The sequence below is a fragment of the Lactuca serriola genome, chromosome 9 (assembly GCF_051521515.1).
Source record: "Lactuca serriola cultivar US96UC23 chromosome 9, Lser_US96UC23_V15, whole genome shotgun sequence".
NCBI lineage: Eukaryota > Viridiplantae > Streptophyta > Magnoliopsida > Asterales > Asteraceae > Lactuca > Lactuca serriola.
The window spans coordinates 54028972-54101060 of NC_136416.1; the positions used below are offsets into that span (position 1 = coordinate 54028972).

At 38.6% G+C, this 72089-nt stretch overlaps 3 protein-coding genes across 5 annotated transcripts; 1 reads left to right on the plus strand and 2 right to left on the minus strand.

The window, feature by feature from the left end:
* Positions 1 to 14213: 14213 nt before the first annotated feature.
* LOC145073906 (cyclin-L1-1-like) lies at positions 14214 to 16367 on the minus strand. The gene is made up of 7 exons (XM_079020381.1): positions 16209 to 16367; positions 15776 to 15934; positions 15552 to 15633; positions 15318 to 15458; positions 15053 to 15222; positions 14692 to 14965; positions 14214 to 14576 (listed from the first exon to the last, which is right to left on the minus strand). Exons 3-7 carry the CDS (start codon positions 15618 to 15620, stop codon positions 14388 to 14390), a joined length of 843 nt encoding a protein of 280 aa, XP_078876507.1. The 5' UTR covers positions 15621 to 15633; positions 15776 to 15934; positions 16209 to 16367; the 3' UTR covers positions 14214 to 14387.
* A 3249-nt stretch (positions 16368 to 19616) lies between these two features.
* Positions 19617 to 26667, minus strand: LOC145074100 (putative E3 ubiquitin-protein ligase LIN-1). 2 transcript variants are annotated; one of them, XM_079020526.1, is made up of 17 exons: positions 26413 to 26667; positions 25025 to 25945; positions 24881 to 24935; positions 24044 to 24403; positions 23868 to 23953; positions 22557 to 23795; positions 22316 to 22460; positions 21965 to 22222; positions 21570 to 21882; positions 21355 to 21479; positions 21172 to 21291; positions 20960 to 21091; positions 20756 to 20878; positions 20561 to 20671; positions 20329 to 20472; positions 20001 to 20237; positions 19617 to 19920 (listed from the first exon to the last, which is right to left on the minus strand). In XM_079020526.1, exons 2-17 carry the CDS (start codon positions 25936 to 25938, stop codon positions 19903 to 19905), a joined length of 4380 nt encoding a protein of 1459 aa, XP_078876652.1. In that variant the 5' UTR covers positions 25939 to 25945; positions 26413 to 26667; the 3' UTR covers positions 19617 to 19902. The 2 variants fall into 2 exon arrangements, with proteins under 2 accessions (XP_078876652.1, XP_078876651.1); XM_079020525.1 differs by lacking the exon at positions 26413 to 26667 and having other exon boundaries at positions 25025 to 25962.
* Positions 26668 to 32120: 5453 nt separating this feature from the next.
* Positions 32121 to 34174, plus strand: LOC145075209 (kinesin-like protein). 2 transcript variants are annotated; one of them, XM_079021509.1, is made up of 6 exons: positions 32121 to 32557; positions 32874 to 32922; positions 33014 to 33065; positions 33194 to 33357; positions 33470 to 33583; positions 33841 to 34174. In XM_079021509.1, the coding sequence occupies exons 1-6, from the start codon at positions 32187 to 32189 to the stop codon at positions 34021 to 34023; spliced, it is 933 nt and encodes a 310-aa protein (XP_078877635.1). In that variant the 5' UTR covers positions 32121 to 32186; the 3' UTR covers positions 34024 to 34174. The 2 variants fall into 2 exon arrangements, with proteins under 2 accessions (XP_078877635.1, XP_078877636.1); XM_079021510.1 differs by lacking the exon at positions 33470 to 33583.
* Positions 34175 to 72089: the final 37915 nt, after the last annotated feature.

Below are 72089 nucleotides of genomic sequence, written 5' to 3' on the forward strand. Positions count from 1 at the left end.
CCCAATGCCTAATAAGTTATGTTCATTTTAGAACAAATTATCGAAATCATTCTTATGGTTTAGTCAAAATTACGTGTTTGGTCGCTAACGTTTTTTCGTACTCGGACTGTCCTTACTGTTTGTTTTTGTTTCGGATTTTGTCCCGCCAAATTTGAAAAAGACTATTCAAACTATTAATATATTAAAATTATTTAATAAAAGATATAGCTCCCACCATCTTATACCCATTGATACCACCACCTTCATTGTTAAAGATTGAGCACCACTCCACCATCACCAACTGCCATTGTCAACTTCCACGGTAACCGGTAGCAGCAACCGTTAATGTCATCGTGCATCACCACCTTCATGTCACGCCATATAGAAACTAAACACATGAATGATAACCATAAAACATACTCATAAAACCAAACCCATAAATCAGCAGTCGATGCTCAAACAAATCCGAAAATGGTGGATAACATCAAAATTCTAGAAATCATAGATGAATCAAAAAACCAGAAATTGTGGATGAAATCAAAACCCTAGAAATCATGGATAAAATCAAAATCAAACAATTTAAGACCAAACTTGAACCTGATTAATCCAAAAAAAAAAAAACTGAATTTAGAAATGGTATCGTACTCATTACAGAAATTGACTCCATAAATATCATGATGAAATTCAGATAGAATGTTTTTAAATCCTCAAACCTTGCTCCTATTAGCTTGAAACCCCAAACCAAAATCCAAAAATTGAAGTCCCTAACATTACCGATGATGGAAACAAAAACAATGGACTTCCAGATCTTGATTTTTAGATATGAGTTGTTGGAATCAATTCAGGTGATAGCGCAACCACTAGATTTGAGCGGTCAATATAGTCAAAATTACCTTCAATTTTAAAAACGATGATACATGTGGTTAGCGATGATGTAGGTGGCGACGGTGGGTGATGTAGGGTTCAATCGAAATAGAGAATGAAAAAGAGGAAATGTAGTTGTATAAAGGAGGAACGTTGGTGATGTGCTCTTGTTCTCGATCTTTTTCTGGTGATGATGGCTTCTCCCATAGGAGGTGACCGACGTAAAAGAAAGATGTGTCGGAGGAGTAACTTAGCGAGATAAAGAGGAAGGATATGTAGGAAAAGTCGTGATCACATGAATGAGTTTTATTAAGGTGTGGTTATGTGGTTGTACATCAAGTTTATAAGGGTTGTACCTTTGTTTATTAAATAAGGGAAATTGAGTAATCTAACATTTTTCACGTGCTTTTTTAAAATATAACCCAAATTTTTATTTTTATTTTTTTCAAAATAACCACATACTCCGAAATGGGTCGTTCCGGAACCTAATCTAGACTCATTTTCGCGTGGGCCAGCCCATTTCGATGCCTCTCAATGCCCATTCCAGAGTATCCGTACGTGTTTTGGACCTAGAATTTGAATTTCAAAATCCAAAATATAATTTGCATAATCCAGACCCTCAACTTCATTCTGGATCTTGTTCCGACATTCCGACTCAATTGCGATACGCGAATCTGATTCTGATTCTGACCTCCGACACGCAACTCTGACATGGAAGACAACCATTATGACCCGGTTATTTTATGGGTATGTTCTTCACTTTAAGAACCTACTTTTCTTGTTTGTATACCGTGATTATTCACCAAGAACTACTGATCCGAAATGCGTAGAACTCCTCCGGAATGATTTGAAACCGTTCTGGAGTGTTAATTTAATATGTCATTGCAATAGGACCAACCCAAAACTAGTTTATATGTTTAGGTATTGTTACTTTAGATCGAAATGTAGTGCTCCAACACTTAAAAAATCATTTTTGGAAGGAATCGGGAACACGATGTAATGTTATGGAACGTGTCTGGAAGTGGTCTGAAATATTGGTCAGTTTTCGTTTCGAAATGAAGTGTTATGTAACATCCCGAAATTCAAGGACAAAAATTTCATTTTTAATATAAAAAAACCTTTAATAACTTTGTTCCAGACATTGAAACCATTTCAATTAAAATAAATATCAGAGTCTAATCCCAAAGATCACATAATGCGAAATAACATGGGTGAATGCGTTGCGATCGTCCCGAGCTCCTTTTTCTTGAAAACTGAAGATACTTGAAACCAAAACTGTAAACCGTAAGCACGAAGCTTAATGAGTTCCCCAAATACCACATACCATACATATCAACTGGGCCATACATGCCATACATATCAAACATATCCATAATCAAGTAAGGTGGTATGTGCCAAACATAGTCTTGCCATTATGCCACGGACCGCACGTGATCTTTCTTGCCAAGCCTCGGTCTTACAGACAAGTGCCAAGAGCCACCTCCTGGTCTTCCATGCAAGAATCACAAAGACAACTAGCATACATTCTACTTTACTTAGCTAATCAGCGTATAGTGTGCCAGGAGCCACATCCTGGTCTTTCATACATAATAGCATATAGTGTGCCAAGAGCCACCTCCTGGTCTTTCATACATATTGCCTAGGGCTAACCCCCGGGTCTTCCTACCATACATAATAATATATTGTGTGCCAAGAGCCGCCTCCTGGTCTTTCATGCATAATGCTCAGGGCTAACCCATGGGTCTTCCTATCATACATAAACTAAATAGGTCGGTATTGGTGCCTTAGACCCATACACATAGTGAGGAGACTCACCTCACAAGCTGACTGTAGAACCCTACGAATAAACCTCTCGCTACTAGCTGGCGGATCCTGGAACAGCTGGTCTCTCGACTCCCTGAGCTACCATTACCCAAAGTGATAATTAGTCCAAATCAATAATCCTCCTTAGGGTAAAATGACCATTTTACCCCTAGTCTATCTTGTTCCATATCTAAGGCCCAAGGCCATAATACAAAAAGGCCCAACACTAGGTACGCTTTCTAAGCCCACTAGTAGCCCACAGCCCACTAATGGTACAATTTGCTAAATTGGGCCCAATCCCTCTAATGGGCCTTACCCTAAGCCCAAACATATTCTTGGCCCAAAACATCTAACCTCTGATGGCCCACTAAGTCCCAAATACCCAAAGTCCACTACTTGGACCAACTCGAGGCCCATAACACACCGAGCCCATAACTGATGAGTACGCGGGGCGTACTCTTCTGTTCGCTAAGCGTACTAGCTGAAGGTGATGTACACTGCGTGTACCTGCATGTACGCCCAGCGTACTCCTCTATTAAGCTACTTTTTCCATTGAGTGCTTAATACTCCATTCCAGAAGCTACAATTACATATCTAAGTCCTCTTCAATGTCTTAATCCATAAAGTTGATTACACGGTGGCTTGCAACCCACCAAATGAGCCCAAACTTGAAATGTGACAACAAACTTCCATGAAAAGGGATAGATCTCATGCATGATCATAAATGAGCCCTAAAGATTGAAACTTTACTACTTATGGGACTCATATGACACTAAGGGTGACAACCTCGGACCTAGAAAACAAGTTGAGTCATAAAGGTCCATTCTTGGCACCTAAAAGGTCCAAAAACTCCATTAACATAGATTTAAGCATTCTTGAGGAAAGTTTCAGACTTTATACCTCCAGATGATCTGAAATGGAACCACAATCTTGAATCTACTGCTTCCCCTTCGATCCACCACCTTTTAATACTCTTCACTTGCTTGAAAACTGGCTTCACAACACCAAAATGCTCTCTAATGGCCTCCAAAGCTCCAAGAACACTCAAGGGAGGGTTAGGGTTTCGTGGTGGCTGTTTAAGGATGAGAGGGGACTGGTATCTAGGGTGTTATGCTCTTTATATAGTGACATACCCTAAAAATTAAGGTTTAGGGACTCTGAGCATACGTTGGGCGTACTTCTCGTACGTTGGGCGTACCCAGCTAAACACACACATACATTCCTTGCCTGCATGGGCTGCCTTTTCACAAAACTCCATTAAGGGCTAGACAATAACTTCAAAGTGTCATAACTCCTTCATTCTAAGTCTGTTTCCGGCGAACTTTATATCCATGAAAAGGTGGCAAGAAGCCATACGCTCCTAGCCACACCCCCAATCCTAAAACCTTCCAGATAAAACCTGAGACCCATAAAAGACCGAATCGCCCCTACCCTTTGGCATTCAAGACCACAACCGAGTACTTTCAAAATGGGGTGTTACATGTTAACACCTTTTTTATTTGTGTAGCACGACATGGTTTTTGATGCATCCATTACACTATCTTGTAAACCCAAAATCGGTGGGCAAATTCATGAGGCATTCAAATACAAACTGAAATATGAGTGTATGTTCCAGAATTCATGTTGTGGGAGGTGGTCAGACATTCCTAACATAGATGGGATCCTTTGCTTCTACATTACGTCTTTTGCCACGAAGTTATCACAAACCTCCGAAGCGAAGTAGAGGAAATGGTTTTTGAGATTGGGGGTTACGAGCTATTTTTAGGTAAGAAAGAATTTTGTCTTGTCCGGGCTACCGGTTTGGTGACTATTTTCCTGCTTCTGTTTCCGGCGCCACTTTCCGTTCCTATGTCTTTTTTATGGTCGCGAGTAACGTCTTGGACGATGTGATTAAGGTGTTTGAAAAGTCACTTAATAAGTTATCGGATGTGGATGCGGTCCATGTATGTCTCATCTATCTATTAAAGAATGGTTTCAACGTCGGTTGAAAAAATAGCCTGTGTTAGAGGAGATTTCTTTTTACTATCCAACCTTGTTGAATTCAACAAGTATCATGACGTTATTTTATAACTATATATTATAATTAACCATGTCATTACTAATATTTTTTTTTCTATTTTTTACAATTTTAATTGGGAATTTTTTATGTCGTGGATATCCATGGTGGAGGATAAACAATATGTGCAGCTTAATTTTAATTGTGGGCTGTTTAAGTGTTAAGTTTAATTAACCTTGGTTTATTGTTAAATTTATTATTAAAACACTAATTTATTAAGTAAAAATTACTTTTACAAATATTATGATAAATAACTTAGTATTGTCTGGACTCATCCTTATACATGGATTTTGGCATGCGATGATATCTACTCTAATAAATGAATGTTTTTTTGCCACATGTCGCATTCTCATTCAATTTGTCAAATGTAATTTTGTGGTAATTTTGAATTACTTTTTTTTAATGTCATTTTATGAGTTTTTCTATTTTATTAAATTCAACATAATATTTTAATGTAATAATTACAATAAATGTAATAATAAATGGATATCAATTTTATTAATGAACTAACCTTTTAATTTCAAATTTCTCAAATTAAAGTTCATTAGTTTCTTTTTTTATTTATTTAAATTATCTGTTTAAATTTAAAATATAAAAAACATTCAATTATAATAATTCATTATTTTTCTTATTTTCTTATAAATTCAAAGTTCTCAAATATTTTAACCTTTATATTTAAATTTTTTTAAAATTAACCCATGTAATACATAGGTCTCACAACTAGTTTTAGAAATAAATGAAGAATATAAGCGTATTATGGCATATCATTAAGTAATTATTAGGTTGTTTAATTAGAATAACTAATATATATATATATATATATATATATATATATATATATATATATATATATATATATATATAGAGAGAGAGAGAGAGAGAGAGAGAGAGAGAAAGTTAGGTTCAAATGTTGATTGACATCTATTGTGCGGACGTGTGAGCGGTGTTATTTTGTGAGAATAACAAAAAAAATGTCTTTAAATAATATGAATACGTTCAATCTTACATAAATACTGTCATTATCACACATTCTCACTAGTTAAATTGACTATAAGGTTATCATTGATTTTTTTATTATTCTCATTTTGTCAGAATGTTTATTGAGTCATATTCTGTAAGAATGAAAATAAGTGAAAAACGATATATGAAAACAAAAATGAATAAGAATTAGTGAGAATGCATGAAAATGACAATACTCGTGTGAGTTTGAATGTATTCACATTACTAAACAACCTATTCTCTTAGTAATTCTCACAAAATAACACTGTCCACGCGTCCGCACAATACTTGTTCATCCACATTATAACCTAGCCATATATATATATATATATATATATATATATATATATATATATATATATATATATATATATATATATATATATATATATATATATATATATAGTCTATATGAATTAAAGATTTATTATCAATTATTCACTTATCTGGATTAGACTATTATTTTAGGCAAATTGTAAATTATCGGTCTAAAGATATCAAATTAAGACGATCTCATGGCGATAAATATTAGGTCAACCTAGCTAAAGAATTGAGTTGACACTGTTGTTAACTCAAGTTACATGTTATTAATATGGTAGTAGTATTTTAAGAACTCGAATTCAACTTTAGCCGCTTTTGTGGTTTATACAGTGTTTTGCTGCATCACGTGAGTTTTTCTCACTGTACTTGTGGGTCGAAGGACCAAGGTCGGCCCATTAGGTTGTATGATGTATCCTGATATATATAATGTTGTTATGTTGTAGTGATTAGTAGATCTGTCGGATTATCTGTTGTTGGTTATATGATTATCTGTTTGTTGACTATATATTTATCTGTGGCATATCTCAACATAGTGCGATTGGGTTGAGGCAATACTGCTCTGTGGGGGAGCCAACAAACCCGCATTATCTGTTACTCATATCTTGAATTTTAAGAGGTATAAGATAAAAGTTGTATTTATTTTTATTACATAATAACTACTAATAAAATCTAATAATTATTTTTTGTAAGAAACTATTCACCAAAAAAGTTATTTATCGTCACCGTTTTACGCGGGCAAACATGTATATATATATATATATATATATATATATATATATATATATATATATATATATATATATATATAATGTGTGGGCGTATAAAGCGACGACGACAAATAGCTAATCTAGTGAATAGTTTCTTATGAGGAAATAATTATTATATTTTATTATTAGTTATTAAGTAATAAAAAAATTATAACTTTTAAATAAAATATTTATTTTTAAAACTTATATTTTTGTTGTCTATTTATACTATTGATGTAAATTAATTAATAATGATGTCTAGTTTAAGAAATATAAATTAATTAATATACATGACTTTATTTTACTAAAAATTAACTTTATTAATAACCTTTCTTAATCACGCCTTCACATTTTTTATAAGTATTAATGATTTATTTTCGAATAATTGATTTGAAAAAAAAAACTTTGTAATTTATACCTCTTAAAGTTTAAGATATGTTGTGAGCATGGAGGTTTGTCTGCAATGACTCTAAGACATGAGGCAAAGTCTCATGTTTACAGCAATGGATTAGTCGGTGCACGAAAGCTGGCCTGGACATCCCTATTAGGAAAGTTTCATTCGTTAAAAAAAAGTTCAAGATATGATGAATATGTTTTATATATATATATATATATATATATATATATATATATATATATATATATATATATATATATATATATATATATATATAGGCTTAGGTTATTCTATTCAAAGTAATTATTGTGTTATTATATGCATAAATGTGGGGCAATCATTTTTACTTATTTTAAGAAAGTGATTAATACATATTATTGAATTAAAAATAATCGAAAAATACCATCTAATTTAACTAGAAAGGTATTTTAGTCAATTAATATAGATTTAATAAAGGAAATTTGCATATTTTAAGGGATCATAGATTCTATTAAATTTAAAAATCAGATTTTACGAATTATAAGGTTTTTAATTCGGACATTCTGACAGAATATGTTTGAGTATGTTCAAAAATAAAAATATTCTAAAACCATAAAATAATTAAACTAATCTTGAACAAATTTCTTGATCATGACTTTAAAAAATTCTTGTAGAATAACAAATTCTCGTACCAGCAATTGAAGAATTAAAACATAAATTATATTAATTCTTATAGAATACAATTTAACAACTGCTAAGAATTACATTTATTGTTAAAGAATAAAACTAAAAAACTTTCAAATCGGGAAAAAAACATCAAAATCTAACAAATACACTAATTCATTCAAAAAGAATAATGTTGCTAAGAGGCATCGTTCAAATTTCGTAGTCCGTTCTTCAAGCATCAGCTTCTGTGGAAACAAATCCCATGAATAAATTAGTGAGAAAATATTCATATTCCATTACAACATAATTGGAATTTGTGATTCCATTCTGATAGAATTGGAATTCCTTCACCAATAATTATATTAATTTGAGGCATTCTAACAAAATATGTTCATGCTTATCATAAAAAACATTTTTTTTTCTGGTAGAATACTATAAACGAAGAAATACCATTCAGTTGAAGCATTTTAGCAAGCGCTTGGTGTGCATCAAAACAACTTTCAATTTCCTATAAAAATTAGACAATTAGAACAAATTACCAATTAGCATCATTGCCTATTACTTTCATATACATACTAGATTAGGAGAAATACCACAAGCAACTGCAGATCCTCTAATTGTATATTCCAAAATCAGTACACAATTTGTTTCTCCCCTCCTTCCCTCTTCTTCAGCTTCGGTTAAGAAAACCTCCACCGGTGGTGGAGTTATTCGGTGGTCAGGAGGGCAGCAGCCTCCTGCGCATCTCCCTGAACATGCGTTGTTGCTGCTTGCCTTTATACACAACAAAATGAAAATTAAAGAAGTATCATCATGCGTATTCGATGCCAATCAAATGCGTTCAATCCCAATACTCCATATAAAACGAAATCGAAATACTTTGGATTCAGACTTGAAACTGATTTCGACCCCAATAATCAGTAAGTTCAACTCTTCAACCCAATTCAACATAAATCGATTTCTTGACTCAAATCGAAAATTAACATCATTCGACTTCAATGAGTTTGACTCCAATCAACAAACAATTTCGATTTCTCAAATGGAAATCTATATCAGTCATACCATTCGACTCAAACATGAACAATCAATCGAAGATTTAGACTCCAATCATCAGTCGACTTAACCAAAGTTGATTCCTGATGTGAACAATAATAGGTCAATTCGACCTCAAACCGTAGTCAAAACTGATTTTGTGGACGAATCTAATTTCAATTTCGATTTTATGATAAGAGAATTGAACCTCGATGATTTTGAATGAGCACCATCAGAGCGTGGACTGGAACGACGAGGCTTCTTCGTCTTCTTGGCGCTTTCATTGCTGATGCTTTTTTGCTTTAATAAATCATTAACTGGATGCTCTGTGCCTCTGTTGAAATCACCTCGATAATGTTTGATCACAAATTCATAATTGACAGGCGCTTGGGTGTGAGGCCGATGGTAAGTGTCACACCCCAAAACCAAGAACGGCGGAAACGTTCGGGGGTGGAGGACGTCATGTACAGTATCACAATAGTGTAAAGTAGTAAACAAGAAACAACATCATCCATTGCATTAAAAGTAAAGTTTTAATACATGTGTGTTCTTTCATTGTAGTAAGACACCAAAATATACAATCAAAATAAAAGACGAGTCTTGTCTGTGCTCCGTCTTCTCAAAACCTGGCCATTGTACCTGTCTACTGGTGACCTGAGAATACAAGTTATTTGAAAGCGAGTATCAGCCTAAAGCTAGTGAATTCATAAGTATTTAAGTGTCATTGTCTTGTTTTGGAAAGCTGTTATGAATGTCATGTAACTCAATAAATGAAACAGTTGATATAAGTATGAAAACCCTAGAAAATCCCTTATTTCCTACTAGTATGAAATGTAGTCTTCTACCAAGACCCGAATGTTTTGCTATAAAAATGATAGTTTTTCCTTTCTTTTGACTATTACTAACAATACTTAGTCTAACTCATCGTTTATGTGAATGTATCACAAAATAAAGTAATAGGAAAATGTACTCATGTAAGTGTTATCCTTTTGTATTAGGATTAACACGAAATCGCGATTAGCAAAATGTATAACCTTGAACATCCGTAGATTGTTCAATTTTCCTCTGTAGCTACAGCAGGTTTAAGGAAGGGTTAGTCCCGTAAAGGTACTCCTAATATAAGTATTAACCGTAGGCATCCGTAGATGGTCATTTACCTCTGTAGCGAACAGTAGGCTAAAGGAATGGTTAGTCCCGTAAAGGTACCCCTAGTATAAGTAATAACCGTAGGCATCTGTAGATGTTCATCTACCACTGTTGCTAACAGGTGGGTTCCGGAATGGTTAGTCCCATCTAGATATCCCGTTGAACTGGGATAGGCAGGACAACTTACACATAATGTACTAATAAATCATCCTAGTGAATTGAGGTACAAGTATCCATGTAAGTGTATACAGGTAAATGTATCTATGTAAAGGTATTCATGTAAGGTATTCATGTAAGCGTATTCATGTAAGCGTACTCATGTAAGCGTATTCATGTAACATGTAATGTATAGTATAGACCCATGAATGAACTGACTCTGATGTAGTTCCTTGTAATAGGAATAATGTTTTGTATCTTCTAACTATCCTTATAATAGTTAACTGGAAGGTAATTGGTTGTCCAAGCAGGTTTATACACCCTTGCTACACAAGAGTGTGGGAAACTGAATGAAGGATGAAAACTATAACATCAATACATATATAAGAACATAAGTGTATAGATATAGTTTTGTTCAAGAAGGTAAAAATGGTTTTGTAAGACATCTAAGAGTTTTGAACAATAATTAACAATGACTTGATGTCATTTTAATAAACATTTCAAAACTAATACTTTTGTTACCAAGGTATTTTAAGATAGAAAACCATTTCATGCATCACATTTTGAAGTATGTGAAATCTGTTGGATGAAAACACAGTTATAAAATACATATGAGTGATTTAATAACATACAATTTTCTACTTGTATTCCCCCCATTAAAGCATTTAAAATCATTTAAAACATTGATTAAGGGGTATGAACTCACTTGCAGCGAGTGGATTGGATTGAAGTGTCGGATACTATGCTAGGTGACAAATGGAGACTTTTACACACGCACGAGCCTAGTTATCATATAATGAACATATATATAACTAATAGCCAATTTATAACTAGTAAATTAAGTTAGGACACTCTAGAACATGAAAACACTTTGTTTCAAGTGTTAAAGATCACAAGGGTTGCATCAAAGTGTTTGTAGGGCAAAGCTAGAGTGTTTGGAGTTCAAGGGTAAACTCCTTTGGAGTTTACGGTTTTAATGACCATTACCCAAGGAGTTTACGGCAGTAAACTCAAGGGTTTACGGTCGTAAACTCTACACCTTATGACCATATGTTGTTTTGAGGTTTTACAAGTCTTTTGAAGCATTTCTACTTGGTGGTTAGGCCTTAGGAAGGGACTAGGGCAACAAAACACTCCTTTGAGGAGTTTACGGCCTCATGGTCATTTCCCTTTGGGTTTACTACCTTAAACTCATGAGTTTACTACCTTAAACCCATAAGTTTGGTATTTGGGGGTTTTCAAGTCCTTAGCTCAATCATGGCAATAGTCTAGGTTAGATTTAGACATAAGGAATAACCATTGGACTTTTATGGGACCTTTATGCACTTTTTGGGGTGTTTACAGTTTTGGGAGATCCCCAAACCGTAAACACATAAAAATGTAAGTATTTGGTGCTTTTTGTGTGATAAACTCATCAAGGATGAATCTAGACAAGTCCCTAAGGCATGGTGAAGCATCTAGGCACCTTAAGGCACCACTTTGCACCATATTTGGTGTTTACGGTTTTGGGAGCCTCCCAAAACCGTGAACACCTTGATCTTGGTGTTCTGTGGACTTTTCTTTGATGTTAACATGTAACACAAGCTTATTAAGACTCAAGGATGGAAGTACTTACTATTAGGAAGCTTGAAATGAGCTATAAGTCCAAGAACACTTAGTGTGTGTTCTTGGTGTTTTTGGAAATCTAATCAAAACACAAAAATGAATGGATGAAAAGATGTACAATCATTAGATTAAGTGTTATACCAACTTGAAATGGCTAGAACACTTACAAGTTTGAAGATCTTGAATTAAATCTTGGATGATACCTGAGAGTGTTCTTGAGTTTACTCTTTTGGTAAATAGGGAGTAAACATAGAATGACTAGTTTGGGGAGTAAACTCATGCTTATGCATGAGTTCACGGTTTTTGGATGATTTTCCGACCCAAACATAAAAGTTTGGCCGTGAACTTCTAAGACACGAGGTGTTTGCGGTTTAGAAATTTCGAGACCCGAGAAGGCCCATCCGTTCACCCGTTCGTTTAAAGATTAATTATTAAAATAATCAAATGAACTTATTTTTCCCAAAAACAAATAAAAGTGAACTTGACTTAAAATATGAAGTGATTGACTTTTAGGGTTTGACCGAATGAAATTTTCGGGTTGTCACAGTAAGGGTGTGAGGCGATTTATGAAGGGGATAAATTTAGGGTTAGAAAAAATCAATTAGATAAAGATGGAATCTAGAATATAATACCATGATTACAGGGGTTATTTTTTGAAGTTATTAATCATATTACTAAATTACCCTTCTTTATTTATTTAATTATTTAATTTTGATTAGCCCACATTTATACATACAATAACACAATAAATACTTTAAACACCTAAACATATATATATATATATATATATATATATATATATATATATATATATATATAATATGAGGGTTTTATAAAATAGAGATTATACAGATATTATTAGCATAAACTATATATTGTTATCCATATAAAGTTATAGTACCGAAGAATCGTAGATGATGTGGAATGTGGGAATGTTGATTTAAAAATTAAAGCTAAGAAAACTAATAGTATGATTTTGTACAAGCGATAATTAACAAAATGCTACTCAAGTGGTATATTGGAAAATGATGGTTCAAGTATTAATGTAATTTCTAGGAAGGATGTTCATTGTATATGTGGTGATGTAATTTAGGGTTAGAAAAAATCAATTAGATAAAGATGGAATCTAGAATATAATACCATGATTACAGGGGTTATTTTTTGAAGTTATTAATCATATTACTAAATTACCCTTCTTTATTTATTTAATTATTTAATTTTGATTAGCCCACATTTATACATACAATAACACAATAAATACTTTAAACACCTAAACATATATATATATATATATATATATATATATATATATATATATAATATGAGGGTTTTATAAAATAGAGATTATACAGATATTATTAGCATAAACTATATATTGTTATCCATATAAAGTTATAGTACCGAAGAATCGTAGATGATGTGGAATGTGGGAATGTTGATTTAAAAATTAAAGCTAAGAAAACTAATAGTATGATTTTGTACAAGCGATAATTAACAAAATGCTACTCAAGTGGTATATTGGAAAATGATGGTTCAAGTATTAATGTAATTTCTAGGAAGGATGTTCATTGTATATGTGGTGATGTAATTTAGGGTTAGAAAAAATCATTTAGATAAAGATGGAATCTAGAATATAATACCATGATTACAGGGGTTATTTTTTGAAGTTATTAATCATATTACTAAATTACCCTTCTTTATTTATTTAATTATTTAATTTTGATTAGCCCACATTTATACATACAATAACACAATAAATACTTTAAACACCTAAACATATATATATATATATATATATATATATATATATATATATATATATATAATATGAGGGTTTTATAAAATAGAGATTATACAGATATTATTAGCATAAACTATATATTGTTATCCATATAAAGTTATAGTACCGAAGAATCGTAGATGATGTGGAATGTGGGAATGTTGATTTAAAAATTAAAGCTAAGAAAACTAATAGTATGATTTTGTACAAGCGATAATTAACAAAATGCTACTCAAGTGGTATATTGGAAAATGATGGTTCAAGTATTAATGTAATTTCTAGGAAGGATGTTCATTGTATATGTGGTGATGTAATTTAGGGTTAGAAAAAATCATTTAGATAAAGATGGAATTTAGAATATAATACCATGATTACAGGGGTTATTTTTTGAAGTTATTAATCATATTACTAAATTACCCTTCTTTATTTATTTAATTATTTAATTTTGATTAGCCCACATTTATACATACAATAACACAATAAATACTTTAAACACCTAAACATATATATATATATATATATATATATATATATATATATATATATATATATATATATATATAATATGAGGGTTTTATAAAATAGAGATTATACAGATATTATTAGCATAAACTATATATTGTTATCCATATAAAGTTATAGTACCGAAGAATCGTAGATGATGTGGAATGTGGGAATGTTGATTTAAAAATTAAAGCTAAGAAAACTAATAGTATGATTTTGTACAAGCGATAATTAACAAAATGCTACTCAAGTGGTATATTGGAAAATGATGGTTCAAGTATTAATGTAATTTCTAGGAAGGATCTTCATTGTATATGTGGTGAAGCTAGTAGCCTAGTAATAATATTTCAGTCTTTACTTTTTGTCTACCCCTCTTGACAACCATCTTGCTCCCTTTCTCTTCCGGAATCGGTCCTTTTTACACTTGTGACTTTTCCTTTCCTTTTCATCTGTTACATGTTCTTTGCTCTTTAAAACAGCTTTTGCTTCAACCTTCCTTGTATTTGCATCATCAAGCATCAGTGGACCACTTGATGCACCTTCCTGCAACACAAAACACAGAAAACCTAAAATCATGATACGCACACAACAATAAAAGAAAGGTAAAAAACCAAAAAAAAAAAAAAAAAAAAAAAAAGAGAGAGAGAGAGAGGTGGACCTTTGCAAGAGGTTGGGATCGTGAATCCAATGATGTATTACACATTGTAAATGAACCATCTTCTTTGCATACAGGTATATAGCGCACTTTGGTTAGACTATATAAATGATCTAGAACTCTGCAAACTTCATCTACGTCCTTTTTGTTGGCATCAAATAGTTCCCACCATGGAGGGTTTTCAGGAAGAGGAACATAGCATCTGCGAGCTGCAGTGTATATAACACCACATGCCACAACGTGACTCTTCAACTGCACACATAAAGTTGTACGCAAACTGTTGAAAAAAAAAACAAAAGTGAATTTAGTAGTACAAAGAATCTAAAAACATCGTACTTGTCATAATGGGATCCAAATTACATACCTGTCGTTTGCAATATTCCACGCTTCTTGTATCATCTGATGGGGTGCTTCAAGAACTTCAAGGTAAGTTACCATGAGTTTATGAGGAAGTTCAACATGGCAGATGTAACCCATTTCCTTCAGTACTTGTAGTTCGCATCTTTTCAAATCCGCCTCTAATTCCAGATATTTCTGTATAACAAAAACATAAAGCATGATTTAGATGGGAGATAAACCGGGTTTTCAACTAAACCAGGTTCTTGTGAACTAATACCAAAATTAAATACCTTTGAAGATGTATTCAAATGCTCTAAAGGTAGATTCTCCCTTCTACATTCGATTATGTGAAAAATATTGATGATTCGCCTTAGAGTCCTAATGTTTTCCTCTAGTTTTGACGCAAGCCAAAGGCAAGTAGCAGCAACTCTCTGTCAACAAGAAAGAATAAGAAGTACATGTTAGCAACAAACAAGAAACATAGCTTTATATATTATGAATGGAAACGAGTAAAAGAGACAAACCTTCACGTTGAAACTAGAAAATGATTGCTTGCAATAAAACCGATGAAATAGAACTTGACCTGTGCCCATTACTTGTTGTGGTCTGCATGTTATGTTATATGGTTAAGAACTTCTATGATCTAATCAATATCTGTGTAAAATCACACTCTCATGGATTTGGGATGAATAAAAACAAAAAAATTAAATGTAGAGTTTGGAAAGAGGATACACATTGAGTAAATTACCACTCTCTTGTATAAGATCACAGCCATATCTTCTAAGTGTCGTTTCAGTGGCTTCATCTATTCCGTCTTTTCTTGAAGGTGTGTTCTTAAGTTGTTTATCCGTTAGATAGAATGTATCGATAGCTGTGTAAACCATGGTTGACTTGAGAGATACTGCAACTGTCACAAGGAAAAAATGGTTATGAAATATCAATAGCAAGGTTGATCAGAGATATTATGTAACCTACCTTGAGGGTTCACATACGAATCGTTGTAAATTGTAACAGATAAAATTTCCCGGATTAATTCAACAAATTGAATTATAAGAAATCCTTAAAAAAAATATTAATTCATCCGATTAAAATATAACAATAAGTAACAAACAAATAAATAAATAATTGTTGACGAGTAACGAAGAATTATGTATTTCGAAAACAGGAAGATGTAAATATACCTCAAGATTCAAAATCCTTTAACAGGTAGCGGCGGCAGTGAGTGGCGGTAGGAGAAGGTTATCGGAATCACGACGGGAAGATGACCGGAGGCGGGAGTGGGCAAGGCGCAGAGTGGGAGACAGAAAGAGAGGACTGCGGGGGCGAAGCAAAGGCTTGAGTTTTTTTTTCAGAGATTGAAAATTCGGGCCCTCTCTAACTATTTTAATATGAGTAGGAGCGGTTACAATATACAAAGAATCGTAGAGTACACGCCATTTTTTATTTTTTTTTCGTTAGGGTATTGGGTAATGGGTGCACCTCTCACAAATTGATCTTCTACGGTGAATTCCAATTTCCTACCGTACTTCACTTTTTTTTTTTTTTTTAATTTGTATTGTACAAGTTCATTTGTACTGTATAAATACCTAAATAGCGGGTGAGGAGTGAGAGTTATGTAAAATGGAATTTAAGCATTAACCATGAAATAACTATATTTTTTTATACTAAATCAAAAGGTTGATGTAAAATATTACATGTGATAAAATAGATTAATGTTAATATTGAAGTTGAAAATTTATAAACAATAAGGGACAACTAAAATCCTAACTATCAACGTTATATTTTGACAAACTCCGGATAAAACTCTAACTGTGTCGAGCATAACTATTCAACCAGACTATCAATAAATGTCCATACCACATGAGGCTCCATTTTGATTTCGGGTTTTATCCAACCGTTTGTCAAAATATAATGTTGTTGATAGTTAGGAAGGGTCAACATGCATTCAAGTCATATCAATGCTCAAATCATATTTTATAATAACCCTCAATGTGAATATTTTTCCAAAAAAAAAAAAAAATCGAAAATTCAAACACACTTAATTATCAGTTCAAAAGTTCAAAAAAGGATACACAAAAAATAGGGCTGATAATTCTCGATACGACTCACGACACGACACGAAATAAATGGGTTTGAGTTTAGTTTTTCAACCTGCTAACTCGTTTATTAAACAAGTCATATATGAGTTTCTAAAAAAAATAAACGCGTTGACCTGCCAACCCATTTATATTTTTAATAAAAAAATTATATTATTTTTAAATGTATCAAATATTAATATTTAATAAGTATTACATACCACTGATTTATAATTCATTCACCATTTGACATTTTGACTCATGCATGTGGTCGTAATGACGTAACCTGTAAGGCTAAAAGGATGTAACCATTTTGCTCATTTGCCCTAAAATCTAAATAATCTCAAAATCAAATTTGCAAATTGCATAACTCCCACTTCCAAGCTTCCAGTCTCCCGGTGACCCGCTCTCTTACTCTCCCCTGTGTGATCGAAATCAAGTATCGAAATCAAATCCACGAACCCAAATCGGATATGTTTACATCAACAATCAAAAATTTTATTCATGTTTAATTATCAGTTTTATTTATGGAATCTGACCTACGAACCCACCAACCTGTAAACTCGTATAAATAAATGGGTTGGTGGGTCATATATGGGTTTATGTTTCAAACTCGTCAACCCATGACACGCCAACCCACAACCTGTATAGTTAAATGGGTTGTGTTTGGGTTGGCATATTTTGACATTTCAACTCGAACACGACATGATTGTCATACCTACAAACAAATAATAATAAACAAAAACAAAGGCTATATGGTACAAAAGATAATATTTCTCTAAAGAAAATAAGTCGAAAATTCAACACATTTAAATTGCTGGTTCAAAAGTTAAAAAAAATGGTATACAAAAAAATTATAATAAACAAAAACAAAGGCCATGTGATACAATACACACATGTTTTGTAAACATACTTCCAAAAAAAAGTGACTTGGATTTTAAAGATACCTTCCATAAAAGATATTTGTCATCGGTAACTCGAAATCTGAAATTTGAACTCGTGACTCGACTCAATATACAAGCATGCATACACCCCAAAGTAGGGCTTTGTAATTTCTTAAGTGATCGTTTTTCTTCATCTCATTTTCCACCCAAAAAACGTCATGTATATATATATATATATATATATATATATATATATATATATATATATATATATATATATATATATATATATATGAGATAAGTGTCGATTAATAACCATAAATTAAAAAAAAAACTACTAAGTTATAGTGACATAAGTTATAAAACTCTTGAATTATATATAGTAGGAGTTTCGAAGAAATTTGGTGCAAACATTTGTGCAATTATTATTATAGATATATAGGTATAGATGTTTTATTCTATGTCTTTTAACGTTTAAAGTTTTAATATGTTTTGATTAATTTATTTTTAATTTTAATCTACAATATTAAATATTAAATCCGTAATGATCATAGCTATTTATATAATAATTTAATCATTTTTTATATAATAACATTTGTTTTATGTGGCAAATAGGGGTGTTCGTTTGGATGGATCGGTTCGATCCGATCCAATTAAGTAAATCCAAATTGATTTCGGTTTTCAAAAAATGGATCCAAATAGTCCAAACTAAATTAAAATCCGATCTGATCCGATCCGATCCAGTTACAATTCGGTTGGATCGGTTTTTATAATTCAGTTTTCAAAAACCATAATATTTTAAAAGGACGTAGAATTATAATATTTTCTAATTTTACAGAAGAAGCAAAAACAAATTATTTACTTGTGATTTAAATTTATACAAAACCACTAAGAAGGCATATTATAGTTTATTATTTAATAGATAAAAAACTTTTGAGAGAAAGTACATACTGATGTCTTTTATTAGGTAAAACATTTTGAACTTATTTAAAAAAAATTATAAAATTAATCAATAATTATAGATATTTTGAAAATAAATACATAAAAAATTGTTATTTGGTTTTTTTGGACTATTCGGTTCTTATTTTATAAACCAAAACCAATCCGAAATCCAAAATAATAATTCGGTTTTGTTGAAAACCAATTCAAAAATCTGAATATCCGAACCAAATAGTCCAAACCAAATTATCTAATTGGACAATTCGGTTTTATCCAAATAGTGAACAGCTCTAGTGGCAAAACATGACCGATAAACAAGTTACATATCATTAAATGTTGTATGATGAGATAGATACAAAATACGGAGATAGATTTAGTTTATTTCAGTTTGATAATAAAAGTAGTCCAAAGGCTATTTGTGAACAAATTTTTGGTCATTTTCTCGTTTAATTCTACAAATTAAAATCCAAATATAACATACCAAACTATTAACTTTTCTTGTTTTACGTCCCCATTAATCTATTTAAAAAGTAGCTAGTAAATTTGATGTTGAATTGGAAGCCGGAACCATCTTTTTTTTTTAATAGTCATCAACATAAATAAACAATTCAAAATGTTGAACATCTTAATTAAAAAAATCATTACATTTTGAGAAAATACCGAAATTCGTTATCGAAGCAATATAGTTGCATGATGCAATATAGTCTTGATTAGGGGTGATTATAAGTTTATCAAAGTTGGGCTATACATGTGCCTAGAAAGAATGTGCAATGATGTGACTATAGCAATAAACAACAAATGCAAGAGAACTAACTATTTGAACAAAGGATGCAAAGTCTCTGATGTATTTTATTAACAGGATTCATATGGAGTTGAAAAACACCACTTAGAAATTTTCATCATGCTATTCTATTTGTGGGCTTATGGATTCAATTTGTTCATCACCACTTTATATCTTCTTTCTTGTCACATATATATCAATCTAAACCCCAAGTCTGAAAAGCAACATACAAAAAATTGTCATTTTGGACTCACACAAAAATGCCATATGCGAACCATTTATTCAGTAACATACCTGAATTCTGCCATCAGAAGAGCCAGCAAATAGCATTTCTCCATCAACATCTGATGCCATGGATGTGATTTTGGAATTCTTAATGGAAGCAACTTTAGTTAACCTTTCCTTCAACCACACCTCAATACTCCCACTCTTTGTAGCTCCAAATATGAAATCATTATTCACAGCCAACAACTGAATGTCAAATCCCGTTGATAATGATCCTATTACTCCTCTGTTTGATAGAGAGAATACCTACCAGATTTCCCAACAGTTTGGCAATGAAAAACTTTATAATGTTAATAAAAAAAAATTGTAGTTTTTATTTTATAGTTTTTTTTACTACCTTTCCTGCAATTCCATCTATTGATGTTCCACCCACAAACAGAAGATTGTCTTGAATATATAGCGAATTGATTGATTGTTTTCCCAATAATTTTCTTGCTCCTGCGTAAAATGTTGTTGATGTGTTTTTTCGCAAATCTACTTCCTGATGACAGTTTATATGATTCAGAGTTTTGAAATGTTTTATTTGTGAGGAAAGAGAATTTAGATTTGAAATTATATGTTATTATTACCTGTATGTTGAAACCACTGCAACCACAATACAGTTTATTCCCATTCAAGGCAAGGCTTCTAACAGTTTGTTTGACGTTGAGATTCTTGATAACTCCAGACCATCCATAAACCTACACATGATGTAATTTACTCAGCATTTTCTTTAAAGGTCTACCCTAATGGGCAAAAAGGTCTTTTTAGTTTAGAGATCTAACCTTGACTCCAGCACTTTGAGAGAAAAAATATGCAAAATCTGCATCAGCTACCAACCCACAGACAGTCTCTTTAACATCATGAACCTGAATACAGTGGATTCCTTCTTGTTTGATTACCCATACCTAGGGGTGAAAAAATATAAATTGTTAAAAATGGTGAAAGTAAGTTTTATTTAGAAAAGCAAAATAAAATGATAGGCATACTCGTATTGTTTTATCCAAGGAACCACTATAGATCTTATCACTTGAAGGTGAAACATACAAGCATGTGACAGCTTTTGCATGATCACGAACCTCCTGAATCAACCTTAACGCCTTTTTCCCACTATCCCAAACCTAAATTAAAAAAAAAAAAAATTAATACCAATCACTCAAAAAATTAAGAAGATGAAAGTACATTGCTATTTCTTCCACACCTTAATGGTTCCATCAGAGTGGCTGCTTATTAGTCGACCTTTTATGTTAACCAAAGATAGAACCTCTCCATTCATTGATATATCCAGCTCAAACCCTTCTGAACAACTCCACATATCTGCCTGGAATTCAAAGAGTCAGGAAAGATTATGTTAAAATGTACACATATTGAAGGTTGTACTCACTGCATTGACAGATGGCAAATTCATTAATGTTTTCATTATGTCACTGACAACCACAGAGCTCCTCTTGAGCTTTTTCAAGGTTTTGTACAAGCCTTTAGCGTAGCCACCAAGTTCAACAAGTGCACCTGAACAAACAATTATCAGTAAAATTGTTTTGTCATGTCATGTCTAACATACAACAAGGTCTAATATTGTGGAGATATGGTTGATTTCACCTGGATCACTAATGAAGCTTCTCAGGGCAACAGTTGACAAAATCTTCTCTTCAAGATTCTTAGAGGATTGTAGAATGTATATGAATTGGTCAAGCAAAGCCTTCCGGGCAGCATCTCTAACACCTGTGTCAGGCAGATTGTAAAGCATGTAAATGAGCCAAGTGGCTATGGAAAGACACTTCTTTGTCATGTCTATGGAGTTGCTCTTCAGACATTCTTCTAAAGCGTTAAATATAAGACCCTTTTCATGGTTGCAAAGTACAAAAGCTATCCTTTTCTCCCAAGAGTTTGCAGCTATCTCCTCTTCCTTGTCCTAAAATAAAAACATGAGTTTTTTTTTTTTTTTTATCGAATGGATTTTGTAATTGTAAGATGAAAAAAAAAAAAGAACAAACCATATTCTCAATTGGTTCGTTTTCATTAACTTTGAGATTTTCTTTCTTCACAGAATCTTCATAAGGTTGATCAAATCCTGCAAGCTTGAGTAGCCAGGCTTCAGTAAGAGACTTCCCTGAAGCACTAAGGTGGCCTGAAAGAGATGACAAGGCATCAAGAGCTGCAAGTTGTGAATTTGGGAAATCTTTTTTTGGGAGGGATTCAATAAGTGTTTGAATCGCTTCCTCTCGATAAATGCTCATTTTTCTAGGCTCAACCTATAAATAACAGAAAGATTTTGTTAAACATGACTCAAGTTGCAAGCCTTTGTTGATGGATAACTTGAAATGATAAAGATGTTAATGGCTAACCAGGAGATCAAGCTGAAGAAGAAGGGATGCAATTACAGGCTGTTGCTCCATTGGAGCATTTTGAAGATAGACTAGAAGAGTATGCATTGTGCTACATGCTCCTTCATCCTTTATTATTTGCAAAATCTGATTGCATAATGTTCTCCTGAAAAATCCCTAACAAGATTAGGTAATGTGCTAATCATAATATGAAAAAAAAAAAATCATTTCATGACAAAGTACTACAAAAGATGAAACATACCTGTTTAACTGAACTAACTCCCAGAGAAATTCTATACACAGGCCTCTGACATATTCATTTCCAGCATGAAAAAGTTCAAGAACATAGCACAAGTCAATTCTAGTTGCTATTAAATTCCTGCAACTTCTATCTGCATGGATGCAACACAGCAAGATATACATAACAGATTGTCGTGTATCCACTCTCTCTAAACACATAACCAATGAAGGCACTGCATTCATAGATATAACACTCAAAGCATTAGAATTTCTACTATTCTCATCTCCTTCGATTAAAACCTGTGCCACTAACTCTACAGCAGCATCCTTTGGATTCATCACCAGTTCAGAATCCTTCGATTCTTCATCTTTTTTACATATGTTTTGAATAAGATATGGAACTAAGTTAAACTCTGAGAGCTGAGAAAACGAGGGTTTCAGAAGGTATATAAGAACAGCAGCCTCGGATAAACCGTTTTGTAGTAAAGCAGCTAAACATTCAAGATCAACATTTGTTAGAATCTCCCTGAGTCTTTCATCGGCTACTAGTAACTCGGATAGAATGTAAACTGTTGTTCTTAAAACTTCCCTGCTTAAAGAAGCTGATAGAACATCAATGAATCCATTCACTGTTGTTGAAGTTGATAAACAAGAGTGGACACCCGAATCAGCATTTGACTCCTTCCACATCTTGGAAATTGTCAAAACTGCTGTTTCACATTCTTTCAAATCTTCTGAGGTGCAAAGGCATGTAATGAATGGTTTTAAGCCACTGATGATTGATTCCACAGCAGCTTGAGATATCACACTCGTTGGTGACGTGGCGATTGTAGCTTGCATGAATCTATTTGGTTTGAAATTGTTGGAATCATATGGATTTGATGTTCTTGATTGGATTTGTGACATTTGTCTTAAAGAGGGACTCCCATGGGAACTTTGTGGTGTTGCAGGGTATGATAATTCTTGTGCAAGATCTGGATGTTGTTCTTTCCATGAGGTGATGAGTCTTTTCAAGACATAATTTGTTTTTGGGAGTGAATTGGCTGAGAGAGGTTGTCTTGTGATTGGACATGTTGTGTTCCCTCTCTTCATCCATTCTTCAATGGCTTTTCTTTCGTATGTTTGACCTGTTTCTAGGGTTACTGGATCACTGAAAATATGGCTAGTTATGGGACATACAAAATCTTTTGGTGGCCTTGATTGTGTAGAAGATTGAGGAGAACCAAAGTTTGGACTTCCATTATCATATTCTCCATGGAAGCTGAAATTTTCAAAAAAGAAATATAAATTTAGGACAAAAACAACAATAGAAAAATGACTCATAGTTAGTTACCTTTTATCTGATGTCTGAGTCTTCATATTTGCAATACTAGAACTTCGTCCATGTCCAACTTTTGTCCTTACACTTTTCTTATGATCCTAAGCATTAAAGCAACAATTAGTAGTAGCTAATAAGGCATCAATTTAGAAAAGGTTTTTGTTTTTGTAAGTCATAACTTCGAGACATACTCTAGATTCATTATCTGAGTCTGCTGAGCTAATACTGAGATCATGGTGCACTAATGGTGAAGTAGGCAAAGAAGTGGCAACTTTATAATCCATTGATCGATTGGAACGTAGGGTTGAGGTAGATGTGACCTTATTGTTTCCATCTTGTTTTGGAGATGAAACTTTTGGGGATGTTTTACTTGAGATTACAGGAGAGAACATCTGAGGTGAAAATGGTCGATTCTTTTCCTTCAATGTGTGTCCATTAGGTTCAGGTTTATAATTATTGTTCATTTCAACACTTGGAAGTGATTCTATGCTTTGAATTCCATCTTCATCCTGTTCATACTCAGATTCATTGTTTTCCTCTGGTATTCCCTCCTGTATGTAAAACAATAATATATATATAACTTATGGATATTCAATAAACTGATCAATTTTGAGTGGCTATCTTCTTAGGGGCTATTTCTTTTTCACCCAAGTCATGTATGGTAAAGTGGTTGAACGGGTAATGATGTCTATATGAATAACATGCTGCGTACATAAGGTATATTCTTTTCTAGACCGAATAAACAATCTGAATGAGACTAAATGACCATTTTACCCTTACATTTCAAAAAACAAATTGTACAATATTCATCAATGTTAACTTCATCTTTTAACGTGAGAGTAGTCAGGAGGAAAAAGAAGGGTAAGTAGTTAAAAGGTGAGTGTCTTAATACAGTAAGCCAGGTTTTTTGACTTAACCCATTAAGTCATTATGTCCAAATTAAGTAAAAAAGAAACAACCATGTATAGCTGTCCAGATTAAGGCTTAACCCATTAAGCCCATTAAGTCAAAAAGAAACAGCCACTTACTTGAATATCCCATGCAGCAGAATCCTCTAGGTTCTCAGAGTCGATGTGAGTGGCACTGTTCCATTTCAGATTACAGAAATGCATAAGTTTTACTTATATGTGAAAGTTGAATAAGAAAAGAAAGAAAAAAGATAATAAACTAACCTGGAAGCTTCTCTAGAATTCTTATTAGGTTTTAGAACTGGTGAGAACCCTGCACTTTTAGGCAATATGGGACCAAATCTCACATAATCTGGAATTTTGCGACTCACTTCATGCAAAGGAGTCATAGGAGCCTCTGCAATTGGCATCATAGGAATTGCTTTCTTACTAGTTTCAGGATCATGATTCATGCAATCTTTGAAGTAATTCGCATAATTCCTGGTATTCTCATCCAAAGATTGCCCATAATGTTTTTCCAACTTTTGCAATTTCTCTGCTTGATCTGGCCTCATAGACAAAACCAAGGATTCATTAAAATACTGGTCAAAATCAGCAGTGAAAGACAAATCACCTGAATCTGGAATCATGTTCATCATAATCCTATGCCTTTCCTCTGAGTACCAACCAACAATCGAACTCATGTGAGGGAGAAACAGTGTTTTCCAGATCTCAGGAGCAAAATCAATCCTTGAAAAGAAGGGGTCGATTGAAAACATCTCAAGAACATGAAGAACAGCATTTGTGACATTGTTTCTTAACTTCCATAAGTAAGAAAGGTTAAGATGAGCCCAAGCTGAGAGATAGAAATTAGGGACACCAGCGGTTTTATCACTGGAATTCAACATAGCACAAACTTGTAACATCTTTTCTGCATGATCAAGTCTTGCCATTTTTGTCTCAGTGTTGGATGTATTAATGGCTTCCTCAAGGGCATCCATACCCCAATCCAAATTTGCCAAAACTGCTTGATCAGAATACCTAACTGCTGTGTCTTTGTTACTGCTCTCATCTTCTGCTGCTAATCTTTCACCACATTGTTCCTTCTGTAGGGCCCTTTGTCTTTGATCAAGTAACCTGTCTTGAATAAAACTCCCAATTGTGGTGATTAAGGATCTTGCTATATCATCTCGGTCCATTGAAAACCTATAGTTTCCAGCCATGATTATGTATTTATCAGAAGGACTAAAATTTTACTTTCAAATTTGACATTAACTTCTCTTAGACTTTGAGATAAATTGACAATCACATATAATCCTGTGAAGAAATTACTACACAGGGATATGTTGATGAAAAGTTATTGCAAATCCAAGTCGAATTGAGATCAAAATCAGTTCGACCTCAACTCAACCAGGAGAGTATCAATTTGTAAAACCTGAATTCTACTGATTTCTTTATGTTCAAAATTCAAATACACTGAATTAACGAAAGGGCAACTGCTAGTGTTCCTCACATAGAAAAGAAGCAGTAATCTCTGTAATCCAAACTATATTACCGAAAGCAGTTTATTCTACAAATTGCACTTACTCCACACTAATCAATCGATTAATGGTGCAAAAGTTAATCAATCAACACACGTATACATAAACCTGACAGGAATAGAGACGACTTACAGTAATGATTGCTACTACCAGTCAGTACTCGGTCATGATCCAATAAACTTCAACGAGAAGAATAAGGATTGAGTATCCAATTAAGCAACAAGTAGAAGTGTGACAATAAAAAAATCAAATGAAGAATACGATTGATGACGAGCTGGAAAATTGATCAACCAACGATTAGATTGACGCTCCCGATCCAACGTATTCTAGAGAGAGAGAGGCCGGCTTCCAAAACTGCCGGCCGGCGATTGTGGTTGATGGTCAACTCACCTTATTTGGTTGAACTCAAATTCTAAAATCCGAAGTAATATACAACTCTGCTGCATGATGTACAAGCATTTAAAATAACAACTTTCTGAAACTTGTAAATATTGCTCTGGGAAAGAAATTTGGCGGGAAATATTATTTTCTTATTATACTGAGGAGGTACCGTTAAAGACAAAAAGAATAAGCTCGTTATTAATTAAATTATTTTACAAACGTTTAAAATAACAAAGATACTAACAGTATAACAAAATATATAATCTGTTTCATGTTAGGTGGTTTTGGCCTATTTTTATGTGATTTTAGATCCATATCCAATATGTCTCAAAATAGTTTTTTAATTTATTTTTATTTACTTTCATATTTTTTTAATTAAAAAACCAAAAAAAAAAAATCCAATTTCACTCCCTTCTTGAATCACCATCTTCTCCACCTTAACCTTACCCTAAAACCCACCATCATCAACCTTGATGTACCATCTCAACACTTGAGATCCACACCAATGCGATTGTTTACCATCTTTACGCTCCATCATCATCTCCATCAGATACCAATGCAACTAGTAATGAAGGTTAGATCGATTTCCCCAAAATTGAAATCGATGGCTTGGGTTGAATGCATACTCGATAATGGTAATGAAGGTTATATTGATTTCCCCAAAACCGAAGTTTGGCGGCAACAATGATGGTCTGAGGGAAGTCTAGCTTGTCTCACCTCTCATTCCCCATCTTGAGTATGTTGTCTTTGTAACATCCAACAACCATGTTTCATCTCCGCCTACCTTCTTTACTCTTGATCGGTGGCTTATTTGAGACAACCCAAAATTTTCAATTCAAATATGTCAGAGTATAGCTACATTATGCGGAAACATGTTCCGAATAACCTGGTTGCGGGACTTAACCACATACGTTGGGCGTACGTGGAGTACACATGGCGTACGTGAGTCTGAGGCAAACCCTAGTTTTTAGTGTTTGCACCCTATTTAAGGACCTTAAGTCCCCCAAGCCCTTTACCTATTCAGCCTCCATTTCCCTTGTTGTGCTAATCTCGAATCTTCTCAACTCCAAGAATCCAAACTATGGGACCAAAATATACCATTTTCTACCCTAAACCTAAGTATGCAATGATCAAGGTTTAAACTTTATACCTTCAATGGGCCAGAAATATTGCCAAACTTCGGGATTTACAAGCTCTTTCCACATCCTTGCTTCTTCCCTAGCTTCCTTCTTATTCAAAGACTCTAAAGAACACCAAAAGCTCTCAAGGAAGCTCACAAATGCACTAGTTAAGCCCCCTTTAGTGCATTTGTGAGCTTCCTTGAGAGCTTTTAGTGTTCTTTAGAGTCTTTGAATAAGAAGGAAGCTAGGGAAGAAGCAAGGATGTAGAAAGAGCTTGTAGATCCCGAAGTTTGGCAATATTTCTGGCCCATTGAAGGTATAAAGTTTAAACCTTGATCATTGCATACTTAGGTTTAGGGTAGAAAATGGTATATTTTGGTCCCATAGTTTGGATTCTTGGAGTTGAGAAACTTCAGGCCATATAAGTTGTCCTTTTGAGCTCTTGAGGGTGTTTTGAGTCATAAAAATCGGACCTGGATGGTTAAACCTCAACCATGCAAGTGTTAGGAACCATCCAAGTGTGCTTATGGACTTGATTCATGTTTTGGGCCCCATCCTTGCATGTAAAAGCATAAAGTTTGCAACTTTATGGCTTGGGACGTTTTTAGGGGCCTGGATCTAAGTTGTGAACCTTAGGTCTTAATGGATTAAGACATTGAAGTGAATATGGGTTGGTAGACCAGTACGTCATGCGTACTCAATTGTACGTTGCGCGTATTGGGACATCGCCTCAACCCCTAGTCAACACCAATTTACGTTGGGCATATAAGCCAAGTACGTCGTGTGTACGTAGTTAGTAGGCCTAAAAGATTTTTGGGCTCGTTTGGTGTTGGGATTTAGACTTTAGTAAGTTGGGCCTCGGGCCCACCTGATCGTGGCAAGTCATTTTCAGTCCTAAGGCTATGTTTGGGGTTCTTGGGCCATATTGGTCCTTAAAGGCCCTATAGTGGGTTTGGATGCCTTTTTGGGTTTTGTAGATTTGGGCCTTGGAGGAAAGGAGGCACAATAAGGCAAAGGTAAAGGAGCCCTTTTGCCTTAAGTCAAGAATTAGGGTTTTGGACCTTCGGGTTAGAATGTGACTTAATTTCTAATTGGGGTTTTATGATTGTACGATAGGGAGATGAGTTCACGAGTCATCGGTTGAGTGCGATTTGATACCCACAGTCTTAGGTGAGTCTTCCTTCGTAGCAGCCGTAGGTCGAAGGCACCAAGGCCAACCCACTAGTTTATGTTATAGTGTGATGATTGTCTTTGTGATAATTATCAGTTATGCCTATATCTGCTTGATGACTTTGTGATTTTCTATTATGATATTATGTAGTAGTAGTAGGGGTGAAATAGACTCAGTAACCGGTTGAAATAGACTGAAGGGGATTGCAAGCACTTAGATATGCTTGATAGTATCCAGTTGAGATAGACCAAAGGGGTAGGCAAGCACTCAAATATGCTTATTAATATCCAGTTGCAATAGACCGAAGGGGCAGGCCGACACCCAAATATGCTTGGCAGTATGTTTGTTAGTATGTGGTATTTTGGGGAACTCACCAAGCTTTGTGCTAACAGTTTTCGATTTCTCTTTCAGGTACTTCCAGTTCGAAGGGGAAGGGTCCGGCATGATCGCACCACCACCACATCACTCTATGTTTTTCTACACCTAGTGATTTTGGTATTTGTACTATGATAAAATGATTACAATATGGCTCTTTTGAATATTTTGATATCAATTTCTTATGAATTGAATGAATTTAAGAACAAAATTTTATATATATATTTTTAGGATGTTACATAAACCATATTGGAACACGGGTGTTATGTATATATATTTGTGTTGTATGTGGTGCTTTGGGGAACTCACTAATCTTTGTGCTTACAGTTTATGTTTAAAAAAAGGAAGGGCCTGACTTGATCGCACTACATCCCCTGGAGTTTTATTTCGCACTAAATGTTTGCAAATTACTCTAATGTTTTGAGAATACTTTGACTCTGATCGTCTTTTAGAACAATAAATGAATGACTTTAACTTAATTAAGATGAAATTTTTACTGGTATTTTTGAGACGTCACAATAACTAATTTTATTATTCTTTATCTCTTTCTCTTTTTGTTTGCAGGCCAATACAATTCTTGTGGGTTTGAAACAAAAGTGTAATGTCAATACAACTGTTCAAAAGGTAGAACGTTGAATAAAGACAAAATTGCAAAAATGGTCCATGCGGTATGTCAAAACTAGCAACTTTGGTCTGAAATGGGTTTGGCTCGCAAGGATGGTCCAATAGTTTCGTTTTGTTGCGAGTTTAGTCCAAAAATTATAAAACTTTTTATAATGACGGATTTGCCCTTGGTATTTTCCCTTTTTTTTAATTTTTATTACAGAAAAAAAATCTCTTTCTCTTTCTCTGTCTGTCTCTCTCTGTCTTTCTCTCTCTCTCTCTCTCTCTCTCTCTCTCTACACAAAACACATCTTATTCATTTTGAGAAGAGGGTTTCGACAAAGAGGGCGAATGAGGCTTCTCGTGAAGATGTTTCCGGTGAAGATGCTTCCGACGAAGGTGCTTCCGGTGAAGAGAGTTCCGTTAACCGAGGCTTCTAGCGGATTATCGTCATCGTTGCTATCCTTCTTCCCAAACGTTGATGGCTGTGAGGGTCTTCAGATCTGGTTCAATGTTGTTTTATCGTGGCGGCAAGATTAGGGTTTCGTTGGTTTGTGCTTATTTTCCTCCGACTGATACAGTGGCGGCTAGATTAGGTTTTAGGGTAGCGGTTGTAATAGGGTTCTTATACCCAAATTTTTGCAAAGCTTAAGGTGTAACTGCCACCGTCACCTCCATACATGCGTTGATTCCGTGTATGTGGTGTCTTTGGCTCTAGTGACGTTTCAGGCGGCGTTGAAGCCAAAACGGAAACAAGAAGGGTTTTTTTTGGAGGTGCAATTCTATTGAAACAAGATCAGGTGCAGCTCTGCTTGTAATCATCTCATGTATTCCACACTCCAATTAATTGTTCTTGTTACAAATCTGATTGTTCTTGTGGGTTTAAACATCTAGTTGTTCTTGATTTTAAAGTTGCAAATCAGGAAAAAAATATGTTTGAATTCATCATACGGTGGTGGTAGTTATTGAGTTTCATTTTGAAATTGTAGATGCAGATTTATATGATGGTGGTGGAAAAAATATGTTTGAATTCATCGGATGGTGTTGGTGGTGACCGGCGGTCACAGTGGCAATGGCTATTGTTGGTGACCAATAGTGGTGGTAGCGGTAGTGCTCGTGACAGACGGTTGTGGTGATAACATATCAATAGTTGTATGCTAGAGAGGGTGGAGGGGTGGGGTAGGGATAGTGGTAGTATTATTTTGGTTTAATTATGTAAATTGTAAAATGTATTTATATAAATTAAAAAAACCAAAAGTAAGGGCAAAAACGTCATTATAAAAAATTTTAAATTGACTTGGACCAAATCCGCAACAAAAATGAAAAGTTTGGACTAAACTCGCAACAAAACGAAGCTATTGGACCATCCTTGCGAGCCAAACCCATTTTGGACCATAGTTGCTAGTTTTGACATACCACAGGGACCATTCTTGCAATTTTGTCTTGAATAAAAGTATTATATAATACACATGTGATATTTTGTTGGTCAATAATAGTAGGTTGAAATTGAAATTTTCAGCTTTTTGAAGGAAAGTTTTTGATTATGGGAGGTTGGATGGTTGACGGGTTCTTGAGTGGGGCAACAATGTCATACATGTCGTACCTCAATACCAAACAAATTGGTAAGAAGTTTGAAATCTTTGTGGAATCTATCAAATTGTAGCATTGTCCTTTTATTTTTTCCTTATCATGACAATATACATTGAAAAGTATACTCAATAACAACATTGTAAATTGTTTTGTAGTTGGATATCATTAATATATTTGGTTAGATTTTTCGAAGCACAATGTTTTAGTCGGGAGAAATAAATGTATGATGCTATAATAAATAAAATGATACAACTAGATTTCTATTTCTTGCATTTACTTTGCCATAATGATGTCTTCTGTTGGTTTTAGCCTTTTAGGGTCATATCACATGTTGTGTTGTACTTCGTTTGAATGAAGCAAAGATCCATATAACATATCCTTTAAAATTTGAGTAGATGACCATACTTTCCTTATATTGTAAATAAATGTTTCTTTTTAATATACATGTATTATATTGAAATTTTATATCAAACAATAATTATTATTTTTTCGGCCCACGGGAGCATGGGTTCACCCCTGGTTATTATTATTTTAGATCAATAGGGCCCTCAACCTATTGCTTATATCCTTATGGACCTTATAGTATAATTATTATTGGGCCTCAATAGTAGTTGATTAGGTTACAGGGGTTCAGGAGTTGGGACCAACTCACAACGAGCTGACCAATGGCTCAGTTTGTCAGGCCGCTAATCGTCTCGCCGGCGTCCAAATTGCCTTTCCGGCGCTGCATAAACTCTCTTTTCGACTCAAAAGTGTTGACTTCTTCCACCGGAGGATTAATACACCGTCGGTTCCTTACGGGAACAAGTCCTTCAATTCTTATCCACCGGAAGAATCTCCATTTGTCTCGATCCCGCGGTCTACGTCCGGCAGACGCCCCGTTACCGCCCGAACTCAGTCAGAGCGACAACGAATCGAATTCTTCAGATGCAGAACGGAAGAGCCGGAACGAGAAGAAACGACAGGCTCGTCGCTCTTTTCGCTGGGGTATGGAGCTTGCCGACTTAAACGATTCTCAAATTAAACGCATCCTCAGGTAAAATCCAAACAGTTCTCGGTTTCAAGTAAAATAGTGAAGCAGTCTGTGTGTTGCCGAATACAAATGCATAAGAATACTAAAATTCTACCAACTTCACTCATATACATATACTACTACCTCATTAAAAGTCCTAATTGAGTTTCTCATTGAATTCTTATATTGAGATCGATTTAGTGTTTAATTAGCCTTAAACATGCACTTTGCAAATGAGATTTCTGATAAAGAATGCTTGTTAAAGCCCACTTGAACGGATGCTTTATTTTTGTCTTCCGTGAAAGTTTAGTAAAGCTTGTTTTTTTTGTCTACTGTGTAGAGTGGTTTCACTTGAAAAAGAAGTGTTTGATGCTCTCATGTTGGCGAAGGTGAGACTTATTAATAGATCTATTACTATAAGTTTGATCATATGGTTTATATGATGACAAAGAATTAAAGACATGTTCTAATTTACTACAGAGATTAGGTCGTGATGTTCGGGAGGGGAAGAGAAGGCAGTTCAGTTATATTGGTATGAATTGCATGACATACTTTTCCTAATTTAGAGAAACTTACACACGATAGGTCTGAATATGTAGCATTCATTTTTTTTAACTTCAGTTCTGTTTTAAGTTTTAACTAGTTATTATTTCTTTATAGGAAGATTATTGCGTGATGTGGAGCCTGAATTAATGGAAGGATTGATCAAAGCAATGAAAGACAGTGATGTTCAAAAGTTTCAGGAGTTATCTGGTTCAGATAAATTAGGTATTGGAGACGCCAATGAAGAGGAAGAAGAAATCACCGATGAGGAAGAAGAGGAGGTATATTAAATATTATTATAGAATATACAATAAGATAAATTAATTAGTTAAAAACTAAAAAGAGATTTGAAATTTAAATATAATTATTTGATCTGTCTACATTTCATATCAGGAGTCTTGTGATTACCATGATATAGCAACCAGGTGGTTTGATGGATTAGTTAACAAAGACATCGATATCACTAACGAGATTTACTCTCTGAATAGTGTTGACTTTGATCGTCAAGTAAGTTAGTCAAGACTAAATTACAAATTTGGTCCCTATGCTTTTCCAAAAAATCAAACTTCAGTCCCCGTTTTCAGATTGTCCCTAGGTTGGAATTTGGTTGCGTACAGCCGTACATGGACTGTATCAGCAACAATAATTAAGGAGGATTCAGAATTTGGATTGAACTTGCAATTTTGTGTAAAGCATAGGGACCAAATTTGTAACTTAATCTAAAATAAAACTTTGTTCTCATCTTGAATAGTCTTGCGTTTCAGGAGTTACGTAAACTGGTTAGAAGTTTCTGCTCTATGCAAGATCGTGTTAATGCTACATCATCATCAGAGGATAATAAAGAAGGAGAAAAAGATGTAGGATTAATGAAAGCTAAAAGACACCTAACACGTTTTCTTGTTTCACTTGCTAAGCAACTACCAACTGAAGAAAACTACATGCTTTAATCCTAAACATATCTTTTACAATATGATGGTGAGGCTAGTTTCGGTATGGATGTATAGATTAATGGAGAGCTTAGTTTGTAAAATGTGAGGTATCAATTGTTATTTTAATTTTAATAAATTTATTAAGAGAAAGAGAAGTGGTATTTTGACATTTGCATCATGTAGGTTGGAAACCCGAGGCTCAGAAGTAAATAACTCGAGGTTATTTTCAGTAAAGAATACATTTTCACATAAATAGGTAATTTTCAAGGCACAAGGCTACATAATTCTTTTTATTATTATTTTTTTTTTCTAAAAAGCAGTAACAGCAATAAAGGGTCAAATAAAGCCCAAAAAACACTCTAAAATCTACCATTTATAAATTATAATTTGTAAAACCAAAAATGAATACAACACTATACAAGCATAATAAATGTAACCTAAAATAAAAAAGGTATCAACGAACATGTCGTGTAGTTGTAGCAAGTATCTTACGACTTTGTAATCTACAGCATAAAATAAAAGAGGTAAAAGACATAATGTCTTTCTCATTATTTAGTAGTACGATTCGCATAGGACCCACACCCTCTTAAAAGCTGCTCATGTCCCTAAGATCCAATGTTGAAACGAACCTACATTATTACAATCAACCACTACAACATATCATACTATTCAAATGAATATCTAGTTGAGTAGAATCAGAATGGATCGCAGTTTCTAACAAAAATCAGCAAAAATTATATAAAAACTCAATCGAAACACTTTCCAACAACATTCAGTTTGAGATTATGGTTATGAAGAACAAGAAACTTAAGACTTAATGTAAGAAAGTAGTATACTGCATCAATTTGAGAAACGATAATTCGGACATGCAGAACATGAGGCATTGAATTCATCTCCTGTTTGTACAAAGACCCAGAATTGGTGCTGAGTTTTTTCTTTCTTTTTCAAATTGATGTATTTGTTTGGATCTACGTTTTTCACTTCAAGCAAATCCGACAAGCAAAAATCAAGAAAGGAGAGGGTAGGGGACTATCATCGCAATAGAATGGAAAAAGGGGGTGGGGTTGACCAGATAGATTTTAGGACAAATTACACAAATGATCCTTGTTGTTTGGGATTGCTTGCTTGTTTAGTCCCTGATATAACTTTTTGTTTGGGGTTTTTTGATTTCAGAGTTAAATCCCCACGTGCCTTGCACACCGGGGTGGTATTTTCATCTTTCAATGGTTTACCCTTCCAAGGCAACTTCATGTTCTCACGATTGTGACGAAGATAATATCGATTTTTTTGCACAAGGAAACTAGGTGTCACACCCCGAAAACCGAAGGCGGAAACATTTCCGGGGTTGACTCCATATTGAGTATCAAATCCAATGCACATAGTAAAACAGTAAACACAAAACATTACATTACATAATATTGTTTACATCTGTTTGAAAGAAAAGTTATACAAGTGTTTTACATATGTAATATAAACAAAAGTAAAGACGAGTCTTCGGGACGCTCCGTCTTCTCCAAATGGTTGTGGTGTACCTGTCTAACGCTGACCCGAGAATACAAGCGGTTTGAAAATCAGCATAAAGCTGGTGAGTTCATAAGTGGTTTAGTTTTGAAAAGAACGAGTTCCTTTACTTTCTGGAAAAGTTGTTGATCAAGAAAATCCCATATTTTCTTATGAAAACGGTTTGGTTATCCTTTGTTACAATTTTGAAAACAATTCATTATGTCGTTCCAGGAAAATCTCATATTTTCCTTATAGTTTTAGTTATTCATTTGTTACTTTATCCGTTTATGTACTGTTATGCTACTCAGGAAAATCCCATATTTTCCTATGTGTTGAGTTGTCTATTTGTATTTAGGTTCGTTACTGATCGTAATGTTATCCCAGGAAAATCTCATATTTTCTTATGTGTGGTGGTTGATTCTTAGGCCTGATTTCGAAGTACTAGTAATTACCATGCGAGTAGCATTAGTTATGTGTTCTAAACCCTTAGTTATTCTACATTCGGATGACTATAATCTACTAACTTAGTTGTATTTTCGAATATTTGGAATCACACAGAAGCGTACATTACAGTATTTTCGAAGTTCTGCTGAGTTCCAAAAGAGTATATTAGTTGTGTATTCGAAGCTCTGTCGACATTCTGAGGCGGATATATTTGAAACTCAGTAGAGGTCCAGAGGAGTATTTTCGTATTAGATTCGAAACTCTGGTGACACTCAAGGAGTACACTAACTGTATTTTCGAAGTCTTAGTGTCAACCAAAGGCGTCTCTTCGCATTCGTAGTCGTATTCGCATTCGTAGTCGTATTCGTATTCATATTCGTATTCGATTACATTCGTTGATCTTAAATATGATTAGTGTGATTTCTTATTCAAAGAGAATATAGTTATAACACTCTTAAAAGAAATCTATGTTTAACCTGCAATTCGAAACGTCAGTTATCACAAATCTTTGGAAATCAAAACATTTAGTAAGTAAAACCATTGAGTTGAAAATCAGTTTAAGTACAAAATACACTTGTACTTTTGCTTGTATTCCCCCCCTGAAAACATTGAAAAACCATTGAAAACACGGAAAAAGGGTAGGGGTATGAACTCACCGGTTGAGAAACGCGTCGGTTTGAATCCTAAGCGTCAGTTCTGGGTTCGTGAACGCACAAGGTTCCTATGGATTATGAAATGATACATATTTGTAATTAATTAGGACATGATTAATTTATTTGTTAAGGACATACACTTCTAGTTGCGGAAACACCCCATTTCGAGTGTTTGGAAGGACCCAGGTGGCGTTTAAGGACTTGAATGACCGGGCAATGGAGTTTACTCTTCAAGAGTAAACTCTTACAAGAGTTTTCGGCCTAGAACACCCATTCCCCATGAGTTTACGGCCGTAAACTCATGGTGGGGTGTTTTATGGTGCAAATTTGCTTGAAACACTTAGGGGAAAATTTCTAGGTTTGGTTTAAGGGCTTGGAATGAATTTTAAACACCAATGGACATACTTAAGGGAGTTTACGGCCTTAGCATGGAGCTTACGGCTGTAAACTCCTATGCACCCTTGAATAATTGTTTTAATGCTTCCAAATCAATCACATGTGATTTCTAAAATTGTTCCAAGGCCTTTCATGAAGTTTTATGGGACTTATGGGGTGTTTTTGGAGTTTACGGCCATGGAGCACCTTCTATGGCCGTAAACTCTCAAATGGAGAGTTTTGATGTGTTTAAGGTCCTTAAACTATTTTTGGTTGGTTCTATGATTTATTCCAAGGCTTTTGGTGGTGTTGGATGACTTTCTAACACCTTAGAAGTGAGTTTACACCCATGTTTGAGGAGTTTACGGCCCAAGCACATGCCTTGGCCGTAAACTCATACAAACCCCTCAAAATTCATGTTTGAAGTGTTCTAGGTCCAAAACCAATATTCTAAAAGTCGTATCTAAGTCTTGTTTGAGCCATGGAAGGGTTTAAGGGCTTAAAACCCTTATAATATAATGTTTACGGCCTAGACACCTTCCTGGGCCGTAAACTCATAAACAAGGCTCTAAATTATGCTTCAAGGCATTCTAAACCCATTCCATAAAGTCATCTAGCCATATCTAAGGTCTAATTATGGTTTAGAAGGGTTTTATTGCTCCAAAAACCCCATTTATATGAGTTTACGGCCTAGGACTGTTCTAGGGACGTAAACTCATGGTAATGGTCCTAATCCATAGATTAATCTCGAATTTGAAGGCTAAAGAGGTTACATAACAAGCTAGGGAAGGTACCTTGGTGATTAGGAGCCTTAAACTTGAGATTTGGACCCTTAAACTTGGATTTAGGAGAGAGGTTGGTGTGAAAGTTGTAAAATGGAGCAAAAGATTCAAAATGAAGACTTGGATCACTTTAAATAGTGTCCAAGTTCGGGACACGGTAGAATTCTACCCGATACCGACGTTAGACGGGGCTTTCGGTCACACCCGGCCAATTTGTCGTAACCCGATATGGTTGATTCTAGAAATGTTCCGATCATTAATATGAGACGTTAGAATGAGTTCTAAGGGTATTAAGACACTTATTAAGTCATAAAATAAAATATACATTAATGAATTAATAAATTGTCGGAATCGGAAACGGCGATTGGATGATCGGAACGAGTCGCGAGAAGGGTTACATTTAGGGATATGAATTTTGGGTTGTTACATTATCCCCCCGTTAGAGGGAATTTCGTCCCGAAATTCAAAGATTCGAACACAGATCATGAAGTGAAAAGAGATATGAGAATGAATCTACTGCTTCGAGTCTTCAAGCTCCTAAGTGGAATCGGGTCTCCGCTTGACATTTCAGCAAACCCTCATTGTCAGGATGTGGCTTTGTTATGCATGGTTAACCTCTCAATCCACGATCTCAATTGATTCATCCATGAAGATTCAGATTTTTATTGGTTTTGATCTCCTCAAAGGAATTATTAGGGTTTCGTCAGGTCGGCAAGCCTTACAAATAAATATGCAGAATATCATATGATTGCTACTGAGTCCTGAAGATAGCTCGGAGAGGGCTATGGAATCGATTCCTAACGAGGATCTCGAAGAGTCTAAGGTTCCACAAGTTAAGTTTTCCGCACTTCCCAAGGCATACTATGTCTTTCCAGGGTAAAACCTCCAACAAATGGGTACGCTTTCACATGGCAGAGTAACTAAGGGTCCGATGGTTCTAAGGGAAACTTCTACATGAGTTTACGATTATAGTCGACGGAATCCCAAGAATCGACAGGTTTCCATGGGTGTTCCCGGTGTCGACTAATTCTTTATTGCCTTTGCTTTTGGAAGGGTTTACGAGTATGACTGCTTTGCTTATCTACGGACCAAGAAAATGGTTCGACCGAAGGGCGCCACTACTACCTCGTAGTGATCGTATCATGCCCTGATTGCTGCCTTGCACATATCGTGCTCATTGAGGTTTGGCTACGAGGAAATTCCTGGAATTAGGTCGATGCGAGACTGGATTCCAATTCGAAAAGAATTACCAAGAATTCTTTGGAAATAGTATCGGGGAAGGAATCGTAGACTTCTCGTTTCTCGATGATCAGTCGGACGAGAAATACATGGAAAGACTTTTTAAGCTTTGATGTACAAAGATCATGAAAGTCGAGTCGGAGGAAGGTTGGAACGAATGGCTTTCTCGAAACTAGGAAAGACAGCATGAATGAGGCTCGGTCATTACATGCTAAAGGTAACATCAAAGCATCTCATAAAAAGTTTGCCACTAGGTCGAATGGGAAAAGAATATCGCTCGGATTGAGAATACAATCTACGGATACGACACAAGCGTTCTCGCTCTCACGTGATAACCATCTCGAAGATATACATATTCGGTTACTCGCAAACGACGGGGTTAGAAGATGTTCAAATGGATGGTTAACGAATTTCTTTCGGTGCTAGAATCGAAAAGAATCACAGGCATATAAATTTAACAATGGAAAATATACCTGTGGCAACGGTGGGATTGGCGGCTGTCCTTTCTTGCCCCATAGTTAGGACTCTCCCGGTGTTGCCAGACGTTACTATCTTTGGACAGTTTCGCTTATAGTGCTCGACCTTTCCACAGTTGTAGCAGGTTTGACCAATACCTGCTCCAGAAGCTTGACTAGTTGACGGGGTTGGGGTTTTGCAGGTTCGTGCGAGGTGACCTTCCTGGCCACAACTTCTACAGAACTTTGGACGACAAGGTCCAGGGATGCGATGGTGGTAGTTACATCGGTCACACCACGGGAGGGTACCGACATATCCGGTAACAGGTACTTAAGATGTGGAATTGACAACAGAAACAGCAGCAGGGGTAGTGGCAGCGTGGACTGCCACTATTTGTTGTTTCTTTGAGGGTTCTGGGGAAGACTGACTCTTCTTCTTCTTTCTCCAAAACTTTCTTTTCTCGCCACTCTTTTCTGTTGGCTCAGGAGTGGTGCCTGCTTCCTCTTGATCATCATTGTGTTCGATCAAAGTTTGTGCCAAACACTTGGCGCTGTCATAGGTATCTGGATTTGCTGCTATAACGTTCCCTTTGGTCGGCTGAGTTAATCCCCAGATGAACCTTTCTACCTTTTTGCTCTCCGGGGTAACCATTCCCGGACAGAGAAGTGCCAAGTCGTCAAACCTTGAAGTGTAAGCGGCGATATCGGAACCTTTCATCTTCAGGTTCCATAGCTCATGTTCCAGCTTTTGGATTTCACCCCGAGGGCAATACTCCGCACATAGTAGTTCCTTCATAGCTTCCCATCCCATAGCATTAGCTACAGGTAGAGTCAGGGATTTGACTCGGCCGTTCCACCAAGTCAAAGCCTTATCGGTGAGCGTACAGGCGGCAAATTTCACCTTATCAGATTCCGAACAGGCGCAAATCTCGAAGATAGATTCAATTTTCTCTAACCACCAAGTTAGAGCAATGACACCCCCTGTGCCATCAAAGAATGTGGGTTTTGCATTCATAAAGTCTTTATAGGAACACTCCTTCCGGTGTCCTTGATTACCTTCTTGGTTTTGGTTTTGGGAACCACCTCCCGAACCATTGGGGTTTAGTTGAGGTAGGAGAGCTGATATGGTGGCAAAAATGGTTTCCTGAAGTGTTTCTAGATCGATTTGAAGAGGAGGTGGTGGCGGCGGAGGGTTGTTGGTGTTCTTTGAGCTGGGTCTCTTTCTTTTAGGCATCTTGATCTAAAAAGATCAGGAAAGAGAGGATCATAAGTCCTCTGAATTGAATCAAGAGATATGGATCAGGGAATATCTCATCAATACAGATATAGCACCATATTAAGCGATAAAGCAGGAAAGAGTTATCAAAGCAAATGATTTATCGCTAAGGGAATGATCAAGGAAGAACGCGTATACGAGGATTTCTACAAAGGATCGGCTCGAGAAATACTCCCATAGTATTTCATGGTTCGTTACGACGTTGGTTCGATGTTTGTGGTATTAGGGTAAGTTTTAGGCATGCTGCATACCACAGTCACTCCCAAACACATGTTGGCCGTGTCTCGAATGAATATAGTTGGCCAGGCTATATTGATTCTAGACACGACTACATAACTGCCCAGGTTTAACCGCGGCGTACAACACCCATTTACTTATGTTTTGTTCTACTTGTAGTTACGGATTTCGACAGTCGGTATACTTGCATACTTTTAGAAAATACTTATATTCGTAGAGTATACTTTTAGTTCAGAGCACTTAGGCCCTTTAATGTTTATAGTCTTATACCATGTAAGCTTTGGTATACCAGTTCACTATAAACAAGGGCTCTGATAGCAATCTGTCACACCCCAAAAACCGAAGGCGGAAACATTTTCGGGGTGTGACACTAGGAGTGAAAAAACCTTTCTTGGTTTTGCTTGAAGAGGAGCCTTCAAGGGTCTTACCCTTGGTACCCTTAGAAGGGTTCTTTCTCTTCTTCCCTTTGCCATGCCTGATTGCCAAGACATTGGCCGCAGTTGGAGTAGGAGTAGGAGTAGTAACAACCAAATTACCCTTTAGACCACTTTCCGCGGTCTTCAAGAGTCCCTGAAGTTTGCTGAGGGTGACTTCTTCCTTGTTCATGTGATATGTCATGCGGAATTGATCATAACACAATGGTAAGGAGTGCAAAATGATGTCTATTGCTAACTCCTCGGGGAAGTTCACATTCAACTTCAGTAAACGGTCCACATACTTTTGCATTTTCTGCATGTGGCCCGTGATGGGTTCACCATCCTTCATTCGGGTTGTTATCATGGAGGAGATTATTTCATATTGCTCTTGAAGAGCACTTTGATGGTAACGGTCCATCAAGTGCTGGTGCATCTCAAAAGGATAATAGTCCTCATAGGACTTTTGGAGCTTGACTGTCATGGTGGCCATCATGATGCATGCTACTTTTGTAGCATCTCTTTCATGTACCTCATATTCAGCAAGCTCTTCAGGAGTAGCAGTTGGCTCGGGTACCTTTAGCTCCTTGTCGAGAACATATTCTTTGTTCTCATACCAAGTGACCATCCTGATGTTCCTGATCCAATCAATAAAGTTGGATCCATCGAAGATGACTCTCCCACAAAGATTCATGAGAGAGAAAGAGCTAGTAGGGTTAGAGCCAGAAGCATTGTTATTGGAAGACATCTGAAAAGAAGAGGGAATAGATTAGATTAGATTTAGAGATAGTCCTTAATAAAACACCCAAATGTAGTATTAAGGCTAGGACCCAACACAATATTTTATAACTTAGAAGAGAGATGTCGTAATCTAAGCTATAAGATATTTGAAGGTAAGTGAATGACGCTTCACCAATTTCCACCATGAAAAACGAAATTTTTAATTAGGTTTTTAATTGGTTTAGAAACTCCTAGATTCTTTGAGATTCATTGAACTTTCTTCAATGACATGTTTCAATCTCGAGTGTGCCCTTCAAGTTTTGTGACTGGGATGCCGAGGATCACAAAACAAGGTGTGAAGTAACCATGCAAATTACTTGGTACCCTTAATGTATTACCCCTCAATCGATGTGCTGGTTAACCACACACGCTCCATCGATACTATGATAAACATTAAGTCACCCTTTACCTACCTTGTTAAGTTCAAGTTAGTGTGCCGGTTAACCACACACGCTCCACTAACGACTTAAACAAAGTGTAAAGTGTAATTTCATGGATTAGCACCTTATTCACATTTTCCTAAAATAACTAAGATTGGGAATTCAATAAAGTTTAGTTACTTTAGCATTATCATTATACTTTTAATGAGAATTTATAAGTCCTTGTCCTACCCGTTCGGCTAACGACCCTCCACCGATCAAGGAAGCGGTGGGTGAGAGTGGATACCCATTAAGTTGTCATTTTATAGGCAACAACCTTATACCCCCTTACAGACCGGCTTCGTGAATGAGGCGTACTAGCGGTAAGACGACTTTGATCTTATACATATATATATTATTATTAACTTATAATATTATAAGTATAAGGGTTGAATTTTAACTTTTAAAATTCTAAGGGTTGGAACTAAAGTTTTAATCATGACTTTACTTGTTCCAAAACTTGAGGGCAAGTTTTGTAAACTTTTAAAACTTTTCATTTCTTATAACTTATGAAGTTAATTGAGTATTAAAATGAAGACTATTCATTTTTCTAACTCTTGTGTTCTTTTAATGGTTTTAATTCAAGTGTGACTCTTGGTTTTCGATAACTTGAGGACAAGTTATGGACTCCATTAAAACACATTATGATCAAGAATTAAACTACCAAGTAGGTTACAAACAATTCCTATAATCATCTAATCTTCATAAGTTCAAGAACATGAATATGAACATTTCAAGAATCATAAATTACTCATAAATCTTGTAATTTTTTGATTATAGTCATTATAAATGGATTAGCATAAACATTACACCATCTAAAACAAGTTTTATAACACCAAAACAGTTTAGGGTAATGTTTCTAGTCCATTTCCAGCAACAAAAGTCAAAAATCTGCATTCTGAGGCTCCTGCTCGTCGAGTGCACGAACCTACTCAGCGAGTAGGATGAAGAAACACATGAACTCGGCGAGTCCCCCCATGGACTCGGCGAGTTCATCAGGCAGACATCAAGATTTTGACTTTTTCCAATATTTTGCATCAAGTATCAAACAAACAAGCCTAGGCTCTGATACCACTGATGGGTTTTGAGCATTCTAACACTTCCTAAGTGTACATGCAACCCTAATAAACCTTGGATCTATGTTTGTCTAAGATACATGCAAATAATTATTTTTCAAGGTTCTTATCCTATCTAGCATGGCATGGGGAACTTGAATCAAATAAAGCTAGTAGAATTACTTACCTTGTAGTTGTAGTTGATTGCTTGGAGTTTTAGAGCCTAGCACCAATAGCGTGGATGCCTCAAATGGAAATCACAAATCACCACAAACTTGGATCTTTGAGAGAATAGTCACAATTATCTTGAAATCGGCCGTCTTGCTTTTCTCCCCACAACTAGTATGCTTTCAAGAACCAAAGCCTCCTTTATATAGTGTGGTGGATTAGGGTTACATCCATGTAAACCCTAATACCCATGCCTCTTCATTTCCATGAGATCCATGGGTTAAAGCTCCATGGAGTATCCATGGACTTTCCATGCAAGCCTAGCCCATTCCAAATGAGCATTAACCCACACTATATAAATATAGGAGCCCATATTTAATTAGTAATACTTTTGATCTCTAAATTAATCCTAGATTAATTATAGATCAATACTAATTAAATAATATGATCTTATATTAATATATTAGAACTTATAATATATTAATAAATCATAACTTATACTATTCTCCAAAGATTATCCATAAATTGTTCGGGTGAAGTGCAACCCAAATGGACCATGCTGGGTCGGGTCAAGTACATACCAAATATAGTTATGGACTTAGACACTATATCCAACAGAATAAGCCAAACATTTCTTTTGCAACTTGAGCTGACTTGATACTCCTTCATTGAATGGAGTGCGATGCAACGTAACTGTTGCTGCAATCATGCAGACCGAGGCTACTAAAGAGTGTTGTGCGACACTGATGTCGATAAAGTGTCGAGTCGGGGTAGCTAAGAACCATAACCTCGCCATACAGTCTCTAAGACCGTTGTTATGTGCAGATGGAATGTCACCAATAACCATCTACATAGTATGCCTTGCATGAGCACTTATCGTCATGAAGGTGTCTCCAAAGTACACTATACCTAACTGGATTCCCCCCAGTCTGATGTGGGTAGCGTAGGTAGCCGGATCAGACTATGATGAATAAGGCAAGGTTGCTATGTCAATGCACGACAAATTTGTTGGCATAAAAAGTTGCAAAAACTCTTTGTTCGAGATGGATTTTGTCAAACCAATGATCTGTATGGTTGTTGACCGAAATATAAGTAGCAGGGGTTGTAGGTAGGGGATGCGCAGCGGGACTATTGCCGAGAGCCAGACAACAGAGATGTTGAGGGATACATGGCGAGGCTATAGGTAGGGGTTGTGCAACGAGACTAATTCCGAGAGTCAGGTGACAGAGGTGCTAAGGGATATGCGGTGAGGCTACATGCAAGGATTGTGAAGCAAAACTGTCTCCGAGAGCCAGGAAACAGAGATGCTGAAAGGTAGTAGGTAGTAGGGCCGCTGTCGGGATAACCTTCTTGATGGAGAGTAACCTCACTATAGCAGGATGTAATGTGGAAGACGCTTCATCGATCGTTCGATCATAAGAGAACCATGATGACTGTGAGAGAAGAAACATCGAGAGCGTGGTGCTAAGCATGGTATGAACCTATGATGCACGACTTACGGTGCGCGACTTATGTTGTGTAACTTAGAAGAATAGCTTGGGCTTAGCAGCCAACGATCATGGAGATGTTATGTGGGAGAGCATCGCCTGCAGATCAGGTTTAGCAACCAACGATCGTAGGAACATCACGCGGAAGAGCATCGCGTGGAATGGATCGGGCTTACCTCCCCGCGATCGTAGATACATCATGTGGTAGGGCATCGATCAAATCAGTACTTGCTCCTGAGCCGAAACCAGAACTTGAACCCCTTACTAAGTGCTCAACACCATACCGAAAACCACACGCGAATGATCAGAACATACCCAAAAATCCTCATCTCACAGGCTCCACAGATTCTCCAAGACTCTCCCCGATTCGAGTATGGATCCTGTGCTTTTAGTAGTACGGGCCCAATACTACCTTCCACACTTATCCATACTTTTCAACAAGAATCCTCCCGAATCCTATAAGTCACCTTCTCAATCCATACACCAAACACTCTCTAACCAGCGTAACGAAACCCACCGAAGCAAATCCCTAAGCTTTCTTAGGTTCTCGACCTTACCCTGCCATCAGCCGCTGAAGAACTCCATATAATGTAAATTAGCTACCTCATGAACACAATCACATGCAATAAAGCTCAAATAATACTTCGAGTAAAAGACTCATCCCTACAACGGTTAGACTCAAACAAGAGCTACACAATAGGGTCAAATCCATCACTATAAGATTATTCAACCTTTATTACATGTGACTGAACATATTCACTTAATTGCTTACTCACATCACTTAAGAGTCCCAAAAAGCACAAAACAAGCAACATTCATGCAGTAGCACTCCAATCCATAAAATAATCATGAGCATCCAATCCCACATACCACAACTCATACTAGGAGCTCCCACTCCCGCTACTGATTGCCTTACGCATACAAGTTATACCCAATATAGCATCCCATACTTCCTAGGCTACAAGGCATCACATATCAGGCCAACCTATCACTGGCTAATCAGAACTAGTATGCAAGTCTACAAGCTCAAACAATAGGCATACAAAGGTATCTCTCTTAGCATTCTACCATGCGAAAACTGAGCAGATCCTTATCCATAACTAGCATGAGATTCACAAATTCATAAATCAAATCATACCAGATAGCATGTATGGGTATTTTGGGAGAAACTTACTTGAGCTCGGATGATTGCACACACCACACCCTTTCTTATCTTAGAAAACTCTTTTCTTAAAAAGTACTTTTCTTTTTGAAAACTTTACCAAATCCTCAGTTTGAGTTTAGGCACACCCGAGAGTATGTCTGAATCCCTCAAACCAAGGCTCTGATACCAACTTGTAACATCCCATAAGTAATTACATAAAATTTTCGTTTTGAGATTAAAAAAATGTTAATACATATCATTTCCACAAAACCAAGGTAATAAAGATTTATCAAAACATCATCCAATAAGAGTACATCATAGAATGCGAAAACATATGTTGTTTTGCAATCATCCCAAGCTCTTCCATTTGAAAACCGAAATACCTAGAACATAAACTAAAACCTTAAGCACAAAGCTTAGTGAGTTCCCCAAAATACAACATACCATACATAACTAAGCATATAACGGGCCCTGCCCACTGAGATATGGGCCTCGCCTACACTCACATAACGGGCCCGCCCACTGAGATACGGGCCCCACCCACATTCACATAACCATAAAATCATATAAACATTCAAACACATGCGGAAATCACAAACACAATAGCATATTGTACAATCATCGGGCCCCGTCCACATACAAATCGTATATGCGTAACTAGATGCAAAATAACCATCGGGCCCCGCCCAGTAAGCATACAAGCTCGTACACATAAAAGAGTCGTGTAGACATCTAACACCCTACATAGCAAACCATGGGTCGTAATTAGTTCCTTCGACTAATTAAACATAGTGAGGAAACTCACCTCGCACTACTAGATCTCACAGAAAGAACCTCTAGCTGCAGGCTCACAAGAATCCCTGTGTTATCAATCACAAGTTAAACATCCATCAATACTCGGATCCGACCTACACAAAGTGTCCAAACTAGGATAAAAGGCCTTTTACCCTCTTTATAACTTGGCCCTAAAGCCAAGGCCCAAATAAACTGTAACATCCGGAATTTCAGGTATTATATTTATTCATTTTATTTCGAGTTTTGTGGAAGGACTCGACAAGTTGGTGCGTAGACTCGCCGAGTAGAGACACGATTTCTCACCCGGATTAATGACCGGACTCGACGAGTTGCATTGGTGGACTTGGCGAGTCCACGCTGTTTAATGAAACCCTAATTTCTCGGGTTTGGGACCTATTTAAAGGGCCTTATGGCCGTCATTTGTGCTCACCAACCCCTAGAGCAAAACCCTAGTGAGCTTGAGCATTTGGAGTGAGAGAAGGAGCCATTGTCGACCTTGGAGGTGTTGTCTAGCAAGGGAAAGGAAGCTATAGCCAAGAGGAAGCAAGAGGGTTAACTTCCTGAATATCTGAGGTCCAGAACATCACGTTTGAGGTACTGATTTCGAACCATTTTCTGTCGAGGTGGTGTTCATGTTGATTTAGGGCTTATTGAGCCCTTTTGTGACTAGATCTAGTCCTTTAAGCGAGTTAGGTTCTGGATCTGGAGGTTTTCGTTTGGGATCTTTGTGTTTGAGGTTAAAACACCATTTATGAGTCATTAAGCGTGATATGAGCACCAAGACATAAACTTTACGTGATAAATAAGCTTGGAAAGACTGGATCTATGAGTTAGTGGATCAGATCTGACCTCAGAAGGTCGTTTGGGGTTGTGCATGGAATGTACTCGTCGAGTCCATTGGCAAACTCGACGAGTTGGAGCGAGTTGTTCCGTGTTTTCGAACCAGGGGTTGAGTAACCGAGTTGGGTGAGTGACTCGGTGAGTCGAAAGGGGATTCAGAGGAATCGGGTCCCCGTAAGGACTCGGCGAGTCCACGCCAGACTCGGTGAGTTGGGTTGACCGTTGACCAGAGTTGACCGATGTTGACTTGCTAGAGTTAGTCAACCCTAGTTGGGAAAGTGTTAATTAGAGATGTATTTGTGTTATAGGAGGACTATAGCTCGGGAGATCGAGCACTAGTGATTTCAGGGATTTACGAGTTATCGAGATACGCGAGGTGAGTCTTCTCACTATACTTTACCTTGAGTAGGTAACCAGAGTTATGTGACAGAGTATTTGTATGATATGTATGTTATGTGTTATATTGCATTATTTCTATGTGATTTATGATGTGCATGTTTACAGAGTTAGAACCGGAAGGCTCCCAGAGTTAGAACCGGAAGGTTCACAGAGTAGGGTCCACGGACCCACAGAGTTATAGCCTCGAGTGGTTAATATGTGTTATGTGTGGTATTTTGGGGAACTCACTAAGCTTCATGCTTACAGTGTTTCGTGTTATGTGTTTCAGGTTTCTCTCAGGATCACGGGACGGCACCGACTCAATTGTACACACCAGGGAAAGAGTCATGTTTTGAGGATCCTGGTTTATTATGCAAGTGAAAATGGAGTTATGTTTGTAATTTGGTTATGAATGAGATTTTTAGCAAAGTGTTTTAAGAATTAAACGATTATTATTAAATGAAAAATTGTTTTGAAATTTTCGGTGTTACATAAACAATCGAAAATGCCCAAACTTAGCCCAAAACATTCAAAGATTAACCCTGATCAAACTTCTGGTCAAAATCAAAGTCAACAGTCCATGTTGACCAAAAACGTCGTGTTGACTTGCAAACAAGCTATGTTTCGCCATCATCCAAATAATCGGAAACCCCTAGCCAACACATCTTGTTGTCTTGCAAACACGCCGTATTTGCCTGAGTTTCCACAACTTAATACATTAAGTTGCTTTCTCCGATACCAAGAGCTAAAAAACTCAGATCTAGTCCATAATGTGGTCCTTAATACATAAAGTTTCCAACTTTATCCATTGGGACTACCCAAAAGTCTCAAAACTCAATCCATAAAGCTTAATAATGCAAGGGCTTAACCAATAAGCACTTAATCTGTAACACTGTGAATTTCAAAATAATTTTTCGCAATATAAAAAAAACATTTCTCATTTAATTTCATAAAAACATTAAGTTTCAAATTCCAATCTGTATCATACAAAACCCAAGATCACATAAATATATCAAAGTCCCTTGCGTGTGTACAGATCAAGCCGACGCCTTCCCACGGTCATCGCTAGTACCTGAAACAACAACACTAACACTGTAAGCACGAAGCTTAGTGAGTTCCCCAAAATACCACACATAAAACACATATTAGCCACTCGAGGCTATAAATCTATGGGTCCGTGCACCCAACTCTGTGAACCCTCAGGTTCTAACTCTAGGAACCTTCCGGTTCCAACTCTAAAATCATGCACAGCATAAATCACATAGAAATAATGCAGTACAACACATGGCATACACATAACATACATACACTAACACATAGCTCTGATTACCTACTCAAGGTAAAGTATAGTGAGAAGACTCACCTCGCGTGTCTCGGGTTCTCACGAATCCTGGAAATCCCTCGTGCTCGATCCTCCGAGCTCTAATCCTCCTATAACATCACATGACTCTAATTAACACTTTTTATCTCTAAGGTTGACTATCCCTAAGAAGTCAACAAAAAGTCAACGGTCAACGGTCAACTTTAACCGGACTCGGCGAGTGCACACGGCAACTCGGCGAGTCTAGACGTTCTCACCAACTCTCTAGGATTCCCTTTCTACACGTCGAGTACTCCCCCTGACTCGACGAGTTTCACCTGGCAGAAATCGCGGGGCCACCCCGACTCAACTCGCCGAGTCTCAAGAACGACTCGGCGAGTCCCAGCTCGACTCAGTCCACTTGACAACCCTCTCTAACTCGCCCTGACTCACTGAGTCAACCCATGACTCGACTGGACCACTCACTGGCCGGTCCAAGGCAATCTTCAAGCTACTCGCCGAGTCTGCTCATCGGACTCGGCGAGTCCATGCCATGCAATCACTCAAACTTGCTTCTAAGGTCAGATCTATTCCAACAATTCATAAATCTGGCCTTCCTAGACTGATTCACCACGTAAAGCCCCAGACTTGGTGCATAAACAACCTCTATATGACCATATATGAAGAATTTTCAACAAATCTCACTGCTCAAGGTCATAACCTCCATTGTTCTCTATAAAGCTTGATGAATGAGGCTCTCTGGACCTCTATGGATCCAGATCCGAAGTCTCATCACTAGCAAGGGACTATTTGGCCATCCAATCAACTCAACAAGGTCACAAGAAACCCTAAAATCAATTATACTTCACAAAACAGGAGATGAGCCGAAATCATACCTTTAGATTGAAGGGCTAAGCTTCAAATCCGCCGAATAGCAGTCTCCTTTGCCTCCTCTTGGCTAGAACCTCCCTCTTCTTTGCTAAACAACACACAAATGTCAAGAAATGCTTCCTTTCTCTCTCAAATCGCTAAAGCACTCTAGGGTTTCTCTCTATGGACTGTTGGGTGCAAATGACGGCCATAAGGCCCTTTAAATAGGTCCCAAACCCGAGAAATTTAGGGTTTCATTAAACAGCATGGACTCGCCGAGTCCATATCCTGGACTCGCCGAGTCCAGACGAATCCCGCGTCCAGAATCGCGACCCTACTCGGCGAGTCTGAGCTCCAACTCGCCGAGTCCCCTCTCAAAACACCAAAAAAATCAAAACAATAAAATACCTGGAATTCCGGGCTGTTACAACTCTCCCCCACTAGAACTAGACTTCACCCTCGAAGTCTCGCTCTGAAAATAGCTCCGGATGCTGCTCCCGCATCTCGCGCTCCGGCTCCCAGGTCATCTCTGATCCCTTCCGGTGTTGCCACTGAACCAACACCAGAGGCACCTCCTTGTTCCTCAAAACCTTGATCTTCCGATCTCTGATGGCTACTGGTCTCTCGGCATAATTCAGACTCGCATCCACCTGAATATCCTCTAATGGAACTACTGCCGACTCATCGGCAATACATTTCCTCAATTGCGACACATGAAAAGTGTCGTGGATTTGCCCCAACTCTGCTGGCAATTCCAAACGATAGGCTACCCGGCCTACCCTTGCAATCACGCGAAATGGCCCAATATACCGGGGCCCCAACTTGCCCCTCTTCCTGAATCGAATCACTCCTTTCCAAGGAGAGACCTTCAGGAGAACGAAGTCGCCGACCTGAAACTCAAGCTCGGACCGGCGTCTGTCTGCGTAACTCTTCTGTCGGCTCTGGGCGGTCAATAACCTCTGTCTGACCTGCTGAATCTGCTCTGTCGTCTGAAGCACGATCTCTGTACTGCCCATCACTCTCTGCCCAACCTCTCCCCAGCAAATGGGGGTCCGACACCTCCTACCATACAACAGCTCAAAGGGTGGGATACCAATGCTCGAATGATGGCTGTTGTTGTAGGAAAACTCTGCCAAGGGTAAATACGCATCCCAGCTACCCCCGAAATCCAACACACATGCTCGAAGCATGTCCTCAAGCGTCTGAATCGTCCGCTCACTCTGACCGTCTGTCTGGGGATGATATGCGGTACTAAAATGCAATCTAGTACCCAACTCCTCATGAAATTTCTTCCAGAATCTGGAAGTGAAGCGCACATCACGGTCTGAAACAATCGAGATCTGCACCCCATGCCGAGATACCACTTCTCTCACATATAACTCTGCCAACTTCTCCGCTGAAGAACTCTCACTGATGGCAAGGAAGTGAGCGCTCTTCGTCAACCTATCCACAATCACCCAAATTGCATCAACTCCTCTGGCAGTCCTCGACAATTTGGTGATGAAATCCATAGTGATCTGTTCCCACTTCCATTCGGGAACCTCCAATGGCTGCAACTTGCCATGCGGTCTCTGGTGCTCGGCCTTAACCCTACTGCAAGTCAAGCACCTCTCAACGAACCATGCGACGTCCCTCTTCATACAGGGCCACCAATACTCTTTCCTCAAATCCAAATACATCTTTGTAGCCCCCGGATGGATCGAAAATTTCGACCGATGAGCCTCCTCCATCAAGGAAGTGCGCGTACCACCCACAAACGGTACCCAAATCCGACCCTGAAAAGTCATAAGCCCTCGACCATCCGTAACGAACTCTGAAACCAAACCAACGACCCGTTCCCTCTTCTTCATCTCCGGCTGCACAGCCTCGGCCTGTGCCCCACGAATGGCATCCAATACCGGAGCTATCATGGTCAATCTCAAACATACATTTTGCAATGGAGTGCTCTCCGCCCTGCGGCTCAACGCATCGGCCACCACATTGGCCTTGCCCGGGTGGTACAGGATCTCACAATCATAATCCTTGACCACATCTAACCACCTCCTCTGACGCATATTTAGATTGGGCTGATCCATCAAGTACTTCAAGCTCTTGTGGTCCGTGTATATCGTACACCGAACCCCATATAAGTAGTGACGCCAAATCTTGAGGGCGAACACTACTGCCCCCAACTCTAGATCATGCGTGGGATATCTCGTCTCATGAGGCTTCAGCTGCCTCGATGCATATGCTATCACATGACCCCTCTGCATCAATACCGCACCCAACCCCAAAATCGATGCATCACAATATACTACAAAATCCTCCATCCCTTCCGGGAGAGCTAATACCGGGGCTTCACACAACCTCTGGCGAAGTGTCTCAAAGGAGGTCTACTGCTCGGGACCCCATGAGAATGCAACACCCTTCCGGGTCAATCTGGTGAGCGGCACTGCGATCTTGGAGAAATCCTTGATAAATCTCTGATAATACCCTGCTAATCCAAGGAAGCTCCTGATCTCAGAGGGTGACTTTGGCACCTCCCAACTCATCACCGCCTCAACCTTGGCCGGATCGACCAGAATCCCTTCCTGGTTAACGAGATGTCCTAGGAACTGGACCACCCGTAACCAGAAATCACACTTGGAGAACTTTGCATAAAGCTTCTCCGATCTCAGTACCCCAAGGACCTCCCTCAAATGCTCTTCATGCTGCTCTCTCGATCTTGAATACACCAGAATATCATCGATAAATACAATCACCGACCGATCCAACATCGGCCTGCATACCCTGTTCATGAGATCCATGAACACCGCCGGGGCATTGGTGAGCCCAAAAGGCATCACCACAAACTCATAATGCCCATATCGCGTCCTGAATGCTGTCTTCTGGACGTCCTCATCCCGCACTCTCACCTGATGATATCCCGACCTCAAGTCGATTTTGGAAAACCAAGATGCTCCCTGCAACTGATCAAATAAATCGTCGATCCTCGGCAACGGGTAACGGTTCCTGACCGTCAGCTTGTTCAACTCCCGGTAATCAATACACATCCGTTGTGAACCATCCTTCTTCTTGACGAACAGAATAGGTGCTCCCCACGGCGAGCTGCTCGGCCGAATGAATCCCTTCCCCAGCAACTCCTGAAGCTGCGAGGATAACTCTTGCATCTCTGAAGGTGCAAGACGATAAGGTACCTTAGCTATAGGCGCGGCTGTGACATCCCCAATTTCACGGCCAGAAAAGACCGATTTGCTTATGCTTTGTTTTATAAATCAGAGTGATCGTTTAAAGAAAACGGTTGCGGAATTTGTTCCCAAAATAAAATATGATAACCATTTATCAAAACATTTCTCAAAGAGAATGTATTTCCATTAAATAATAAAACCTCGGGATGTCATGTTCCGATACAGACCAAAAGCATAAACAATATAAAATAGACCTTACAATAGTTATTCAACTACTGATCTATAATCCAAAACCTCTCGTCAAGTCCACCAACTTATACTCTTGTGTCATTACCTGTAATGCAAAGAAAACTGAGTGGGTCAGGCTTGGGAGCCTGGTGAGCATATAGGGTTTTCAACCCACAATAATATAATTATTATGTTCAACCATCAAACAATCAACCCAATTACTCATCCCCATTATCTCCTTTATTTCTTAGGATTTTACCCTAAGAATTCAACTACCCGTCATTCATCCATTCCTAGGATTGACCTAAGGAATTAGCACAAAAATCTATTGCTACATAAGGCGCATCTACCAACATCATCCTTTAAGCGCCTCTGCCAGGATTACGTCATACACTATGAGGCGCGACTGCCAAGTTTATGACCTTTTCTTTTAGGCGCATCTGCCGACATTATCTTATAAGCGCATCTGCCAAGATTACCCTATAAGCGCATCTGCTATTATTATGACAATCTCTATTTGGCGCATCTGCCGACATTATCCTATAAGCGCATCTGCCAGGATTACGACATTCACTACTTGGTGCATCTACCGATATTATTCTCCAGCACATCTGCTAGCTTTATGACATTCTTTAATTGGTGCGTCTACCAATATCATTCTTAATTATCTTTCATACCTCATCACATACCAACTATCTCATCTACCCATGTTCTACCCAACATATTTGTAGATATAGAATACACATACAGTTTATCTCTTTTAGAAACTATATAAAACATTCATTCCATACTCATCTCAAATAAACAACAATATATAAACACATAACACGTATTTTATACCAAATACTTCATATTTATGTGTTAGAAGAAAGTAACCATACACTCTCCCAAACATACACTTAATACATTCAAACAATACTTGTATTATACCTGTGTTTATGAAAGGGACTATACACCTACACATATAAACAACCTCATATTATACACGTAGCACGTATTTCATAGAAAATACTTAATAATTATGCGTTAGAAGAAAATAACTACACACTCACTTGATCAGAAGATGATTGGACAGCACTACGACTTGCAGAAGTAGTAATCCTCAGCAGATCTGGAAGATCTCTTCAAACATCGAACTTCTCGCGGGCAGAGCTTCGGCTCGGGAACCGCACTTCTCGGGATCTTCGGGATCTCGGGACTCGCCTCGGGGCTCGAGTATGATACCGGGGCTTTGGGGTATTTCTGGCACGCAAATCGATGCAAAACGGGAGAGAGAAGAGAGGAAATTGGCATTTGGGTCGGCTGCCCTCGCATCCTATTTATAAGAGGCTGGAGCCTCGGAGTACGCGGGGCGTACTGGTCCGAAAAACGTCACTGCGTTCGTCATCCGAAGCCACTTGCTGCGAATGTCGACACTTCGGAGTACGCGGGGCGTACCTCGGATCAGACCGGTGACTCCTTCGGATAATGCTTCCGAATTAAAGATTAAAAATAAATACAAATTATTTAATAATCTTCGGAAATTCATATCTTCTTCATACGAACTCCGTTTTCGACGTCTTTATATCCACGCGAAGGTGAGACTACGATCTACAACTTTCGTTTAGACTCCGTCGGCTAATTTTGACTTTTATTTTTATTATTTATTTTTAATAGGTCGGGACAGAAACTTTCGTTAAAAAGTCATAACTTCTTCGTTTGACGTCCGTTCTCGCCTAACTTTTTATCGCTTCGATACCAACAATGAGATCTTCGATTCTCATTTAGATTGCTTCGGCTAAATACCGCTCTAACATAAATTCACTTTTTACGTTGCATTGTGTCGTGCCGATTCTGTCATGAAACTTCGACGGGTCATAACTTCTTCGTTATAACTCGGATTTTGGCGTTCTTTATATGCTCGAAAACCTTGTGACATATACTACAACTTGGTTAAGATTAATCCTTCTAGATAATCTTCCATCAAAAAGTCATTTTTGACGCCTATCGTCTCTAAATTGACTAGCCCGGATCTACGGGCGTTACAATTATCTCCCCCTTAGGATGATTACGTCCTGGAATCATCAACGAAATAGGACTTGCATAATGATTCCACACTTTATTTATTTATCCTAGGTAATAACCGTAACTTCTATGTTTTCTCGAAAGAGTGTTTAACTCTATGGCTTTCTTGACCGCAAACGAGGCCCAATCTTGCATCTGCTTATCGTACTATGTTGTACTTTCAATCGTAACCTTCAAGTTACCAAATAAGTCCTCATTTTGGACTCCTTCTTTTTCTCAGGATAAATACTTTCCTTTATCTATTGCAACAAACCGATGGGTCATGCTCTATCGACCTCTCATCGCACGATGCGACGCTTAGACTCGGTCTTTAATAAAGTTAAATTCCAGAATGGAATATACCTTCCTTCATATTCTAATGTGATATAATCACATTTCAGCATGTAGCATTTCTACCTACAAACTTCTTTTAACAACGAGAGCGACACTATCAATCGCATTAACTTCAACCTTCCGACTTAAGTCAGATGTTACATCTAACTCGGTCCTCTAGACCACGTACATACTCCTCGCCATCGAACTCAAATTTAAATATGACCACTAGGGTCGGAACAAGAAACATCTTACTAGTCATCACCGAAACAATGGTAACGACATACCAGAATAAAATTGAATCAATCACTAGCTTCTTGGTAACCTTGTGACTTTCCCTGATCCAAGTGCGAGTCCTGTGCTTCCGGTAATATATGCATCTACTACCTTTCACACATACTCATACTCGTCCCAAGTATTGTCTCGTAGTCGACCAAGTCACCATACAAGAAAATCAGACAATCATTCAACACATCAGTTAACAAAACTAGGGTTTATATAAATTCCTTGAAACGATTACACAAAAATTCAAGTTCACCCTATACCATGCCTCTAATAGGCTACATACATGATACTTTTCATATCGCTACTTTATAACTTGATCTTTAGATATAAGATCCTTATTCCTGATTCCTTGCATTGCCATCTGCTTCATCAAGGATCATTTGAAATGCTCTTGCCTTTAGCTTTGGCGGCGCCTCTAGCTTTGCTGCTTGATTTTTCCTTGGGCAGTCTTGCTTGAAGTGCCCCTCTTCTTTACATTCATAACACACCTTTTTATTGAAAATACATTCATCGGCATAGTGCCCATGCTTTCCACACTTGAAACATGTCACCTCCACGCCACATTTTCCTGAGTGCTTCTTTTTGCACTTATCGCACCACCTTGCCTCATCCCTTCCTCCTCCCCCAGACTTTGAGAATTTTCCTTTCTCATTAGAACCTGAAGTTCCTTCCAACTTTCTCTTCTCGCCAACTTCAACCTTACTGTCAGTCCTCCCCTTGATCATATTCTCAACAGACTTGGCAGCCCAAATAGCTGCCTCTAAGGTAGGTGCCTGACGTACTGGCACTGCATACTCCCATGAGAGTCCCTTTGCGTACCGGTCAACCTTTGTCAGCTCATCTGGAACGATGCGCAAAGCAAACTCCATCTTGTCTGTAAAGTTATTAGTGTATTCATCAACTGACATGCTGCCTTTTGTCAATGTCAGAAACTTATTCTCCAATTCCAACAAATTTTGAGCCGAGCAGAACTTGTGCTTGAACTGCGCCAAGAACTCTGCCCATGTCAATTGCAGTGGCTCATTAGGGCTTAAAGTCTTCCCTAGAGTGTTCCACCAACGAACAGCTCCACCTCGGAATTGACGCACTGCATAGATAGTTTGCAACTTGCCTCTGCAGCCATAAGTCATGAAGGCTAACTCCATTTCGGAGATCCAATCCATAACTCCAATCGGATCCTCCTTTCCATTGAAGTTCGATGGTTTGCAAGTTAGAAAGTCCTTGTACTTGCATCCCATTCCATCATTCCTTCCATCATGGTTGTTTTGCCTAACTATCGGTGGGTTGGCTTGACCAATAGACCCACTGAAGTTTCCACCTTCTGAGTGCCCTTCATTTAATTCGGGCTCTTCCACACGAATTGACAGTTCTTCACGATTCTGTTGAAGCAACCGCCTAGTCTCCTCCATTTGACGATCCAACATAGTTTGAATCATCATTTGTACACCAGCCATTGTTATCGGCTCGGGTGCTGCTGCTACGACAGGTATTTGCTCAATCACTGGTGGTTGATTCCTGTTTTCATCAGCATTTCCAACTCCACTTCTGGTTCTTACTGTAACACCCCAAAGTTTGGAAAGTCAAGAAAAGAAAGAAGACCTCAATTTTAAGGGGAGACTCGGCGAGTCCTAGGAGGGACTCGGCGAGTCCGAGCGGGATCCGGGTCGAGGTGTAAGCGACCGACTCGGCGAGTCGGCCAAGGAGACTCGACGAGTTGGGTCTGAACGAGGAAAACCCTAAATCCGGGACTTGGAGCCTATTTAAGCGTCTCATTCTCCTTCCTAGGGTTCCTTTACTGCCTCTCTACCCCAGAACACCAAACCCTAGCCACCATATCCGTTTTTGAGCTAGATCTTGCCTTGAAGAGTGTACTAAAGCTTGGAAAAGGAAGAAAGGCTTTGGAGGTGCAAGAAGGGACTTTAGATCCGGGATTAAGAAGACATTTCAGACCAATTGGAGGTAATAAGCTGTTGCTTGGAATCCCTTTGCACCTAGATCTATTCTCATGTGTGAGTTTTGGACATTTTGGCATGATAAGTAACCATTTCGAGTTAGAGGTCCAGATCTGAGGTTGCTACCTCAGATCCATGTTTGTTTTGGTTTAGAATCCCCTAAAGTATCAGCCCTTGGTATGTTGAAGAAGTATGTTGCCATAAACCCTAGTTTGAATGAGTTTTAAGCCTAGATCTCTTGATCTACACGTAAAGTTTGCCACTTTACGTGGGGGATAGGCCTTAGAAGTATGGATCTATGAGTTGGAAGCCCTGCTTGGCTCGAAAAGCCACTGCATGGATTAAGGACTGAATAGACTCGGCGAGTCCTTCGAGTGGACTCGGCGAGTATCTTGAAGATGAGGAGGAACTCGACGAGTGGGATGAACAGCTCGTCGAGTCGGATGAAGTTAGGCATCAACTCGGCGAGTTGGAAGAACAACTCGATGAGTTGGTTGAAGATTGCCTTGGACTCGGCGAGTCAGGTCGCGAAACCTCAAACCCTTCGAGTTGAGACTCGAATCAGTGAGTCGGGTGGTGACTCAGCGAGTTGGGCAGGACAGGACTTGGAACTAGTTGGACTCGGCGAGTCATAGAATGACTCGGCGAGTCGAGTCGCGAATAGAAAGACCCTGAGCTTATGAACTCGACGAGTCATTAGGAGGACTCGGCGAGTAGGGTTGACCTGGAAGGTTGACTTTGACCAGGATCTTGACTTTGACCAGAGTTGACTTAGTTGGCTGTCAGACTAAGTGTTATATGTATATTGATAGCTCGGAGAGCTAGAGGAGCAGCGGTTCAGGGGATTGTCGAGTAGCAGCCAGAGGTTTATCAGTAGAGCTCAGCAGTCCAGGTGAGTTTCCCTTCAGTAGGAACGGGTCTAAGGCCACAATGCCGGCCCGTTTAGCTAGCAGTCAGCTTCGGACCTCGATCCGATGTAGTAGTTAGTATGTTTGATGCCTTCGTGGCTCAGACAGGATATATGTGTTTATGCCAGTTGATATGTTTATGCGATGTTCAGTCAGCTTCGGATTTCGGTCCGATGTAGGGGACAAGGTCCCAGTCAGCTTCGGATTTCGGTCTGATGTAGTAGTTAGTATGTTTAATGCCTTCGTGGCTCAGTCAGGGTTTATGTGTTTATGCTAGTTGATATGTTTATGCTATGTTCAGTCAGCTTCGGACTTCGGTCCGATGGAGGGGACAATGTCCCAGTCAGCTTCGGATTTCGGTCCGATGTCAGCTTCGGACTTCGGTTCGATGTAGGGGACAAGGTCCCAGTCAGCTTCGGAGTTCGGTTCGATGTAGGGGACAAGGTCTCAGTCAGCTTCGGACTTCGGTCCGATGTCAGCTTCGGACTTCGGCTCGATGTAGGGGACAAGGTCCCATTTAGCTTCGGACTTCGGTCCGATGTAGGGGGCAAGGCCCCAGTTAGTCCGGACTTCGGTCCGATGCAGTGGGCAAGGCCCAATATGTGCTTTATATGTTATTGTGTGGTATGTGGTAGATTGGGGGAGCTCACTAAGCTTCGTGCTTACGGTTTTCAGTTTTGGTTTCAGGTACTCGGTTTTCAAAAGGGGAGCTCGAGAAGATTGCAGAGCACACACCATAGTCAGTTAGCCTGGGAATGTTTGACTCTGATAATGATATTATGTTTTGAATTTAATACTCGATAGTTATGTTTGACTTATGATACGTTTTTATAAATCTAGTTTTAGTAATGTTTTTTAAAAGAAATTTTTAGTCGTGATTTTTGGGTCGTTACAAGTTGGTATCAGAGCCTTGGTTTGAGGGATTCGGGCGCACTTCCGAGTGTGCCTGAACTCAAACTAAGGAAGTGGTATAGAGTTTTCAAAAGAAAAATCGTAGTTACAAAGAATTTTGAGAAAGGAAAACAATTTTAGAAAAAGTGTAAAGAAAAGAGTTTTAGAAAAAGCAAAAAGAGTTTTGAAAAGAGAAAAGGGTGTGGTGCATGCAATCAGCCGAGCTCAAGTAAGTACTCCCAATTTACCCATACAAGTTATGTTATGATTATCAGTTTCAGTATCAATTTCAGTTTCAGTTTCAGTTTCAGCTTTAGTAGAACAGCATGCTAGAATAGGACTAAGGATCTAGGATGATGCCTTATGTGCCTGCTTTATGTGTTCCAGCTTGATGAGAATTGCATGCTAGTATTGAGTAGACAGTAGTAGGATCGCCTGTGTAGGTGATGCCTGATAGTGTGAGCTTAGCATTGTGTGCTAGTGCAGTTTCTTGTTATGAGAATAGTTTTGCCTGAGTATGTTTCCTTTATCCTAATGCTTCTTGCTTTGTGCTTTGTGGGACTCTGAGTGATGGGAGTTAGCCATTAGGTGAATACATCACATCACATGTGATCAGGGTTGGATAATCTCAGAGTGCTGGATTTGGCCCTACTGCGCAGCTCTCGTCTGAGTCTAACCGTTGTAGGGACGAGACTTTTACTCGAAGGATTATCCGAGCCTCATTGCATGTGATGGTATTCAGGTGGTGGCTAATTGGCATTACGAGGAGGCCTTCAGCAGCTGAGGACTGGTTTGGGTAAAGTCAGAGGTTCCCTAGGGCAAGCCTAGGATGGGAGTAGTAGAGATCAGTAGAAGTGATTTGGTGGAGTTAAGGTAACTCTTAAGGAAAGTACGGATAGATGTGGAAGGTAGTAGGGGCTCATACTACTAAAAGCAGAGGATCCGTACTCGATTCAAGAGGGGCCAAGACGAAACCAGGGAATGGTAGAGTGTGTGAGAGGTCCCTCAGCAGTAGTATGTAAATTGATCAGGGATTGTTATCTTTTCAGCATGGTGTCATTGCACGAGATATCAGTTAGCAGTTCAGGCGTAGAGGAGGGATCTGGCTCGGGCTTTAGCGCCGGGTAGCTTGATGATAAGATGAGGGATTTCATTTCCGCAGAGATTGTGCGCAGCATCATTGATCAAACTCCAGTGATTTTTGGTTCAGTTAGAGGGGCCATCGTGGAGCTTATGGACAGTCATCTTGAGGCCTCTAGGGCCGGGATAGTTTCAGGGTAGTTTGGGGCTCGTCTAGAGCCCGGTTCTTATGGAGTTCGGGGATCCATCAGAGAGGGGGATTCCATTTCTGACTTTTGCCATCAGGGGTCAGGAGTGAGTGGGGCACCTTGCCTCCGGGAGGGACCCTTGCATGATTGGGTAGCTAATGAGGTTTCGCTAGTCATTCGTGAGGAGTTACCCAACATCATTGAGCGGGTCACTGGTCGTTTGACCGTTAAGTTCCAGGGACAACCAGCTGCTCTTCATACGGTTGATGGAGTAGTCGGGGTCACTCAGGAGCAGGAGATTGGTTTGGATGGGCAACTCGGAAAAAGGAAGCGAGCATGTGTCGCAGGGAGATTGGGAAGAAGTGTGGAGTCCTACTTAGCTGACTTGGGCGCTGGAGGTCAGGAGGACCTAGAGCTGTGTGGTAAGTGTGGAGGTACTCATGGGTTTTCTTGTCACAAGTTCAGGTGTTTCAAGTGCGGGGAAAGGGGGCATGTGTTTCGGGATTGTAAGCAGGAACAGAGATGTTTTCATTGTCACCAGCCGGGTCATTTCAGGTCTCGCTGTCCCGTCTTGGTGGTGGAGAGAGTTCAGGGTTAGGCGCCCATCGTTCCACGGGAAGTCAAGATCGAGCCGCACTAGATCTCAGGTATGTTGATTGAATTCCTTCCTTTGTAGTAACTCTATGGTTATGGTATTGCATCGATGTTAGTAAGCATGTATCTGTGAGTATTATGCTACCTGCTTGTGAATGAGTTATATGCCATTTGCGTACCTTGGTTTTAGATTGATAGTCAGCGGTTGCCCCCCAATAGAGCGGGTTATCTAGGTTGCGGTAACTGTAGCATGCTTGGGAGGGATTTGGTGTGTCTCGCTAGTTCGGAGTGGCATAGTGTTAGAGATGGATTGGTTAGATCCCTAGCTATGGCAGGCTTGGGTTCCTTAGCAGAATGATTATGGAATGGCAGCAAAGATCGGGATCTCTTTTGAGTATCGAGCAACAAGGGGTAAGCAGGATCGAAGTGGGGGAGAATCCTCCGAGTGTGCCCAGGTAAGAGCACGCATACCCAGAGCGAGTATGTGGCCTCCGAGAAGGAAAAGAAGTAGTCCAGCGTTTGATGGACTAAGGATTCAGGGTTGGGAGTTTGAGAAACTCCCCACCAGTTAGCGCGTGCGAACGAGATGGTTGGAAGCTGGTTGAGAATCCAGGATTGGAGGACCACCTGTAGAGGCTCAAGTGAGTCGGAATGAGGATCCTGAGAGCGGTTAGCAAGAGATGTCTTCGTATTGTAGCCAGTGGCAGAGTCAGCATGCAGGATTGCGTAGATTCAGGAGTTGGGAGTATGGAAACTTCCCAACAATAGCTTCTTGTATCCGAATTAGTAGACGGTTGGTTTGGGAACCAAGCCGAAGAGTTCCTCGACGAAGCGCTAAGTATATCAAGGATATAAGATGTCGAGGATGATGCAGTATTCAAAGACTGAGGGTTGTTTGTGAGAAATCAAGATGAGGAATCACTAGCGGGACTAGGGATCGTCAGGATGTCCTCGAGGTAGTAGTAGTAGTGTTGTAAGTCTGCGGGGGTAGCCGTAGCATTCACTAGCAGTCAGATAGTAGTAGTAGTGATGTAAGTCTGCGGGGGTAGCCGTAGCATTCACTAGCAGTCAGGTAGTAGTAGTAGTGTTGTAAGTCTGCGGGGGTAGCCGTAGCATTCACTAGCAGTCAGATAGTAGTAGTGGTGTTGTAAGTCTGCGGGGGTAGCCGTAGCATTCACTAGTAGCCAGATGGTATTAGAGAGTTGTAAGTCTTCGAGCATAGTCGCAGCCCTTATCAGATTGGTAGGTAGCATGAGCGCGTGTTGGACGCGGGAAAGCAATAGTACCCACCAGTTCGGGTGCAGCAGTGAGGATATGGGAATCCACGGGTTAGATTTCGGATTTCCCAAATGGTTCAGTTATGGCTAAGTCAATAATTTTGGCTATAGATCGTCACATCAGTTATGAGATCAGGGTAGCAGTGGACCGTTGGGGTCCGGGTATGTTAAGGGCTACCGTCAGTCTGGGAGCCATCATGTTGTTAGTCGTGGAATTGATGATGTCAGGATGTGACATATGGACCCGATCGGTTGGATCGGAAGATTGTTAGAGCCGCAGTGACAGGATAGCTAGTGGAAACTAGTCCCAGAGGAAGATTTCGTTCAGAAGTCGTGGAAGCGACTAAGTGAGGAGTCCTTTGACTCCACAGTTGGGTTGGAGTTCAGTGTTTCAGGCAGTTAAGTGTTTCAGCCAGTTCAGTGTTTCAGGCAGCTCAGTGTTTCAGTCAGTTCAGTGTTTCAGGCAGCTCAGTGTTTCAGTCATATCAGTGTTTCAGGCAGCTCAATGTTTCAGCCAGTTCAATGTTTCAGGCAGCTCAGTGTTTCAGTCAGTTCAGTGTTTCAGGCAGCTCAGTGTTTCAGTCAGTTTAGTGTTTCAGGCCGTTCAGCGTTTCAGTCGGTTCAGCGTTTCAGGCAGTTTAGAGTTTCAGGCATGTTCAGTGTTGCAGGCAGTTCAATGTTTGGAAAGTTTCAGAATTTTGGACAGTATTAGTATTTGTGTTGGAATGCAAGTGCTGACGGTATAGTTGGTTGATTTGGAAATGGCAAGTCTCTCTCAGCAGGATCAGTTGAGCCTTTTGCCAAGTGTAAGTGATCTGTAAGGATAGCTAGGCAGGTAGCTTTTCTTTCAGGATGGAAGGCTCGAGATAGTAGGAGTTGAGTAATCAGATGGGATATAAGCAAGCTGGTTCCAGCAGCATCGTTTCAGTATGAGCGGCAGAATGGATAGAACAGTTATAGATAGTCGAAGTATCTCCAGGAGTCGCTGGAAGCGACTAGGAGATTGCGATGGAGTGTAGTGACCGATGGGAGTCCGGTAACTCAGATATTGGTAGATTAATTGGACCAGAGTGGTCTCAGTGCATCCAGTAGGTGGATGAGGGGTACATAATTCTCAGTCGGAGGAAGTAACATTGAGGAAATTAGGGAAAGGAGAAGAATTCAGTATGTACCAACAGTAGTGACCAACACTGTGAGTGGCTGGAGTGATGGACAGAAGGGTGTTAGTTTTCCAGATAGAGAGTTGGAGGCAGTTCGCAGGACAGTTGGTCATAGCAAACTTCGAGGACGAAGTTTAGTTTAAGTGGGGGAGAGTTGTAACACCCCAAAGTTTGGAAAGTCAAGAAAAGAAAGAAGACCTCAATTTTAAGGGGAGAATCGACGAGTCCTAGGAGGGACTCGGCGAGTCCGAGCGGGATCCGGGTCGAGGTGTAAGCGACCGACTCGGCGAGTCGGCCAAGGAGACTCGATGAGTTGGGTCTGAACGAGGAAAACCCTAAATCCGGGACTTGGAGCCTATTTAAGCGTCTCATTCTCCTTCCTAGGGTTCCTTTACTGCCTCTCTACCCCAGAACACCAAACCCTAGCCACCATATCCGTTTTTGAGCTAGATCTTGCCTTGAAGAGTGTACTAAAGCTTGGAAAAGGAAGAAAGGCTTTGGAGGTGCAAGAAGGGACTTTAGATCCGGGATTGAGAAGACATTTCAGACCAATTGGAGGTAATAAGTTGTTGCTTGGAATCCCTTTGCACCTAGATCTATTCTCATGTGTGAGTTTTGGACATTTTGGCATGATAAGTAACCATTTCGAGTTAGAGGTCCAGATCTGAGGTTGCTACCTCAGATCCATGTTTGTTTTGGTTTAGAATCCCCTAAAGTATCAGCCCTTGGTATGTTGAAGAAGTATGTTGCCATAAACCCTAGTTTGAATGTGTTTTAAGCCTAGATCTCTTGATCTACACGTAAAGTTTGCCACTTTACGTGGGGGATAGGCCTTAGAAGTATGGATCTATGAGTTGGAAGCCCTGCTTGGCTCGAAAAGCCACTGCATGGATTAAGGACTGAATAGACTCGGCGAGTCCTTCGAGTGGACTCGGCGAGTATCTTGAAGATGAGGAGGAACTCGACGAGTGGTATGAACAGCTCGTCGAGTCGGATGAAGTTAGGCATTAACTCGGCGAGTTGGAAGAACAACTCGACGAGTTGGTTGAAGATTGCCTTGGACTCGGCGAGTCTATTAGTGGACTCGGCGAGTCAGGTCGCGAAACCTCAAACCCTTCGAGTTGAGACTCGAATCAGTGAGTCGGATGGTGACTCAGCGAGTTGGGCAGGACAGGACTTGGAACTAGTTGGACTCGGCGAGTCATAGAATGACTCGGCGAGTCGAGTCGCAAATAGAAAGACCCTGAGCTTATGAACTCGGCGAGTCATTAGGAGGACTCGGCGAGTAGGGTTGACCTGGAAGGTTGACTTTGACCAGGATCTTGACTTTGACCAGAGTTGACTTAGTTGGCTGTCAGACTAAGTGTTATATGTATATTGATAGCTCGGAGAGCTAGAGGAGCAGCGGTTCAGGGGATTGTCGAGTAGCAGCCAGAGGTTTATCAGTAGAGCTCAGCAGTCCAGGTGAGTTTCCCTTCAGTAGGAACGGGTCTAAGGCCACAATGTCGGCCCGTTTAGCTAGCAGTCAGCTTCGGACCTCGATCCGATGTAGTAGTTAGTATGTTTGATGCCTTCGTGGCTCAGACAGGATATATGTGTTTATGCCAGTTGATATGTTTATGCGATGTTCAGTCAGCTTCGGATTTTGGTTCGATGTAGGGGACAAGGTCCCAGTCAGCTTCGGATTTCGGTCTGATGTAGTAGTTAGTATGTTTAATGCCTTCGTGGCTCAGTCAGGGTTTATGTGTTTATGCTAGTTGATATGTTTATGCTATGTTCAGTCAGCTTCGGACTTCGGTCCGATGGAGGGGACAAGGTCCCAGTCAGCTTCGGATTTCGGTCCGATGTCAGCTTCGGACTTCGGTTCGATGTAGGGGACAAGGTCCCAGTCAGCTTCGGACTTCGGTCCGATGTCAGCTTCGGACTTCGGCTCGATGTAGGGGACAAGGTCCCATTCAGCTTCGGACTTCGGTCCGATGTAGGGGGCAAGGCCCCAGTTAGTCCGGACTTCGGTCCGATGCAGTGGGCAAGGCCCAATATGTGCTTTATATGTTATTGTGTGGTATGTGGTAGATTGGGGGAGCTCACTAAGCTTCGTGCTTACGGTTTTCAGTTTTGGTTTCAGGTACTCGGTTTTCAAAAGGGGAGCTCGAGAAGATTGCAGAGCACACACCATAGTCAGTTAGCCTGGGAATGTTTGACTCTGATAATGATATTATGTTTTGAATTTAATACTCGATAGTTATGTTTGACTTATGATACGTTTTTATAAATCTAGTTTTAGTAATGTTTTTTAAAAGAAATTTTTAGTCGTGATTTTTGGGTCATTACACTTACCATTTTTGATCTACACACCAACTAAGGTGAATTCAGATCCTCAATCACGACAGATAATTAAATCGTCCTTATTACTCCGAAACGTTTACATGCTAGTTCTAATATCGTAGCCATACGCTTAGAATCCTAAACACATAAGGTTTTCAGATCCGGTCGGCAACAGACCATAGATCTGAACAAATAATAGCATCAATATAGCTATCACACAAAACATTTAGCATGTAAAAGCATTTTAGGCATCACTCCTAGAATAAACTAGTGCTTGTGTCAATTTAGGTGTACTACCTAACATAATTTAGACACACTCCTCACAATCATTACTTAGCATTCTAAGTTTAAGTCTAGAAATTTTCCTACAAATTCCTAGTTCGCTTAAACTAATGCTCTGATACCAACTGTGACATCCCCAATTTCACGGCCAGAAAAGACCGATTTGCTTATGCTTTTTTTTATAAATCAGAGTGATCGTTTAAAGAAAACGGTTGCGGAATTTGTTCCCAAAATAAAATATGATAACCATTTATCAAAACATTTCTCAAAGAGAATGTATTTCCATTAAATAATAAAACCTCGGGATGTCATGTTCCGATACAGACCAAAAGCATAAACAATATAAAATAGACCTTACAATAGTTATTCAACTACTGATCTATAATCCAAAACCTCTCGTCAAGTCCACCAACTTATACTCTTGTGTCATTACCTGTAATGCAAAGAAAACTGAGTGGGTCAGGCTTGGGAGCCTGGTGAGCATATAAGGTTTTCAACCCACAATAATATAATTATTATGTTCAACCATCAAACAATCAACCCAATTACTCATCCCCATTATCTCCTTTATTTCTTAGGATTTTACCCTAAGAATTCAACTACCCGTCATTCATCCATTCCTAGGATTGACCTAAGGAATTAGCACAAAAATCTATTGCTACATAAGGCGCATCTACTGTAACGCCCGGGTTTCAGGGCTAAGCATTTTTGTCAATGTAATAGTCTAGGTCAACTCTTGTAACTCTTTTTGAAGTAATAAAGATGAAATATTTGAGTATTATGTGAATTATATGTGTTTATTATTTAATTATAAATGTATAATTAATAAAGAATAAAAATGAGCGTCAAAATTAAAGTGTGAGATAATCCCGATATCTCTACATAAAGTTGTAGAATATGTCTCAAGGTTTCCGTGCATATAAGGAACGTCGAAATCCGAGTTATAACGAAGAAGTTATGACCCGTCGAAGTTTCACGACAGAACCGACACGATACCGGGAAGCGTGAATAGTGAATTTACGATAGAGCGAGATTTAGCCTTAGTGATCTAAACGAAAGTCGTAGAATATGTTAAAATAAGAACATCGATAAAAAGAACGCCCAAATCTGACTTCGTATGAAGAAGTTATGAGATTTTAAACAGACCAATCCTGTCCCGGCTTGTTAAAAAATATAACTTTAAAAATAAAGTCAAAATTAGCCGACGGAGTCTAAACGAAAGTTGTAGAGTACGTCTTCACCTACGCGTGGATATAAAGAACGTCAAAAACGGAGTTCGTATGAACGAGTTACAAATTATAATAGCATATTTACGTATTAAAATAAAGTATAAATCATGTATACGTACACATATATATACATATGTATATATCATTAGAAAGGTATCGACGATGCGGTCATTATAAGACTAATGTTGAGTTCTTTCGACATTATTTTAGTACAAATATCATTAAATCCATTTATAATAGTATTATAGAGGGGTGTTTAGTTGTTTATATAACTAAAAGGTCATTAAGTAATTATGGAGGGTAGTTTTTGAAAATTCAATTAGTATAAATAAGAGCCTTGGGCTCTCATATTTCTTGCACCATTCTCTTGATTCAAGAGTCTTTCTCTCCTTATCCCCCGAGCATTTCGGTCCCTCGTGATTCGACTTCTCTTTCTGTAGTTTAGTATAGTAAGGTGAGCGCTGAAGCGCTGCACGAATCTTTCTTAGAAAGATTCAGCGACGAAGTTCTGCCCCTGCAGAGCCCGACTCCTAGCTAAAACCCCCTTGTAAGTAAGTTATGCTTACCTTATTTTAATATAGCTTATATTTAAAATTAGTATTGTTATTATGAACTTATAATAAATATTTGAGCTATTATTATAACTTATATAAGTGTCGTTATAATATTTTTTTTTAACTACTCGCGGTACGGGGAATCTGGTTTAAAGGGCCGCATAGGGTTGTTGGATTTCAGAAGTGCTATATGCCAAAATGGTCCTGCCCTCCGGTGTTTTATGTCTGGCCCCTGTCTGTACATAGTGGTTGGAAAATATTGTTTAACGCTTATATAATAATAATAATACTAAGACTAATAGTTGGTCACGGTAAATATTAGACTAAAATTTAGCGATAATAATGCTAGGTTTCGTCGAAGGAAAATAGAATCGTTAGAAGCAAGCGCTGCCCGATTTTGGAATCATCACCTTAACAAGTGAGTGCATAGTTACTTTCAGCTTACACATAGATATGAAGTATTTTATATAAATTACGTGCTATATGTGCATATTATCTGAATACTTGTTATCTATGCTAGATGAACATTGTTATACATGTTTTCAATGATTTAAACTGTATATGTATTTTATATCTACGAAAATGTTGGGGTAAAACATGGGTAGATGTAATAGCTGATGTGTGATAAAATGATGAGAGGCCTCGATGTTGATGTTGTTGATTCTGTCATCTAGCGGAGTATGGATGACGACCACGGACTCTTCTAGACAGTCCAGTGGAACACTAGCAGGCTCGCAACCTGTAGGTGTTTGTGAACGATATGTTCATCGGTGTACTCCATCCCCCACATGGTTGCCTTTAGGACATTTATTGCTGAGGAATCCCCTTAGCAGTAGTGTCCGTCCCGGTGATGATCCTTAGGCTAGGTCCCTTATGATAGGTATTTAGGGACGTAAAGTGAGGATAACGGGAACGGGTAATTGGGTTATTGTTGATCGATGAAATTAATAAACTTATTTATTGTGGGTTGAAAACCCTATGTGCTCACCAGGCTCCCAAGCCTGACCCACTCAGTTTTATGTATTACAGGTAGTGGCGCATGAGCATAGGTGTGATGTTTTGGACGAGGGATTACGGATATAGGCCTGTAGATATGAAATAATGTAGTAAGGCTTATATTGTACTGTTTATGCTTTTGATCTGTACGAACATGACATCCCGAGTCTTTTAATGAAATACATTTCTATGGAAATGCTTTTGATAAATCTTTATCATATTTTTGTTTTGGGACAAATTCCGCAATGCTTTCATTTAAAATGTAACTCTGATTTTTAAACAAAGCATAAACAAACCGGTCTTTTCTGGCCGTGATTTTGGGGATGTCACAGTTGGTATCAGAGCATTAGTTTAAGCGAACTAGGAATTTGTAGGATTTCTAGACTTAAACTTAGAATGCTAAGCGATGATTGTGAGGTGTGAGCACTAGCCTATTTTAGGAATTGTGCCTAAAATGCTTTTATGTGCTAAATGCTTTGTGCATAATATGCTGTTAATTGTTCGGATCTATGGTCTGTTGCCGACCGGATCTGGAAACCTTATGTGTTTAGGATTCTAAACGTATGACTACGATATTAGAACTAGCATGTAAATGTTTCGGAGTGATAAGGACGATTTAAAACGTCTATCCTAAATAAAGATCTAAATTCACCTTATTCGGTGTATAGATCAAGATGGCAAGGACCCGTAGCGGAAACGTGAACGCAAATGGAGGTAGGAACCAACCCCCAGTGGTTCAGCAAATACCTGTTGTTGAAGAAGTTGCACCTGAGCCAGTCACCATGGCTAGAGTTCAAGCCATGATTCAGGCTATGCTAGCTGAACAAAGGGAAGAAATGAGACGGATGCTCCACGAAAATAGGGACGAACCTACCATACATGTTGAACCGACGGAGCCAGTTCCCGAGCCATCTGAGGAAGGGAACTATACCCGCCAAGTGAGTCAAGTAGGGACTCAAGGTGAGCAAAAGGATGGCCCAGAAGGGAGAAACAACAAGGATGGGCGGATGTACAAAAATTTCTTGGGTGCGAAACCACCAAGTCTCTCAGGAAGCCCAAAGCCTGTTGAGATTATGGACTGGATCTCCGAGATGGAGATGGTGTTTGAGAGCTGCGACTGCAGCGAGAAGCAGAAGACTGTCTTCGCTGTGAGACAATTGAAAACTGGAGTCTTGAGCTGGTGGAAGCTATTGGCAGATACAATGCCACGGGGAGAAGCTCTGAAAATGTCATGGGATGAGTTCTTGGAACAACTGAAGGCGCAGTACTGTTCAGAGATAGACCTGATTGATCTGAACAATGAGTTCCAAAATTTGAAGAAGGGGAGAATGAGCATCGATGACTATGCTGCTGCATTTACGGAAAAGATGAAGTTGTTTCCATACCTAGTGCCAACCGAACTTTCCAAAATTGAGAAATTCGCAAACGGACTGCCGGTTGACTTTGGCCCAACAGTGAAGATGGCAACCACTCTGAAATCAGCTGTTCGAGCAGCTAAGAACGTGGAGACCCAACAAAAGGAAAGAGGTCTGGAGAGGGCTGAGGTTGGTGCGAAACGGAAGTTCAGTGGATCCTCGAAGTCCAACAAAAAGAGTAGATTCTCGAAGTCTGGTTCGATGGGAGGAGGATCAGAAGCGAAGTGGTGTGACAAGTGCAAGAAGAAGCACTCTGGGAAGTGTGACGGAGGGGTCACTTGTTACAAGTGCGGAAAGCCTGGGCACTACGCCAATGAATGCACCCTCAACCAGAAAGCCTGTTATGGGTGCAATGAAGAAGGGCACATTTTGAAGGACTGCCCGAAGAAGAAAGAGACAGGAAGACCCAACATACCACCGAAGCCGAAGGCGAGAGCCTTCCAGATGACGCTCGAGGCTGCAAAGGAGGCAGCAGACGTCGCTTCAGGTACCTTTCTTGTAAATGGTTTGCCTGCAAATATACTATTTGATTCCGGAGCCAACTACTCCTTTGTGTCGCATAAA

Bases quoted from the DNA above. Each gene is read 5' to 3' on its own strand.
- LOC145073906 (XM_079020381.1), bottom strand. From the start codon at position 15,620: ATGGGCACAGGTCAAGTTCTATTTCATCGGTTTTATTGCAAGCAATCA. The intron at 15,459-15,551 runs GTTTGTCTCTTT...TCTTGTTGACAG, and splicing joins TTTCTAGTTTCAACGTGAAG to AGAGTTGCTGCTACTTGCCT. The intron at 14,577-14,691 runs GTCCACCTCTCT...TTTGTGTTGCAG, and splicing joins GATCCCAACCTCTTGCAAAG to GAAGGTGCATCAAGTGGTCC.
- LOC145075209 (XM_079021509.1), top strand. From the start codon at position 32,187: ATGGCTCAGTTTGTCAGGCCGCTAATCGTCTCGCCGGCGTCCAAATTG. The intron at 32,558-32,873 runs GTAAAATCCAAA...TCTACTGTGTAG, and splicing joins CAAATTAAACGCATCCTCAG to AGTGGTTTCACTTGAAAAAG. The intron at 33,358-33,469 runs GTATATTAAATA...ATTTCATATCAG, and splicing joins CCGATGAGGAAGAAGAGGAG to GAGTCTTGTGATTACCATGA.
- LOC145074100 (XM_079020525.1), bottom strand. From the start codon at position 25,962: ATGGCTGGAAACTATAGGTTTTCAATGGACCGAGATGATATAGCAAGA. The intron at 22,461-22,556 runs GTATGTTTCATC...GGGATTTTTCAG, and splicing joins GAGTTAGTTCAGTTAAACAG to GAGAACATTATGCAATCAGA. The intron at 21,292-21,354 runs GTGAGTACAACC...TTTGAATTCCAG, and splicing joins ATTTGCCATCTGTCAATGCA to GCAGATATGTGGAGTTGTTC.